Source organism: Molossus molossus, unplaced genomic scaffold, assembly GCF_014108415.1.
Source record: "Molossus molossus isolate mMolMol1 unplaced genomic scaffold, mMolMol1.p scaffold_m16_p_10, whole genome shotgun sequence".
In the NCBI taxonomy this organism is placed as follows: Eukaryota; Metazoa; Chordata; class Mammalia; order Chiroptera; family Molossidae; genus Molossus; species Molossus molossus.
In genome coordinates this window covers 106,642,175-106,714,263 of record NW_023425345.1, presented here as the reverse complement: position 1 = coordinate 106,714,263, position 72,089 = coordinate 106,642,175, and the positions used below count along the sequence as shown (strand labels likewise).

General features: G+C 42.9%; 1 protein-coding gene across 2 annotated transcripts; it reads right to left on the bottom strand.

Annotated features, from left to right (window-relative positions):
• Positions 1 to 12,709: 12,709 nt before the first annotated feature.
• USP18 (ubiquitin specific peptidase 18) lies at positions 12,710 to 68,390 on the bottom strand. Of its 2 annotated transcripts, XM_036252317.1 has the most exons (11): positions 68,369 to 68,390; positions 57,647 to 57,910; positions 56,043 to 56,139; positions 35,683 to 35,828; positions 24,655 to 24,734; positions 24,016 to 24,162; positions 23,283 to 23,378; positions 22,087 to 22,254; positions 16,500 to 16,631; positions 15,949 to 15,998; positions 12,710 to 12,862 (listed from the first exon to the last, which is right to left on the bottom strand). In XM_036252317.1, exons 2-11 carry the CDS (start codon positions 57,702 to 57,704, stop codon positions 12,817 to 12,819), a joined length of 1,020 nt encoding a protein of 339 aa, XP_036108210.1. In that variant the 5' UTR covers positions 57,705 to 57,910; positions 68,369 to 68,390; the 3' UTR covers positions 12,710 to 12,816. The 2 variants fall into 2 exon arrangements, with proteins under 2 accessions (XP_036108210.1, XP_036108211.1); XM_036252318.1 differs by lacking the exon at positions 16,500 to 16,631 and having other exon boundaries at positions 12,714 to 12,862.
• Between the last annotated feature and the right edge of the window lie 3,699 nt (positions 68,391 to 72,089).

Below are 72,089 nucleotides of genomic sequence, written 5' to 3'. Positions count from 1 at the left end.
TTTCAGCCATTATTTCTTTAAACAGGTCCTCTGTTCCTTGCTCACTCACTTCTTTTTCTAGGATCTCTGTGATGTGAATGTTGTTCCTCTTGATGTTGTTCTAGAGGTCCCATAGACTTTCCTAATTTTTTAAATTTTCTTTACTTTTTGTTGTTCTGCTTGGGTGTTTACTATTATCTTTCCTGTAATTTTCTGATTTGATCCTCTGCATAATTTGACCTGCTGTTGATTCCTTCTAGTGTATTCTTCATTTTTCACTGGTTCTATTTTATGGTTTGTATGTCCTTTTTAATGCTTACTACCTCTTTGTTTAAATTCTCACTGAGTCATCTATTCTTCCCCTAAGCTCCTGGAGCATCCTTATAACCATTATTTTAAATTCTGCATCTGGTATTTTGGTTGCTTCCATTTCATTTAATTCTCTTTTTTTTCTGGGAATTTCTCTTATACTTTATTTGGGACATATGTCTTTATCCCCCCCCCCATTTTGTTGGGGTGCATTAGGTAGATCTGCTATGACTCCTAAGCTTGTAATGATAGCTTTATGATGTACATGTCCTGTTGGACTCAGTGATGTAATTTTCCACATCACCTGAGATGGTATTCCAGGAATGTGGCTTGTAGATTGTGTACAACCTCCTATTGTAGTTGAATCTTGAAAGCTGTTGGCCCTTTTGTGGGTGGAGTTCATCTTTTAGAGATGCTGACTATAAGGATAAACCTTACTCACCACGTATGAGTCACAGTGTAGGGGCTGCTCCCCAAGGAAGATTATTTCCCTGCAAGGTCTGGTGCCTCCTAGAATTCCCTCTTTGGTGTGTCATTTGTGTGGCTAGCTGGGTCTGAAGCCCACCACTGGTCTTCTCAGGCAGGATTCAGGTACAGGTAGATTTCAGACATTATGTGTACTTGTCTTGTGCAACCAGTCTGGAGCTTCTATGCTATTCACTGTTTTTCTGGCTCAGTGTACTTGGCCTTGGTTGTGCCTGGGTGGGGCCAATCTTTGTAAAAGGGTCAACGTCCTCCAGCATACAGCTGGGGAAGATCTATAAAAGGTCTGAGGCTCCCTGAGGTTCACCTCCACCTGTCAGCTACTCTGTCTGATCTTCCTTCAGAACCTTCTGAAGAAAGACTGTAGAATAGGCCTAGGCTGGCCACAACCCACAGACCTTTCCACAAGTTATAAGCTTGGTAGGTTGAGGTGACTGGGGTCAAGAAGATGGGGCTAGCTGGTCCCCTACTTGAGGGTCAGGCAGTCAGGCACTCAATGAGAATAAAATGGCCCCTACTCTAGAACCATAATCACATAGTCTCTGCCAGTGTCCCCAACTCCATCCTCCCCAGGAGGAGTGTAACACAGGTTAAGTTTGGGTACAACCAGCCATATTTTCTGCTAGAACAAGCTCAGTAGGGTGGAGCCATTGGAGCTCATGAGGACAGAGCAAAAAAGTCTCCCATTGGTGCTGGTGGAGCTTACCAAAGGGGACCAAGCACTTTGTCCTGCTTTGTCACTAGCCTCTGAGGAGACACACTACAAATGTTGAATCACTTGTCCTGCAGAGTTCAATCTCACAGGGAGATCAAAGTTCCATGCAGAGATTGGACTTTTAAAGTTTGTCTCACAAGAGGCTCTGAGAAACACTCCCTTCCCCCATGGAGCTGAGCTCAGAGGGCAAGGCCACCAGGACTTGGGAGGGCAGATCCAAAGAGTCACCCATTAAGAATGGTCCTGAAGATTCCAAAATGGCAGTGGAGTGAATGGAAGCTACACAGACCATCTCCCAGGACCAAACTGGAATTGCAACTAAAATAAAGACAAATCGTCAAGGAAAAGAAACAGAAAAGCAGCTGGGAAAAAAAAACCCATATAACCAGGGACAGAAAAAGGACACTAAATCGCTCCTGGTAGGAACTGCAGAGGCATGAGAGGGCAGGCTGTGATCCCACAGACAATGGCTGTTTTAGCTGTGAGCAGCTCCCTCAAGGTTAACATCCCAAGCTGGCTCCACAGCTCAGAGGGCCGGGACAGAGCACTGAATTAGCTACCGCCACTCACCTTGGAATCCAGCAAGAGAGGGTGGACTGGACTGGAACTGTGTGGGGACTCAGGAGCATGGAGAGCTGGGATAGCAATGGGAGTTTTGTGCTGAATCACTCCATCATAGGACAGTAGCCATCTTACTCAAAGAGCACCTTCCCAGAGCCCCAGGGAGAAGCAATAGCTCTCCCTCGGATATTTACCATCACCCAGCCAGGTCAGAGAAATGCAAATTGAAGCTCATTAACAGCCAGCAAACATCTGCCCCACCTACTGGAAATACTCTTACCCTGAACACCTGAGGGATTTTTTTCATTCAGTTGAAGGCTACAACCCAAGGCTCATCAAGTAACCGAGACTAATAACTTCCAGACAAAAAAGCTAAAGGAGAACTGAACCTTTCCTGGGCTTGCAAATCTACCAAGGAAAGTAAGATTTGACAATGGTGTTTAATATGGGTCCTCCCACAGTCTTCCAAACCCAGTACAGGGAACCACAATCAGCAGAACAACACCCACAGGGAAAATTTGACAGGCTCTAAAACCCACTGACACAGCCAAAAGGGTGAAACAAAGAAATAAATCCCAAATGAAAGAACGAGAGAACTCCACAGAATAAGAGATAAATGAAATGCAGTTAAGCAAGTAATCAGAGGTAGAGTTCAGAGTGATGATCATGAGAAAGCTCAACAGCATGAGTAAACAGCTCAATAGCCTGAATAAAGATATAGAAACATTGAAAATCGACCAATTGGCCCCACCGGTGTGGCTCAGTGGTTGAGCATCAACCCTGCACCAAGAGGTCTCCAGTTTGATTCCTGGTCAGGGCACATGCCCAGACTGTGGGTCCAACCCCCCAGTGGGGGCATGCAGCAGGCAGCCAATGATGTTCTCTTTCATCGATGTTTCTATCTCTCTCTCCCTCTCCCTTCCTCTCTCTCTGAAATCAATAAAGAAAAAAAATTTTTTTAAAAAGAAAATTGACCAATTGGAAATGAAGAATGACATAGCAGAAATAAAGAACACATTGAAAGGAATAACCAGCAGAGTAGAGAAAGCCAAGGACTGGATCAGTGAATTAGAAGACAGGGTAGAAAAAAAAAAATACCCAATCAGAGAACCAAAAAGAAAAAACAATTAAAAAACAGGAAGACAGCTTAAAAGACAACTTTGGGACAATATGAAACATAACAACATCCACATCATAGGACTTCCAGAAGAAGAAAATGTGACTTCTCAACAGAAACACTACAGGCCAGAAGGGAATGACATGCAGTAATCAAGGTCATGAAAAACAAGGATCTGAATCCAAGACTACTCTATCTAGCAAGGCTATCATTCAAAATAGAAGGTGAAATAAAGAGCTTCCTAGACAAAAAAAAAAAAAAAAAAAAAAGGCTAAGGGAATATATCAGCAACAAACCAGCACTGCAAGAAATGTTAAAAGGACTGCTATAATAAGTAGAAGAAACAGGAAGAAAAATATAGCTGCAATAAATAAGTACATATCAATAATAACCTTAAATGTAAATGTATTGAATGCTTCACTCAAAAGACACAGAAAAGCTGATTTGATGAGAAAGCATGACTCTGGACATAGTACATAGTGGACTTATTATACCATGTTTAATGACTTGCCTAATGTAATGGATATGCTTAATTTTTACTAGAATCTGAGTGTACTTAAAGATAAAAAAAACTCATATAGAAATTTTTCACAAGCCAATCATCAGCTCCTTGAGAAGCAAAAGAACAATGTACCCAAAGAACTTTCAATCATTTGCCAATATGCAGTTAGAATTTACCAACAAAACTGCAGTGAGTTGTTTTTATAATAATTTGACACTGTATCTTTGTATTTGTAAAATAAGATTTTAATGTTTTTCATCACAGAGGGTGGGAGTAAGGATTAAGCTAGTGAACTGGGAAATCAGAAAGCTCATTGTACTTTCAACAATATTTCCTAGACAAGATTTTATGAGCAACTTGTTCTAGTAAAATCAAAGTAAAATGACAACATACATGTAAAAAATAGTAAACATTCAATAGCTGAAAAGGTTGAAAGACAGTAGTGTTAGTGTAGTGACTGATACAATAAGGTAAATTTAAAATAGGTTATATTAAATATGAGACTATATGTTTTTAAAATATTAAAGCTGTAACATAGTGTCTTACCTACACAAACACTAAGGAAATGCTATTTTATGTAAATGCAAATGCTACAGGAAAAAATGATATTCAAGAGTGCATACCTGGAGGTGCACGGTTAAAAGACATATGGTTAATCATTATCACTAGTCTTGTACTAAAACACACTTAGTTTAATTTGTACCTTGTTTCTGTTCTAATCATTCACTTGTATCACACACCCGTGCACTCACCACGCAGCTTAAGACAAAGGAAACTGCCCAGTTTTAAAACCCGGTGTGCCCTCTCCCAGTCACACACCCCGAACTCCCACCGAAGGGAGGATCCACCGTCTTGGATTTTTGCCAGAGATTTATTTGCTAATGTTTTCACTTTCAATTTAACAGAAAAGTCTTTATTTAACACAAATCAAACTCAGACGTATAAATACATAAAACAATTCCGATAAGGACGGCGTTCAGATCCGTCAGCCAATTCTCCGCTTCGCCCCCTAACGGTGAGGCAAGGCACCGTGTGAGTACGAAGATATTTCCGGAATCAAAAGAACAGTGCCTTATTTGCATAACCACAGTGCACTACACAAAATCCAATTTTTAAAACTAAAAACTTCAAATTTCTTCCACTTATATTTTCTGAAAACTGATTTCTATTTTAAGAAAACCTAGAAATTTTTACATAGGCACTAAATTATGTCATTAAATAGTCACCATCAGTGTAGTCATAGTTGCTTTTACTCAAGGTGTGCCTGGGGCACTACCTCCTACTTTTTCTTTCTCCCCCATTTTTTTGAGGGGGAGGCAACCAAACTTTTGATGGCCTTGTCCCACGGAGGCTGAGCTGCGGACAAACTATAGATGGCACGTTCTGTAGCTTTAGGTAGCACATTAAGTGACTCTACACGGTAATCTGCAGACAGAGAAGTACTCAAGCAAATATTAGGTAAATTTCTTAATCTGTTGTTTGTTTTGTTACACTGCCTTGTAGAAACAAGGCCAACCAAAAATTTGGTTGCCTCCCAAAAAAAAATGGGAGAGAGAGAGAATACCTTAAAGATAATATCAAGCATATCATGGGTAAAAGGAACTTCTATTAGACTGATGGTGACTATTTAATGACAAGATTTAGTGCCTAAATAAAGATTTCCAGGTTATTCTTAAAATAGAAATCTAATTTTCAGAAAATATAAGGGGAAGAAATTTTAAGATTTTCCTTTTTAAACTTGGATTTCGTGCAGTGCACTGTGGGTATGCAAATAAGGGTGCATATATGTTTACCAAGGTTACATCTTCCTGTTGGATAGATCCTTTCAATAGTATCTTTGTTTCTAGATATGGATATGGCCTTCATTTTGAAATCTATGTTCTCGGATATGAGTATTGCTACCCCAGCTTTTTTTTCCTTTCCATTTGCTTGGAAATTTTTTTCCCATCCCTTCACTTTCAACCTATGTGAGTCTTGTGAGGTGGGTCTCTTGTAAGCAAGGTATATATGAGTCATGCTTTCTTATCAATCAGCTACTCTGTGACTTTTGATTGGAGCATTTAACCCATTTACCTTTGTTATTATTGATATGTACTTATTTATTGTCATTTTTATTTGCTGTGATTATGTTTGTCTTCCTGTTCTGATTATTATAGCAGTCCTTTTAACATTTCTTGCAGTGCTTCTTTGGTGCTAATATATTCCCTTAGCCTTTTTTTTTTTTTAATCTGGGAAACTCTTTATTTCACCTTCTATTTTGAATGATAGCCTTGATAGATATAGTCTTGGATTCAGATATTTGTTTTTCATGACCTTGATTACTTCTTGCCATTCCCTTCTGGCCTCTAGTGTTTCTGTTGAGTAGTCAGATGAAAGCCTTATAGGGGTTCCTTTGTAGGTAACCTGTTGCTTATCTCTTGCTGCCTTTAGGATTCTCTCTTTGTCTTTAATTTTTGTCACTTTATTAATGTCTTGGTGTGTGCCTGTTTGGGTTCTTCTTGGGGCTCTCTGTGCTTCTTGAACTTGAATGCCTTTTTCCTTCACCAAGTTAGGGAAGTTTTCTGTCACTATTTCTTCAAATATATTCAAATGAAGAATGTCATTCTTCATTTTTGCTTGGTGGTTTTTCATTTCCAATTGGTTGATTTTCAATGTTTCTGTATCTTTACTCATGTTGTTGAGGTCCTTACTCATGCTGTTGAGCTTCCTTATTATCATTACTCTGAACTCTACCTCTGCTAACTTGCTTAATTGCATTTCATTCATCTCTTCTAATCCTTGCTCATTTTCTTCTTCTGGAACTCCTATGATGCGGATGTTATGTTTCATGTTGTCCCACAGTTCTCTTAAACTGTCTTCCTGTATTTTAATTGTTTTTTCCTTTCAGTTTTCTGAATGGTTGATTTTTTCTACCCTGCCTTCTAATTCATTGATCTGGTCCTCAGCTTCTTCTACTCTGCTGGTTATTCCTTCCAGTGTGTTTATTTCTGCTATGTCATTCTTCATTTTTGCTTGGTGGTTTTTCATTTCCATTTGGTTGATTTTCAATGTTTCTATATCTTTACTCATGCTGTTGAGCTTCTTTATTATCATTACTCTGAACTCTACCTCTGATAACGTGCTTAATTGCATTTCATTTATCTCTTCTTCTGTAGAATTCTCTTGTTCTTTCACTTGGGATTTGTTTCTTTGTTTCACCCTTTTGGCTGTCTCAGTAGGTTTTGGAGCCTGCCAAGTTTTCCCTGTGGGTGTTGGTGTTCTGCTGATTGTGGCTCCCTGTACTGGGTTTGGATGACTGTGGGAGGACCCATATTAAACACCACTGTCAAGTCTTATTTTCCTGGGTAGATCTGCAGGCCAATCAAAGGTTCAGTTTTCCTCTAGCTTTTGCCTTCAGGCTGTTAGTGTCAATTGTTTGATGAGCCTTGGGTTGTAGCCCTCAGTGAAGAAAAAATCCCTCAGGTGTTCAGGGTAAGAATTCCAGCAGGTGGGGCACATGCTTGATGGCAGTCTCTTGCTGTTAATGAGCCTCAGTCAGCATTTCTCTGGCCTGGTTGGGTGGTGTTAAATTCCTGAGAAAGGAGCTGTTGTTCTCCCAGAGGCTTTCGGAAGGGGCTCTTTGAGTAAGATGGCTACTGTCCTGTGAGAGAGTGATTCAGCATAAAACTCCCAGTGCCCTCCCAGCTCTCCATCTCCCAAGTCTCCACACAGTTCCAGTCCAGTCTGCCTTCCCTCTGCCGGAGCCCAGGGTGAGTGGCTGTAGCTAATTTAGTGTTCTGCTGTTTTTTTTTTTTCCCTTGAACTTCTCCTTGCCAGTCAGAACCTCAGCTCTGGTCATCACAGCCAGGTGTTATGCAGGCACCTTTCACTGTCTCAGCACTCTGGCTGTGGAGCTAGCTTGGGGTTTTAACCCCAAAGGGACTGCTCACAGCTAAACAGCCTTCAGGTGCTCTCTGAGGGCTTGCAGCCCACCCTCGTGCACCTCCACAGTTCTTACCAAGCTCGATTGGGTGTCCTCTTTCCATACCTGGTTATATGGGTTCTCTCCAGCTGCTTAACTGTTGTTTTTCCCAATGATTTGTCTTTATTTTAGTTGTAATTCCAGTTTGGTCCTAGGAGATAGTCTGTGTAGCTTCCATTCACTCTACCACCCACTTTTTTTAATCAGAACTTTTTTCTCTTTTCTTTGGACACTTTTGGGTTTTAGCCTAGCTGTATTTCTGTTTGCAAACTCTAAGACCCTTGGCCAAATCTCTATCATTTATCTCTGGCAAAGCCTTCAGAGTCTTTTTGAGTTCATCTGACACATGAAAAATTACTTGTAGCTGTGATATACATGTATGCAAATTTATATAAAAATGACTAGAGGGATATATACCTTTCATTTTTATTGAATAATGTGCCCCCAAAATTCATATCCACCCAGAACTTCGGAACTTACTTGGATATAGGGTCTTTGCCAAGGTAATTAGCCCAATGAAAATGAGGTCATATTGGATTATGGTGGGCCCTAAACCCAATGGCTTGTGTCCTGATATGAAAGCCATGTGCAGGAAGAAGGCCACATGAAGATGAAGGCAGAGACTGGCATGACAAGGAATGACAAGGATTGCAGGCATCACCAGAAGCTAGAAGAAAGGCCTAAAACAGATTCTCCCTCAGGGTCTCTAGAAACAACCAATGCTGCCGACGCATTGACCTCAGACTTCTGGCCTTCTGAACCATGAGAGAATCCATTTCTGTTGTTTTAAGTCACCCATTTTGTGACAGCAGCTCTAGGAAACTAAGACATACCTGTTTAACAATAATTATGTTACAGGACAACGAAAAGATAGGAAAATTCTGGGACAAGTGGAATAGGGAAACTGAGGCAGGAAAATTAAACAAAGCCAAAAAGCTTTGCAGGCCACTTATAGCAGGACCTTATCTTGATGTTTCTATCTCTCTCTCCTTCTCCCTCCCTCTCTCAAATCAATAAAGGAAAAAAAATTTTTTTTTAAAGAAGTCGCCCAGAAAAACTTCAAGATGGCGGGTAGGTATACATGGTCTCACCTCCTCCCACAACCCCATCAAAATGACAACTAAACTACAGAACAACCATCATTCAGAACCGCCTGACACCGAGCAGAAGTGTGTCAGGACTTCCACTGAATGGAAGTCCTACAACTACGAAATTAAAGAAGCAGCCACAAGGAGACTGGTAGGAGGGTGGAGGCAGACGGGCTGGTCCCACACCCACGTGTGGCAGATAAAAATCAGGAGGACACCTCGGCTAGGAAGGTCCTCCCTGAGGAGTGAGGGGTCCCTGTCCCACACCAGGTGCCCAGCTCAGGGTTCCAGTGCCAGAAAGAGAATCCCCATCACTTCTGGCTGTAAAACCAGTGGGAACAGAGGCTCAGGGAGGCTGAGGCTGCTGGAGCCCCAGGCAGCTCCTCTTAAAGGGCCCGCACATGGACTTATCCAACTCACTCCCTCTGAGCTCCAGCATGTGGGAGGCAGCTTGAAAGGCACCAGAGACATACGGGCAAGAACTGAGTTGTTCGGCAATGGGGCGAGGGCTGGACGGGCAGCTTTCTCCTGGACAGAGGTGCTGTCTGAGGCCTTTGTTCCTTTGGTGAGCCCTTCCCCTGGGCAGCAGACAGCTGCCATTTCTGGGACTCCAGCAACCTGGCTCACATTTTTGGCCCCACCCTGGTGAATCCCTGAGGCCTCGCCCCACCCAACTTTCAGGCCCACCCAAGCTGTTTCCAAAGGCTTTACCATAGGATTGGCCTATCTTGGATCCTGCTTCAGACTTGCCTAAAATCTCTCAAACAAGCAGCATCTGGCCTCAGTGAGCCTCATCATACCTCTTGCTAAGTGGCCCCAGGCCCGGCACTAGGAGTAGCCAGCCTTGGTTCACAACTTGGCTTTGCCTGTGCACCTCCAAGCCCAGCACTAGAAGCAGCCATCTGCAGATCACTTTGTAGCTTATGCCGGGTGGCCCCAGATAGAGCACAGGCAGTGGCTGACCTTGCCCCAGAGCCAGCACACCCAGTGGACAGCTTCAGAACACTGCGAAGCACCACCATCCAACCACCTCCACAAGTGACACACTCAGTGAGTGGACTCAGTGGGTACCAGAGCCCTGCTGAAGTAAGTCTTGCTCTGGGTGGTGAGCCCCTACACAGCTGATCCTCCAAGGTAGTCAGAGGTCAATGGCCAGTGGGAACAGCCAGTCCTTGCAGCTGATCAACCTGAGTAAAACCCTCTCATTGATGTGCCAACAGCAACCAAGACTCAATTACAAGAGAAGGATGTAAAGTCCACATGAGGGGTTCACCTCGAGGCCCAGCTGGGGTGATCAGGGAGGCTATGCCACTGGACCCTACAGGACACCTACTAGGAAGCCCAGGAGACACAGCAACTCTACCTAATACATAGAAACAAACACAAGGAGTCAGCCAAAATGAGGAGGCAAAGAAACATCTCCCAAATGATAGAACAGAACTCCAGGAAAAGAAGTAAACAAAATGGAGATAACCAATCTAACAGATGCAGAGTTCAAAACACAGGTTATAAGGATGTTCAATGAATTTAGTGAAAATTTCAAGGAACCTAGTGAGGGCCTCAAAAGCATGAAAAAGGAACCAGTCAGAAATAAAGGATGCACTAAATGAAATAAAGAATAATTTACAGAGATTCAATAGTAGAGTAGGTAAAGCCAAGAAGCAAACCATCAATTTGGAATATAAGGAAGCAAAAAACACCCAATAAGAACAGCAAAAAGAAAAAAAAATACAAAAAACATGAGAATAGTGTAAGGAGCCTCTGCAACATCTTCAAGTGTACCAACATTCGCATCATGGAGGTGCCAGAAGGAGACGAGAGAGAATAAGAAATTGAAAACTAATTTGAAACAATAATGACAGAAAACAACCCTAACTTGATGAAGGAAACAGACATACAAGTCCAGGAAGCACAGAGAGTCCCAAGATGAACCCCAAGAGGCCCACATCAAGACACATCATCATCAATATGCAAAAGGTTCAAGACAAAGAGAGAATCTTAAAAGCAGCAAGAGAAAAGCTGGTAGTTACCTACAAGGGAGTTCCCATATGGCTGTCAGTTGATTTCTCAGTAGAAACTTTGCAGGCCAGAAGGGAGTGGCAAAATATTCAGAGTGATGAAAAGCAAGAACCCACAACCAAGAATACTCTATCATGCAAAGCTATCATTTAGAATCGATGGCCATATAGTTTCCCAGACAAGAAAAAGGTAAGGGAGTTCATCACCACCAAACCAGTATGAAATGTTGAAGGGTCTTCCTGAACAAAAAGATAAAAAATATTAACAAACAAAATGGCAATAAATACATATCTATCAACAACTGACTCTACAAACAAAATGAACAAAGAGAACAGAAACAGACTCATAGATGCAGAGAACATTTACTTGGTTGCTAGATGGGAGGGAGGGTTGGGGGAATGGGTGATAAAGGTGAAGGGATTAAAAAGTACAAATTAGTTGTTAGACTGACATACCTCGAAGCGAAGGCAGGAGGGGGGTGGGGGCGAGGAGGAGGGGGTCAATAAGGGGGAAAGGAGGAACATCTGTAATACAACAATAAAGATGTGTGTTGTTGTTTTTTAAAGTCACCCATATTTTATGTTGGAATTTTCAGCTCTGCCACTTATCAAGTATGAAATCTTGGACAAGTCATTACATATATGAAGTTTTCAATCACTTCTATCTATAAAACGGAAATGTTAGCATCCACCCTCTTCACTTCCCAGGTTGGTGTTGGAACCTCCCTGGACCCTTCTTCTCTCACTGTCCGCATCCATCCTTCCTGTACAACGCTGTAGTGGCTTTCCCCTCACCCTACCATCCCTGCTGCTGTCCGTGTCTCCAGCCCCAGCAGGTTCGGTTCACTAGAATACTACATACATGTTTCTTTCCTTTGTGAGGCCCTTCAACAATTTCTAATTACCAGTTAAACTAAATACAAACTTTTTGGTTCAGTTCAAGACCCTCTACATTCTGAGCCCCACCTACCTGCCATCATTATCACTCACCACTTGCTCCCTTGGTTCAAAGCAAGGTTCACAGACAATCTCTGAACCTTGAGCTTTGCCTTTTTCAACCATGACACTGAGTATGCTTTTCCCTGTAAGTGGACTGTCCTCCACCCTAAGCCCTTTTCCAGTCTGAAGAATTCTCCCATGGATCCACAATGGAAGTGATTTCCGTCTTTGAATTCCTATTGCACAAACACTCAATATCTTATGTATTTTCATTACTATCCATTAAACTGCAAATGCTTTTGAGAGAAAAAACTTTATTCATTATTTTACCTAGCATGCAATCTTATGGAAATTGGGTGAGCAATACATATTTGTCACATAAATGAATAACAAATATAAGACAGTTGAGTTTTATGAAGTTAACATAGGTTTTAAAAATAAATTTAAAAATTATAAATAGAAGTTATATTCAGCCAGTACATACCAGTACAATCACACTTGTAAAATATTTAAATAATTCCCTACCACTGCCCCTTGCCACCTGAATGCTTCCTACTACCACTGCTAGACAGGCCTCACCCCCACCCCCGTGAAAGCATCTGGACTCCCACAATCTCCCAACTAACAGATGAATGTTTTGCACTGCAGGGAACACACAGGACACTGCTCCAACCATGTGGCAGGGTCCACTGGTGGAAGTATCCATTCTGACTGACCAAGACCTATGCAGTATCACTCTTAAAAATTTTGATACCCCAATTATAAATAAAGTTTAATTATACAATTTGAAAATGGTGCTTCTCATTGCAAAATATCTTAAAAGGGCAGATTCAGGAATAAGAAAGGAAAATGAGCACTGGCTGGTTTGGCTCAGCGGTTAGAGTGCTGGCCTGTGGTACAGAGAGACCCAGGTTCAGTTCCCGCTAAGGGCACGCACCTCAGTTGCGGTTTGTCCCTGGCCCTGGTTGGGTTGTGTAGGTGGCAACCACTCGATGCATCCCTTTCACATGGAGGTTTCTCTCTCTCTCTCTCCCTCCCACTCCATCTGAACAAAATATCAAAAAATGTCCTCAGATGGGGATTAAAAAAAAGAAAGAAAGGAAAATGATACTTTATCAGTCTCTGAAGATTTAGGGTACATCCATTAGGACTCAGTCTTCATGTAAACCAGAAGATAGGCAGTTTCCCTCCTAGAAAGAAAGAAAATGCAACATTGTAGCAGAAACGAAACATTCATAGTTAATTGATATATTATTAATTTACAGTAGGACAAACGTCAGCAAACTTTCCAGGTTGTTGGATAAAATGTTCATCTATCCATCACAGGAAATCAAAATGCATGACCTAGGAAAATATCCACTAAACTGCAGTTAGTTAACATCTGAACACTAAGAACCCACTAGTCAAGTCCAACCCTGTTTCTGCAAATAAATTTAAATGGAACACAGCCATGCTCATTCATATGTCATCTGTGGCTGCTTCTGGCTACAAAGATCAGGTTAAATAGTTGCAACAGAGACTGTGTGGCCCACAAAGCCTAACATTTTTATTCTCTGGCTCTTTCTAGAGAAAGTTTGTCAAACTGTGACTTAAATAATGGGGGAGTCACTGACAACCAGAAAGTGACAAAGGGTGAGCATCCAAGTGAGGTGGTTATAAGAAAAAAGAACATTGGAGGAGGATTTCAAACATAAATTTCACCTAATTCGCTATTTTTCAAATGATCTGGCCTACTTCTGCAGCTGAAATCATCTCAAATATCACCTCTGGTATACAATGTCACCCTTAACCCAGAAATTCAGCTGGGAAAACTTACAAAGTCTCTGATTTAATTTCACCCAGCTTTTTTCCTTTCCAGAGTCCCCTCTGTAGTTATTGATTTCTAAAAATACAGTTATTGATATTTACTAAATACATGCCACTGCACCAGACAAAGAGAGAAAGAGTGATCCTTGCCCCCAAAGAGTTTGTGGTCTAATGTGAAAGTTATGTAAGCAAACACTTACAAAAAAGTATGACCCTTTCCATAAAGAAAGTATGTTTAAAATGCAACGAGCTCATATGGAACCAAAAAAGGCCACGAATAGCTACAGCAATCTTGAAAAAAAGAACAAAGTAGGAGGGATCACAATACCAGACATCACGTTATACTGCAAAGCCAAAGTAATCAAAACAGCCTGTACTGGCACACGAACAGGCATATAGACCAATGGAACAGAACAGAGAACCCTGAAATTGACCCAAGACATTATGCTCAATTAATATTTGACAAAGGTGGCAAGAGCATACAATGGAGTAAAGACAGACTCTTTAATAAGTGGTGTTGGGGAAATTGGACAGCTACATGCAAAAAAATGAAGCTAGACCATCAACTTACACCATACACAAGAATAAACTCAAAATGGATAAAAAACTTAAATGTGACTCATGAATCCATAAAAATCCTAGAAGAAACTGTAGGCAACAAAATCTCAGACATCATACATAGCAAAATTTTCACTGATACATCGCCTAAGGCAACAGAAACAAAGGAAAAAATGAACACATGGGACTATATCAAACTCAAAAGCTTCTGCACAGCAAAACAAACAAGCATCAAAATGGAAAGAGAACCCACTATATGGGGGAGCATAATTGCCCATGATACATCAGACAAGGGGCTAATTTCCAAAATATATAGAGTACTCATACAACTCAACAAAAGGAAGATAAAGAACCCAATTTAAAAATGGGCAGAAGAACTAAATAGACACCTCTCCAAACAGGGCATACAAATGGCCAAGAGATATATAAAAAAAATGCTCAATGTCACTAATCATCAGAGAGATGCAAATTGAAACAACTATGAGGTATCACCTCACACCTGTCAGAATGGCCACCATCAACAAATCATCAAACAACAAGCGTTGGCGAGGGTGTGGAGAAAAGGGGACTCTAATACACTGCTGGTGGGAATGCAGACTGGTGCAGCCGCTATGGAAAACAATATGGTGTTACCTCAAAAAATTAAAAATTGAACTTCCATGTTACCCAGTGATCCCACTTCTAGGAATATATCTTAAGAAGCCTGGAACACCAATCAGAAAGAATATATGTACCCCCATGTTCATAGTACACTATTTACAATAGCTAAGATCTGGAAACAGCCCAAGTGTGCATCAGTAGACAAATGGATAAAAAAACTGTGGTACATATACACAATGGAGTACTATGCAGCTGTAAGAAAGAAAGATCTCTTATCCTATGAGACGACATGGGGGGACCTGGAAAGTATCATCCTAAGCAAAACAAGCCAATCAGAGAAAGACAAATTATCACATAATCTCACTTATTTGTGGAATATAATGAACAAAACAAGCTGAGAAACAAAATAGATCTAGAGACATGAAAGTGGCATGCGGGCTGACAAACCTCAGAGGAGGTGGATGTGATGGAGGGAAGAGATAAAACACAGAGCTTATACTCATGTATGCGTAAACAAGGACATAGACAATAATGCTGGCAAGGAGGCAGGACTGGGAGGAGGGAGTCAGTGGGAGAAAAAGGAGAAACATCTATAACAAAAATAAACATTAAAAAAATAAAATAAAAACCAATACAAAATATTTTTTTTAAATAATAAAATAATATAAAATGCAGGGAGCCCAGCCAGTATGGCTCAGTGGATTGAGTGTCATTCCATGGACTGAGAGGTCCTGGTTCCATTCCTGGTCAGGAATGTGCCTGGGTTGTGGGCTCAACCCCCAGTAGGGGGCGTACAGGAAGCAGCTGATCAAGTCTCTCTCACACTGATGTCTCTCTCTCTTTTCTTCTCTCTCTAAAAAGTCAATAAAAACATATTAAAAAATAATTAATTAATTTTAAAAATGCAATGAAAGCCCAGGAGAAGCCCCTACAGGTCTGCCCAGGTGAATCAGTGCAGACCTGAGAGAGTAGGAAAAGGCCGTGAGCAGAGGAGTTCTGAGCATGGGTGGGACTTTGCTTTGATGATAAGTTAAGAGAGAGTAATACTGGCCAGGACCTGCGTGTGCAAAGCCACAAAGAGCAAGTAGGGGATATGGTGTTTGGGGAGCTACTTCCTCTTTACTTATTACTAGAGTCTAAATTTTGAGAAAATCATGGTGCAGTGGGTTAGACATTAGAAGATGAGGCTGACCAGTGAGTCACTGGGGAGTTATGCAAATATCAGTAGCACTTGAATCCATGAGAGTGTCACTCAGCAGTAAGAACCCGCTGTAAGCTCATTGGGTTCCCATCACTCAAACACTTCTCTTACCAGCGGCAGTTATGATTTCCATAGGTACACTGGATGTCTTCCCAGGACACCTGGAAGTACATAACATACAAAGTGAGGCATCCAGCTGATATCTGCGAAGCATCCAGAGAGTACAGGATGCTACAATCGGCCGTTCCTAGCTCCTCCAGACAAACCTACCCCTAGGAACTCCCAAGACCTGCAGCATTTGTGATGATGCATTTACAAAGTCTCTTTCAGTACCCTTGTCCCTCTGTTTAAACGTGGTTATGCTCAGCCCAGAGTTCTAATGTCATATTTCTAACTTCTTGCTTGCCATAAGCTTCCCACAGAGCTTGAAGCTGCAGGGCACTGAACTTACAACCCCAAAAACCTGGACTCTTAGAGAGCTATAAACCAGGTGGGCACTTCATGCAGAAAACAGCTTCCAAACTCATAAGAGGTCCCACCCACAGAGAACAGAGCCATGATATGGCTTGCTTGACCCTTGAGGACCCATCCAGCCCTGGGCTCAGAATATAGTAGAGGTAGCTAACCTAGCGCAAGAGACCATTTTTTATGATGTTCCTCACCCAACAAACACTGGAGTCATTGAAGCAGAACCATTTTCCATCTACAGAATTCCGGATATAGGCACAGTAATGCCCAAAGTCGGCCAGCCCCATGTGGGCAATCACAGCAAAGAGTTCATACTGCTTTCCACGCTGGAAAACACAAGGCATACAGTGATTCACCCGTCCTCCCCTTCTAACCTGACTTAGATGAGTGAGCCTTCCCTCACACATCTGTTCAGTGCCTGCTCTGTGCCAGGCTCTGGGGCTTCAAGGGGCCTAGGAAACAGTCCTTGACGTCAGGAACTTCACAGCTAAGTAAGCCAGAATTAGAATGCCATGTTTTACACCAGATATATTTACAAGTAAATTCTGGAAAACCCAACTTTTGCCCAAAAGAGTAAAAGGAACAACCAGCTGAGGAGAGGCTGAGGAGCTGGGGGAAAAAGCTCCCCAGAGAAAACATGCTTGAATCAATCTTGCAGAATGAACAAGATTGGTGGACAAGTTATGGAAAGTGGGTATATGTGCATGTGGACCCAGAAACTGCAGATTCCTCAGCGTAACACTGCAGAGCATACTGAGGAGAAGGAAATCAGGGAGGGGACTGGGAGGTCACAGGGGGTGAGGCTCCGAAGACCAGGTCAGGAATCAGAACTCTATCCCATGAGTGATTGGGAGCCATCAGAAAGTTTTAAGCAGAGGAATATCATCATGTTTGAAAAATATATTAAAATGCCCTGGCCGGTTTGGCTCAGCGGTTAGAGCGTCGGCCTGCGGTCTGGAGAGACCTGGGTTCAGTTCCCGCTAAGGGCATGTACTTCGGTTGCAGTTTGTCCCCGGCCCTGGTTGGTCGTGCGGGTGGCAGCCGCTCGATGTGTCCCTTCACGTCGATGTTTCTGTCTCTCTTTCCCTTCCTCTCTCTCCCTCCCACTCTATCTGTACAAAAAAAAAATGGAAAAATGTCCTCGGGTGAGGATAAAATAAAAAAAAGAAAAATACAGTGATACCTCGGTTCTCGAACGCCTCGGATTTCGACCAAATCGGTATTCGACCAGGAGATTCGAGAAACTTTTGTCTCGGAATCCGAACAAATATTTGGAACTCGAACTTCCGAGATGAGCCGAGTTGAGCCGAATGGTGTTCATTCGGCCCAGCGCGCCTTGCTTGCGTCACCAGTGTGAGTGCAGAGAGAGAGTCACGCTTTGTGGAGTCACGCTTTCCTATTGGGTTTCATTGCTTCGGTTCTCGAACAATTCGGTTCTCGACCGTCCTCCTGGAACGAATTATGTTCGAGAACCGAGGTATCACTGTATGTCCTGTTGGTTTCTGTCTCACATGAACTCTCAATCCATTTTTCAAACCACTTTATTTTAATATACAGTGATACCTCGGTTCTCGAACATAATTCGTTCCAGGAGGACGGTCGAGAACCAAATTGTTCGAGAACCGAAGCAATGAAACCCAATAGGAAATAATGGAAACTGGATTAATTCGTTCCAAGCCCCAGAAAATGCCTATTTACTGGCCTAATTTGTATATAATATGTAGAAAAACATAAGTCTCAACAAGAAATAAAAGTGTACAGTATGTCTAAGGGTTAAATTCAGTGTAAAGCGTGACTCTCTCCACAAAGCGTGACTCTCTCTCTGCACTCACACTGGTGACGCAAGCAAGGCGCGCTGGGCCGAATGAACGCCATTCGGCTCAACTCGACTCATCTCGGAAGTTCGAGTTCCAAATATTTGTTCGGATTCCAAGACAAAAGTTTCTCGAATCTCCTGGTCGAATACCGATTTGGTCGAAATCCGAGGTGTTCGAGAACCGAGGTATCACTGTACTAGGGTACCACAATGGTGCGAGGAAGAAATGGCAATAACCTGAATAATTACAATCAGTTGTGATCACTAAAATGATAATCATCATTAACATACTAATTACCAGCTAACTTTTAGCATCCACTTTGCATTTGGCCAAGTCTTTACATGCATTATTTCATTTCATAGTCACGCAAACCTGTAACCTGGGTGCTAGTATAAACCCTACTTTACGAGGTGAAATCTGAGCTCAGGGGGGTTAAGTAATTTACCCAAGGTTCAGAGCTTACAAATAGCAGAGGCAGGATTTCAACTCAGGCCTGTCTGGCTTCAAAGCCAGAGCTCTTAGCCCCTACACTACACAGAAGCAGTGCGGGTAAAGGTGGAGGTGAGCACACACATCTGTGCGAAATTAAAGGTAGGTGGTAACCGACTGGATACAGAAGTAGAGAGTAAGACGAGGCACTATGAAAATGAATCCCAGATTTCTGGCTTAGAAATTAGGAAGAGATTGGCACTATAAAGTTAAATATGGAACAGAGCTGTTTGGGAATGAAGGTCTAAATTTGGGGACTGTGTGACAACATTCACTAGGAGGTGGGTATATTGGTTTGGAGGTTGAGAGAGAGACCTGGACAGGAGATATATATTTGCAAGTCTTCAGTTTGAGGTGATCATCAAAACTATAAGAATTAATAAGATGATATACAAAAAAATGGAGAGAAAAAAGAATAAAATTAAAACTAAATACCAAAAAAGGGATGGGCAAGGAGGATGCAGCAGAAGAGAAACCTGGGACGGATCCGTAGGTTTGGGAGAGGAGGTCAACAGCACAGACCGTCACAGAAAGGTCAGGCGGAAGTAAGGCCAGCACTCCTTCTGCTTGGCAGCGAGCCCCCCTCACTCCAACCCTAGACTGTCGGACAGCAAAGAGCTCTGTGAACGGAACAGTGGCAGGAGAGAGAGTTTTGACTGATTGTGAACAGGGTCTCCATGGTGGTCAGGAATATTCTATCTTCCCACACACTCAAATAGGATCAATGAAGCAGGTCAGGGGTGAGGGGGTTCAAATGAAGCTAGCTCACCCAAAAGGCAGAGCTCAAATTGGTCGCTATTTTCCTTTGGAGACTTTATGCTGGATTTTAAAAATGCAAGGCAATATCTAGATCTATCTATGTAGTTTGCAAGAAAAACAAGGGATAGAGGAACACGTTAAATAACACCAACCGGCCAATTTTGGATATCTATAAAACACCCTTCAACCAACTGAACTGCAAGAAAAGGAGAAAACAACATAAAGTATGAAACTTAACCTAAAAGGAGAAAGGAAGGGTGGGAGGGAAGGAACAAACTTAAGTAAATGCAAGTGCAGACCTTCTTTATATCTGGATTCAAACCAAACAGATTTCAGGACAGTCAGGGGAATCTGAACATTGTCTAGATATTAGATGATGTTAAGGAATTATGAGGTAGAATTGGTTATGTTTGGAAAAGAGTGCTTATTCTTTAGAGGGACATAATGAAACGGTGGGGTGTCTGCGATGGACTGGGGTAGCCGCAGGCAGTGGGGTGGGGGGGGAACGGCGCAGATGAGAGGACTGGCCGGCAGGGCTGGCCACGGCCTACGCTGCAGGCGGACATGGGATTCGTGCGTCGTTCCTCCCTACTTGAGTGTAGATTCAAAATCTTCCATAACAAAGTCATGGGTGTGTGTGTGTGTGTTGTTGTTATTGTTTTGTGGTGTGTCAAGATTTATTTGGGTTGAAACAGAAGACTGCCTGTGGGTTTCCAATGTCTCATCTTTCTCCATCCCACCATGGAAAATCCAGCCTTGTCTTCATCAAGGCCAAAACAAAGGCCAGTGTCCAGAGCTTCTGTTTCATATTAAAGCTTAGTCCTCCGAAGCCCACGAGGTCTGCCGGAGGCCCCGGGAGGGCTGCTAAGCCCGCACGCTTGTGTGAGAGACTGCGGGAAAGACCGGGCGAGCGCACGTCACAGAGGAGAGCTCCTCGTTCCCGGGGCTTGCATTTTCTCTGGCTTGGGAAGGCCAGGAGCTTTTTCAAAATAACCAACTTCTCAAGCTCGCCCTGGCTTGCACCAGGCCACCTCCTAAGCAACCCATTCTTTCTCCAGGCAACGCGACAGACCTCTACGGTCCAGCACCCCACCCCACCCCCGCACCATTTTGAATTCTGTTGCTCGTGGGCTTCCTCCCTCTGGTGGTTCTATCCCTTCCCCCAGTGACCTGCAGGGAAGCCACTGGTGGTTCCCCAGGGAGTGCCATTTAAAGTAGAAAAAAATTTAAGATATACTTCATCAAGCAAACTGTCATAAAGAAGACTAGGAGAGAAAATGAGAATTCTATAAAGTGTATAGGCCCTGAATTGGTAAATAAACTAGATTATAACAGAAGCTATTCTGACATATTATCAGGCCTTAATACTTAAAATAGTAGAGCATGAATATTAAATAGACCAATGGAACAAAACATTTCAAAAACTGATATATATATATATATATATATATATATGTGAATTTCAAACATATAGAGAAAAGATATTTATGTCACTTTTTTTCTCAGAATTTCCCCGTAAGTTATTAGCTCAGGACAAATGAGTTCAACTTTACTTTGATTAAATTTGGTCCAATGTACTGGCTGCTTCCTTATGATCCTTAAAGTGGGCATACGCTGTTTTAAGAAGAAACTTGGTTGGTGTTATATTTAGAACCCAGGATGTTGTATTTACATATGTACATGTAAGTATAGCACATCTTATTTAAAAGCAAGGCTCCTTCCCTCCATGCTATGAGGCATATGAGTACAAACCCAATTTGAGACATACAGTTTTTTGAATCTTAAAAGAAAAGAAAAGCAGCTACAAAGAGAAAATGATGGTGGTGCTGGTGGTGGTGGTGGTGGTGACGGTGATGTGGTGGTGATTGTGTTGGTGGTGGTGGTAGTGGTGGCAGCGGTGATGGTGGTTGTGGTGATGGTGGTGGTGGCAGCGGCGGTGGTGGCGGTGGTGGTGATTGTGGTGGTGGTGGTGGTGATTGTGGTGGTGGTGGTGGTGATGGTAGTGGTGGTTGTGGTGATGGTGGTGGTGGCAGCGGCGGTGGCGGCGGTGGTGGTGATTGTGGTAGTGGTGGTGGTGGTGATGGCGGTGGTAGTGGTGGTGGTGGTGGTGGCAGTGATAGTGGTGGTGGTGGTTGTGGCATGGTGATAGCACGACCATAGTCGTTCAAGAACACAAAGTTTTCTATAATTAAAATACTGTTTTAAAAAATAAGTGTTTCTTGCCCTGGCCAGTTTGGCTCAGCGGTTGGAGCGTCCGCCTGCGGTCCGGAGAGACCCAGGTTCGGTTCCGCTAAGGGCACGTACCTCGGTTGCGGTTTGTCCCCGGCCCTGGTTGGTCGTGTGGGTGGCAGCCACTCGATGTGTCCCTTCACATCAATGTTTCTCTCTCTCTCTCTGTTCCTCTCTCTCCCTCCCACTCTACCTGAACAAAAAATGGAAAAATGTCCTCGGGTGAGGATAAAAAAAAAAAATAAGTGTTTCTTGAATATAGGAAAATGTCTATGAACTGCATCCAGCTGTTTTCCTCCCTTTTTGTACACTAAATGTGGCCTATAGAGGACGTAATTTCTTAGATGAGAGAATGACACAGATCAGACGCCCAAAAATGCCATTTCTGATGAGTAGGTAACTTCAAGCAGCTTAAGGGAGGGGTCAAAATCCAAAGGACATAGTGTCTACTTAGATGATGGTGGATGGGAGGTGAGGAGCATGTTACCTGGTGCTCGGCATTGCTGACGTCTTTCTCAGTCAGAAGAAACTGATTTAAATCCAAGCTCTGGGGGAAATACAGTGAGTGGCAGATTTTTTCTGTCCGTGAATTTCTGATGGAAAATCTCATCAGGTGGATTGTCAAGGTCTGGGGCAAATCCATCAGCTTACAGACCTAGAGAAGCAAAATCACTGTGGAGATGAAGTCCTACAACACTTGAAATGGGTACATTCAGAGGAATGCCACAGCAAATGGTATGTTAGGAGGGAAGCAGATACACAGCCCATGGGCACAGACAAAAGAGTGGTGAAGGCCAGGGAGGGGGTGGTTGCGGCCGGGTGGGGGTGGGCAAAGGGGGAGGGGGAACAGGGACATCTGTAATAGTGCCAACAATTTAATTAATTAACTAATTCATTAATTACAAATAAAGTATCTTCTTCCATTCCCTTAAACATACATTTGGGAGGCTGATTTCTCTGCGATGAGTGTTGTTAAATAAAACATAGAAACAGTTTAGATACATGACATTATCTCCTGCTAGTAGCATTGGTACCAATCACACCTAGATAACTTAACAAGAAAAAAGCACATTCATCATGTTAAAAACTTTAAATATTGACAAACTTAGAATACTAAATATTGTTATAACATTTAATATGGGACATCGCTAATTTATTACCAAGGTTTGTTTAGTTGCATGATTGTGAAATTATCCAAAATTAAGAGTGTATTAGCAATCCTCTATTAAGCATCTATATGTACACTTTCAGTCAACAAAGTGCAGTTTCTGAAGTGTTATCTTTTATTCTAATTGTTTCCTGAAATGTAATGTTATGTCTGTTTAAAATACTAAACATATGAGCAGAATGATCATATGAGCACAGAGTGGAGGCGCCCCTGGCTGTTGGTTAGCTCTCCCACAAGGGCCTGCAGCTCAGGTCCTGCACAGGCCCTGAATCCAGGCCACACTGGGGTCTGCTCTCTCTGCCCCTGCTCTTAGATCTTCTCTTATTACCCTGAACAGGCTCTGTCCCTCTCAGTGATGGGATTGGAGAAGCCCAGGTTCCATGGGCCAAATCCCAAATCCCTCCCTCCACCACCACGAGCTGCCCTGCAGGCTCGGTGAGGAGCCCCTCAGGAAGCTTGGGGGCACCCAGTCTGGCACCCAGTCTGAGGAAGAATCCAGATTCACAGAGTAGTACCTGCTTCACACAGGTCTTCTTCCCACAGTTCTCACAGAAGCACTTGCTCTTGCTCGACAGCTCCCTGGGCTGGAAGAAGCAGCGAAGGGCATCCTCCTGTCCCAGAACAAGCAGAAAAGCAGGGTTTGCATTTCCCATCTGGAATACAGACCCTCACCCTGCAGATGGGGAATTGAGCTCGTTATCTCCATGTCCCCCTTAATGTCTGGCCCAGACGGTGCATGGGTCAGGATCTCAAAAAGTACTACTGATTAGAGTTTTTTAAAAAAAAAAAACAGGAGGGAGCACTTGAAAGTAGAAGTAGGAGGGCAAAAAAATTTTTTTGGCCAAATCAAATGAGAACTTCAGCAGAGCCAAGCAAAAGAAACAGAAATGACTTTTTAAAAGCCAGGGGTGACCTAAAGAAGCCCAAATAGTGAACTAAAGAAGCAAGAAGGAGAATGGATTAAGCAGGAAAAATATGTATAATACACAGACACAGACAACAGTGTGGTGATAGCACAGGGAAAGAGGTTCGGGGGCAGGTGGAGGTGGGCCAGGGGGAGAACGAGAATGGAAAGCGACTTTGCTTCAGGTGGTGGGTGCGCACATGATTTTTATCGAGTTGTGTACTTGAAACCTGTATGCTTTTGTGAACCAACAAATTCAATTTTAAAAAAGAAGCAAGGGAAGCAAGGGCACTGTAACACTGGGCTGTGCAGGAACAGGAAATTCACCAAGAGAAACCCCTCACCAGTGTCCTCAGGGGCGCTGAGTCCATATCAAAAAGAGAAAGTGGGAGGGTCAGCATGACACTGTTTCTGCTACTCTCCATGGTACACTCAAGGCAGATCAAGGACTCCTTCATCTGGATCGTATACAGGGCCTGCAGTCTCTCTACCTGCAGAATAGAGGAGGGGAAGGGCAGGACACAGACCATAAACAGACCAGGTCAGGACAATTTCCAGAAGTTGGAGCCACCAGACAGAAGCTCCAGAAATGGCAGCCACCACTCAAAAAGGTGCAAAATAGCCTGGCTGGTGTGGCTCAGTGGACTGAGTGTCATCCCATGCACTGAGAGGTCCCAGTTCCATTCCTGGTCAGGGCACACACTTAAGTTGTGGGCTCCATCCCCAGTAGGGGGCGTGCAGGAGGCAGCCAATTGATATTTCTCACATTAATGTTTCTCTCTCTCCCTTCCTCTCTCTAAAGAAATCAATAAAAAACATTTTTTAAAAGGTACAAAATAATACCATTAATAATATTATGGAATTGTGATAAACATTTTATAAGATTTTCTTTTAGTCCTCTCTACACATTACATTAACAATTGCTGAATGAGTTCAATGAGCAGCATCTTAAATTGCTGAGTTCTCTAGTTCTAGAATCTTACCAAGTCCACATCAGTGATCTGGCCCTTAATTAGATTCCAGACTGTGAGGTAGAGTTGGGCAGCATCATGCTGGACAAACACTGGCCAAAGAGAAAAACAACAGCCCAGTTAGTGAGGTCAACAAGGGTATTTCTCATGCCCTTGTGCCCCAGCTACCTAGACACTCACGGACACTCACCACTTTGCATTTTCCTAGCCTTTGTCTCATTTTCGGGCTAAGTTTTACTACATGTTAGATACTAGTAATGGAAAATAAACTCAGTATTGATTTTTGAGAGCTCCTCTTAAAACTTAAAATCCAAGTTTTCTGTCTTCTGATTTGCCAACCACACCCAGCGGTCTCCACTCAGGAACACAGCTAGACAAAACCAACAATCAAGTGGATTCCTTCCTATGTCTATGCCAAGCCAGTACTCTAACTGGACTCCTACAGCCACCAGTTCTCTGTGCCTTTATGTATTTTCTTTATACACTCACCTAAAAATTTAGCAGTTTCCCAATACTCATATCTGACCCAGGTCTTCCCCAACAGTGTCTAGGAGAACAAACAGCAAAAGGACCATTGCATTGATGAATGATGCTGCCGAAGGAGAGCAGGAACGAAGCAGTGAATTCTACATATGTTATGGAAGTGGACATAAAGCTAAAGTGGTATGTACACATCTCCTGGGAAAGAACCCTGGGAAGACAAAGAATGGAAACACACCGAGGACTACATTACAAAAGGACAGATATCTGCCAAAATACAAAGACACTGCAAGAAAGGGTCGTTACTGTAAGTGCACTAAATCTTCATATCTGCTATCTCAACGCCATTTTATTTCCTTCACGATACTTATCACAATGTGTACTTAATTGGGGGGGTTCATTTTTGTTTTGGCCTGTCTCTCCTCTAAACGTAAGCTCCACGGAGGCAGAGACTCTGTGACTCTGTCACCATGTCCACAGCCCCAACACACCTCACACATGACAAGCAGAATTTATATATTAGTTGAATGGACTCATCAATCCATATTCTAAGATAATAACTCCAAAACTTAAAGACAAACAGCGGGGTTGAACTGATGCTGTCTCCAGAGAAGAACCTGCAGACGGCTGCCTGCTCCAGAGCCAACACAGATCTAAAGGCAGCAGGGTCACCTTGCATGCACGGACTTTTCGTCTCCTCTGACCACACCTAAAAAATGCAGGAACATTTTCCCAACGGGTAACTGACTTAACACTCACTATGTACAAGGCACTGCATATGCCAGAGGAAGTTCCTGTCCCAAGGAAACCTATATTCTAGTGGGAGACAAGTATTCATATAATCATAATTCAAAGCAGAATAAAGAAATTTCCTTCAAGGTGTACAAACAGCTATGGAAAGTTAAAAGCAATAAAAATGCTGGTAAAAATGGTCAAAATAGCCCTGGCCAGTTTTGCTCAGTGGTTAGAGCATCGGCCTGTGGACCAAGAGGTCACCAGTTCAATTCCTGATCAGAGCACATGCCCAGGTTATGGGCCAAATCCCCAGTGGGGGCCATGCAGGAGGCAGCCAACCGATGTTCTCTCTCATCGATGTTTCTATTTCTCTCTTCCTTCCTCTCTCTCTAACATCAATAAAGAAAAAAAGAATTAAAGAGAATGAGGATAGTTTAAAGAAAATTAGGGACAAGATGAAATGTAACATCTATATCACAGAGATACCAGAAAGAGAAGAAAGTGAGCAAGGAATAAAGAATCTGTTTGAAGAAATAATGGCTGAAAATTTCCCTAACCAGGTTAATAAAAAATTTACACTAGTTCATGAAGCACAGAGTCACAAACAAGATGAACCTGGAGACCCACATCAAGACACATGATAATAAAAATTGCAAAGATTAAAGATACAGAGAGAATGTTAAAGGTAGCAAGATAGAGACAGTTAACTACAAGGAAATTCCCATAAGCTGTAAACTGATTTCTCAACAGAAACACGCAGGCCAGAAGGGACTGGTGTGAAATATTCAAAATAATGAAAAGGACCTGTAGCCAAGACTACTCTATCCAGAAGAGCTATCACTTACAATTGAAGGCAAACCCAGCTGGTGTGGATCAGTGGATTGAGCATTGCCCCACGGACTGAGAGGTCCCAGTTTAATTCCCAGTCAGGACACATGCCCAGTTTTTGGGCTCAATACCCAGTGGGGGCTCAATACACAGGGGGCGACCAATCAATATATCGCTCTCATATTGATGTTTCTATATCTCTCTCCTTTCCTTCCTCTCTAAAAAGTAAATTAAAACATTTTAAAAAATAAAATAAAATTGAACGCAAAATAAAGAGCTCCTCAGGCAAAAAGAGGCTAAAGGAGTTCATTACCACCAAACCGGCATTGCAAGAAATGTTAAAGGGACAGGAAGAGGACGGGGAGGGGGAGGGGGGGGGACGGGAGAGAAGAAGAGAGAAGAAGAAGAAGAAGAAGAAGAAGAAGAAGAAGAAGAAGAAGAAGAAGAAGAAGAAGAAGAAGAAGAAGAAGAAGAAGAAGAAGAAATAGATAAAGGGGGAACACAGGTATGAAGAATAAAATCTCAATAAATAAGTACCTATCAAAAATAACAGTAAAGGTAAATGAACTGAATGCTCCAAAGAAAAGACATAAGTTAGATGAATGGATAAGAACACATGACCTGTGTATATACTGTCTATAACAGACACTCCTAAGAACAAAAGATTCACACAGGTTGGAAGTGAAGAATGAAAAAAAAAATTCCATGCAAATGGAAACCAAAAAGAAGCTGGAGTAGCAATACTTATATCTGACAAAATAGACTTCAAAACAAAGGCCAAAACAAGAGACAAATAAAGTCATTATGTAATACTAAAGAGATCAATCCAACAAGAGGATATAACCCTTGTAGACATATGTGCACCCAATATGGGAGCATCTACATATATTTTTAAAACTTTTGCTGAAAGTTAAGGGAATGATCAACAGCAATACAATCATAATTGGAAATGTTAACACCCCACATCATCACTGGATAGAACTTCCAGACAAAAAAATCAACGAAACAGCAACCTTAAATGACACACTAGATCAGATGAATTTAATTAATATTTACAGAATATTTCATCCCAAAGCAGGTGAATATACATTCTTTTCAAGTTCACATGAAACATTCTCAAAGACAGACCACATGTTAGAACACAAAATAAGTCTTAACAAACTCAACAAGAGTGAAATCGTATCAAGCATCTTTGGATCACAAAGGCATGAAACTAGTAATCAACTACAATTTTAAACCTCAAAGACATTCAAACACATGGAAGCTAAATGGCATGTTATTAAACAATGAATGGGTTACCAATAAGGTTAAGGAAGAGATCAAAATTACCTGGAAACAAATAAAAATGAACACACAACAACTCAAAATCTATGGGACACAGCAAAAGCAATCCTGAGAGGAAAATCCATAGCATTACAGGCCTACCTCGAGAAGCAAGAAGCCCTGGCTGGTTTTGCTCAGTGGTTAGAGCGCCAGCCTGCAGTCCAGAGAGACCCAGGTTTGGTTCCCACTAAGGGCATGTACCTTGGTTGCAGTTTGTCCCCGGCCCTGGTTAGGTTGTGTGGGTGGCAGCCACTCGATGTGTCCCTTTCATGTCGATGTTTCTCTCTCTCTCTCTCCCTCCCTCCCTCTCCCTCCTGCTCTATCTGAACAAAAAATGAAAAAATGTCCTTGGGTGAAGATAAAAAAAAAAAAAAAAAAAACAAGAAAAATCTCAAATAAGCAATCTAAACCTACACCTAAAAGAACTAGAAGAAGAACAACAAACAAGTCCACAATATATAGAAGGAATAAAATAATAAATATCAGAGTAGAAATAAATGACACAGAGACTAGAAAGCAATACAAAAGATCAATGAAACCAAGAATTGGTTCTTTGAAAAAAATAAACAAGATTTATGAATCTTTAATCAGACTCATCAGAAACAAAGTGAGAGGACCAAATAAATAACATCAGAAAACAAAGAGGAGAAGTAACAGCTGACATCAGAGAAAGACAAAGGATTGTAAGAAAATACTACAGACAACTATATGCCAATAAATTGGACAACCTGGGAGAAATGGACAAATTTCTAGAAACATACAATCTTCTAAAACTGAATCAGGAAGAATCAGAAAACCTGAATAGATGGACAACTAATGAAATTGAAGCAATAATCTAAAGATTCTCAGCAAACAAAAGTCCTAGAACAGATGGCTTTACAGGTGAATTCTCCTAAACATTCAAAGAAGAACTAACACCTGTCTTTCTCAAAATGTTCCAAAATTTCAAGAGGAGGTAAGACTTCCAAGCTCTTTTTACAAGGCAGGCATTATCCTCATTCCCAAACCACATAAAGACACTACTAAGAAAGAAAATTACAGGACAATATTCCTGATGAACATAGATGCTGAAACCCTCAACAAAATATTAGCAAATCAGATCTAGCAATACATTAAAAATATCATACACCATGATCAAGTGGGATTTATTCCAGGGATGCAAGGTGGGTACGATATTTGCAAATTAAGAAATGTCATACATCACATAAATAAAATGAGCAAAAACCACATGATCATATCAACAAATGCAGAAATCACATTCAACAAAATCCAGCACCCATTTATGATTAAAAACTCTCAGCAAAGTGGGAATAGAGGGATCATAACTCAAATAATAAAGGCCATATATGAAAGACCTACAACCAACATCATACTCAACAGGCAAAAACTACAAGTATTACTCTTAAGATCAAGAATAAGACAGAGATGTCCACTTTCACCACTTTTATGCAACATGGTACTAAAAGTCCTAGACACAGCAATCAGACAAAAGAAATAAAAGGCATCCAAACTAGAGGGGAGGAAGTAAACTGTCATTATTTGCATATGACATGGTATTATATATAAAAAAACAAAAGACTCCATCAGAAAACTACTAGATCTAATAAATGAATTTGGCAAAGTAGAAGATAAAATATTAATATCCAGAAATCAGTGACATTTTTATACACCAATAGTGAACAATCAGAAAGAGAAACTACAAATACAATCCAATTTACTATGGCAACCAAAAAAAAAAGTAATAATAACAATAATGTACCTAGGAATAAATTTAACCAAGGAGGTTAATGACCTGAAAACTATACTCAGAAAACTATATGACATTGAAGAAAGAAACTGAGGAAGATACAAGTAAGTGGGAAACCAACAAAGACCCCGAATAGCCTCAGCAACCTTGAGAAAGAAGAGCAAAGTTGAAGATATCACAATACCAGATATGAAAATACACTACAAGGCCACTGTAAACAAAATAGTTTGGTGAAAGCACAAGAATAGGCATATAAATCCATTGAAAAGAACACAGAGCCCAGAAATAAACCCATGCCTGTATGGTCAATTAATATTTGACAAAAGAGGCAAGAGCATACAATGGAGTAGACAGACTCTTATTCAATAAATAGTGTGGGAAAAATTGGACAGATAAATGCAAAAAAAAAAAATGAAAATAGACCACCAACTTAAACTATACACAAGAATAAACTCAAAATGCATAAAGGATTTAATGTAAGTTATGAAACCATAAAAATCCTAGAAGAAAACACAGGCAGTAAAATCTCACACGTAAAATATGTAGCAATATTTTTCTTGATATATCTCCTACAGCAAGGGAAACCAAGGAAAAAATAAATGAGACTACATCAAACTAAAAAGCTGTTGCACAGCAAAAGAAACCATCAACCATATGAAAAGGGAACCCACTGTATGGGAAAATATACTTGCCAGTGGACATCTGATAAGGGGTTAATTTCCAACATATATAAAGAACTTACACAACTCAACACCAGGAAGACTAGCAACCCCATTAAACAATGGGCAAAGGACCTGGATAGACACGTCTCTAAAGAGGACATACAGATGGCCACTAGACATATGAAAAAATGCTCAACACCACTAATCATCAGAAAGATGCAATTTAAAACAACAATGAGGTATCACCTCACACCTGCCAGAATGTCTACCATCAATAAATCAACAAACAAGTGCTGGCAAGGATTTGAAGAAAAGGGAACCCTAGTGGACTGTGGGTGGGAATGCAGACTGCTGCAGCCACTGTGGAAAACAGAATAGAGTTTCCTCAAAAAATTAAAAATGGAACTGCATTTTGACCCAGTGATCCCACTTCTGATAATATACCCTAAGAATCCTAAAACACCAGTCATAAAGAAGATATGCACCCCTATTTTCATAGCAGTGTTATTTACAATAGCCAAGATCTGGAAACAGCCTTAATGTCCATCAGTAGACAAATGGATAAAAAAGCTGTGGTACATATACACAATGGAGTACTATGCAGCTGTAAGAAAGAAAGATCTCTTATCCTTTGAGACGACATGGAGGGACCTGGAGAGTATTATCCTAAGTGAAACAAGCCAAGCAGAGAAAGACAAATGTCACATGAACTCACTTATATGTGGTATCTAATGAACAAAATAAACTGACAAAGTAGAAACTGAGGCATGGATGCATGAAACAGACTACAGCTGTCAGACGGGAGGAGGAAAGGGTAATGATTGAAGAAAAGTGAAGGAATTAGCCAAAGAACAGTATACATAACCCACAGACACTGACAACAGTGTGGTGTTGGCCAGTAGGAAGGGGGGAGTGGCGAGGACTGGGTAATGGTGGGCAAAGTGGGGTGGGGAAATGGGACATCTGTAATAATATAAACAACAAAAAGAAAGTTAAAAGAAATAATTCCAACTTCCGGTCAGGATGGTGGGTAGGTAAACGCGGTATCGCGTCCTCCCACAACCACATCAAAGTTACAACTAAACTACAGAACAACCATCATTCAAAACCGTCTGACACCGAGCTGAATGGAAGTCCTACAACTACGGAATTAAAGCAGCAGCCACATCCAGACTGGTAGGAGGGGCGGAGGCTGACGGGCTGGTCCCACACCCACGTGTGGCGGATAAAAATCAGGGGGACACCTCAGCTGGGAAGGTCCTTCCTGAGGACTGAAGGGTCCCCGTCCCACACCAGGTGCCCCGCTCAGGGTTCCAGTGCCAGGAAGAGAATCCCCATCACTTCTGGCTGGAAAAACCAGCGGGAACTGAGGCTCAGGGAGGCTGAGGCGGCTGGAGCCCCAGGCAGCTCCTTAAAGGGCCCGCGCACGGACTTATCGGACTCTCTCCCTCTAAGCTCGGAGGGGAGGCAGCTCGAGGGGCACCAGAGACATACAGGGAAGAACTGAGCTGTTTGGCACTGGAACGAGGGCTGGAGAGGGGGCTTTCTCCGGGACAAACGTGCTGTCAGAGGCCTTTGTTCCTTTGGTGAGCCCTTCCCTGGGGCGGCAGACAGCTGCCATATCTGGGACTCCAGCAACCTGGCTCACACTGGTAGCCCCGCCCTGGTGACTCCCTGAGGCCCCGCCCCACCCAACTTTCAGGCCACCCAAGCTGTTGCCACTTGCTTAACCATAGGATTGGCCTGTCTTGGATCCTGCTTCAGGTTTTCCTAAATTCTTTCAAACACACAGCATCTGGTCTGAGCTAGCCCCATACCGCTCGTTAAGTAATACACAGAAACAAACACAGGGAGACAGCCAAAATGAGGAGACAAAGAAACAGGTCTCAAATGAAAGAACAGAACAAAACCCCAAGAAAAGAACTATGCAAAAAGAAGATAAGCAACCTAACAGATGCTGAGTTCAAAATACTGCTTATAAGGATGCTCAGTGAACTTAGTGAGGGCCTCAAGAGCATAAAAAAAGACCAGTCAGAAATGATGGATGCACAGTCAGAAATGAAGGAGGCATTAACTGATATAAAGAATAATTTACACAGATTCAATAGTAGAGTACGTAAATCCAAGAAGAAAACCATTGATTTGGAATATAAGGAAGCAAAAAATGCCCAATCAGAACAGCAAAAAGAAAAAAGAATACAAAAAAATGAGGATAGTATAAGGAGCCTCTGGGACAACTTCAAGTGTGCCAACATTAGCATCTTGGGGGTGCCAGAAGGAGAAGAGAGAGAACAAGAAATTGAAAACCTGTTTGAAACAATAATGGCAGAAAACTTTCGTAACTTGGTGAAGGAAACAGACATACAAGTCCAGGAAGCACAGAGAGTCCCAAACAAGATGAACCCCAAGAGGCCCACACCAAGACACATCATCATCAAAATGCAAAGGTTCAAGACAAAGAGAGAATCTTAAAAGCAGCAAGAGAAAAGCAGTTAGTTACCTACAAGGGCGTTCCCATAATCCCATAAGGCTGTCAGCTGATTTCTCAAAAGAAACTTTGCAGGCCAGAAGGGAGTGGCAAGAAATATTCAGAGTGATGAAAAGCAAGAACCTACAACCAAGATTATTCTATCCTGCAAAGCTGTCATTTAGAATCGATGGGCATATAAAGATTTTCCCAGACAAGAAAAAGTTAAAAGAGTTCACCACCACCAAACCGTTATTATATGAAATGATGAAGGGTCTTTTTGAAGAAAAAGATAAAATATATGAACAAACAAAATGGCAATGAATACATATCTATCGACAATGGAATCTACAAACAAAATGAACAAGCAGAACAGAAACATTCTCATAGATACAGAGAACATTTTGTTGGTTGCCAGATGGGAGGGGGGTTGCGGGAATGGGTGAAAAAGGTGAAGGGATTAAGAAGTACAAATTCATTGCTAGACTGACAAACCTCAAAGGGAAAGGGGTTGGGGGGTGGGAAGAAATCAACCAAAGAACTTATATGCGTAACCAATGGACACCGACAATAGTGTGGAAAAGGCGGGAGGGGGGCAGGAGTGAGGAGGAGGGGGTCAATGGGGGAAAAATGAGGAACATCTGTAATATATTCAACAATAAAGATTTAAAAAAAAAAAAAGAAAGAAAGAATTCCATTCACAATAGCATCATAAAATGTTGGGAATAAATTTAGCCAAAGAAGTACACTGATACTACAAACCATTTGTGAAAGAAATTAAAGAAAACCCAGATTAATGGAAAGGCATTCCATATTTATGGTTCTGAAAAATAAGTATTATTAAAATGGCAATACTCCACAAATTCATCCACAGACATAAGGCAATCCCTATCAAAATCCCAGCAGGGTTTTCCACAGAGATTAACAAGGTGATCCTAATAATTGTATAAAAATGCAAATAGCCAAACTATTTTTTTTTTTTTTTTTTTTTTTTTATTTTATCCTCACCCGAGGACATTTTTCCATTTTTTGTTCAGGTAGAGTAGGAGGTGGAGAGAGGAACAGAGAGAGAGAGAGAAACATCAACGTGAAGGGACACATCGAGTGGCTGCCACCCGCACGACCAACCAGGGCCGGGGACAAACTGCAACCGAGGTATATGCCCTCAGCAGGAACCGAACCCGGGTCTCTCCGGACTGCAGGCCGACGCTCTAACCGCTGAGCCAAACCGGCCAGGGCCCAAACTTTTAAAAAATTAAAAGCCCTGGCCGGTTTGGCTCAGCAGTTAAAGCATTGGCCTGTGGACCAGGGAGTCCTGGGTTCGATTCCTGCCAAGGGCACGCGTACCTCAGTTGCAGTTCGTCCCCAGCCCCAGTTGAGGTCATGCAGGTGGCAACCAACTGATGTGTCTCTCTCACATCAATGTTTCTCTCTCTCTCTCTCTCCCTCCCTCCCTCCCTCTCTCTCTTTCCCACTCTGTCTGAAGATAAATGTAAAAAAATATCTTCGGGTAAAGATTAAGAAAAAAAATTAAAGGACTCATGCTTTCCAATATCAAAACTTACTAACAAAGCTACAGTGATCCAGACAGTGTGGTACTGGCACAGAACAGACATCAAGATTAATGAAATAGAATGAGAGTCCAAAAATAAACACCTACTCCTATGATCAACTGATTTTCGACAAGAGTATAAAAATAATTCAATGGGGAAAGCATACTCTTTTCAACAAATATTGCTGGAACAGTTAAAGGCTCACATGGAAAAGAATGAAGCTGGGACTCCTTTCTGACAACATTCACAGCAATTAACCAAAAATGAAGCACAAATATAAATGTAAGAGCTAAAAGTATAAAACCTAGAACAAAACAAAAAAGAATTGTGAGTGACTGCTAATAGGTACAGGGTTTCTACTAGGGTAATAAAATGCTCTCAAAGTAAATTGTATTGACGACTGCATATCTCTGAATACGCAGGAAATCTCTGAATTGCACTTTTTTAAAAGAGTGATTTTTTTTTTTAATCCTCACATTTTTGCATTTATCTTCAGATGGAGCGGGAGGAAGAGAGGGACAAAGAGAGAGAAACAGCGATGTGAGACAGACACATCGAGTGGTTGCCACCCACACAATCCCAACTGGGGCTGGGGACAAACTGCAACCGAGGTACATGACCTTAGCGGCAACTGAACCCAGGACTCTCTGGTCCGCAGGCCGACGCTCTAACCGCTGAGCCAAACCGGCCAAGGCTAAAAGAGTGATTTTTACAGTATGTGATGTATATCTAAATACAACTGTTTTTTTTTTCATAACCAATTTGGAAGTTTTCTTTTGTAGAACATGGTTTCTCTTTATTAATACTTTATTCTGCTTTGCTGGGATTCCTTACCTGTAGCTGAAACTCTTAGGCTTACTTACTCTACTGAGAGGCAGAAAGACAGTGAGTGTAAAAATAATATATGCATAAGTAATACCAAATCTATGCCTATAAAAAAATGGGCTCTTCAAAATATTTCATATCTACAGAAATACCTCTAATACAAGGGATCCACTGTCTGTCTAACTTCGTTCTCAGACCCTCTCCTCCTCACTCACTCCCTCTTGCTCCCCTCCCTCCCCTTCCCATTTTCCTCCCCATCTCCCTCCCCATCTCTCTCCTCCCCTCCCCTTCTCCCTCTCTTCTCTTTCCTGCTCCCTCTGCTCCCTGTTCCTCTCTTCCCTCACCCTCTCCTCATCTCTCTCTGCCTCCCACCCCCTTTAGAGCACTAGACCCTGAGCCAGTGCGGGAGGACTGTCTTACTTGGTACATTGTACTTCTGGAGACAGTAGAGGAGTTCCAGGGGCTGCACTGCTTTCTGTCGACTGTCCTGCATCTTCTCCAGCAGCAAGAGCAGCTGGAACGGGACACTCCTCCTCTGCTCGTCCACTTCCCTTGGCACTGTCATCCTGCCAGATAAGAAGAGCGATGGACCTCCCATTCCCACAGTTCTCAATGCTAGCTGCATCCTGGAATCACTAGAAAAAACTTTCAAAAATCTCCATGTCCAGGCCACTCTGTAAACTAAGTTAGAATTTCTAGGGGTAGGACCCAGTTATCAAAATGTTTCAGTTTCCAAGATGATTTAAATGTATAGACAAGGTTGAGAAACACCATGTTAGCAAATCAGCTGTAGTGAACAGCCTCTTAAGAGGGGATCAGGCCCTGGCCGGTTTGGCTCAGCGGTTAGAGCGTCGGCCTGCGGTCCCGAGAGACCCAGGTTCGGTTTCCGTTAAGGGCACATGCCTCAGTTGCAGTTTGTCCCCGGCCCTGGTTGGGTCATGCAGGTGGCAACCACTCCATGTGTCCCTTTCACGTCGATGTTTCTCTCTCTCCCTCCCACTCTATCTGAACAAAATATGGAAAAAATGTCCTCTGGTGAGGATTAAAAAAAAAGAGAGGATCAACACAACTGCTGCCTCACCCCTCTCCCCACCCCGCCTGGCAATGACACTAAAATAAAAGGCAGACGCAGCAGGTCCTGCCCGGGTACACAGCACAGTGCCCAGGCAGCAGGATATGCACCTGGATGCACTTCAAAGTGAAAGGCAGATACTCACCTCGGTCCTGGAAAGAAAGGGCAACGTGAAGTTATGTCAGTGTATTTTAGAAATAATTTAAAAATTGTCCATGCCAATGAATGAAAAAAATAAAAAAAAAGGAAGCACAGGGCAGAAAAGAATGTGTCATACTATATGTGCGTGTGATAATATATATATATTCTGTGTGTGTGTGTGTGTGTGTGTGTGTGTTTACTTTGAAAAAAATCAACAGAGAGACTCTTGCATGTACCCACTGATTTATTTCTCCTTTGACACTGGTCTAATCCCAATTTCCTTTTAATCAAGTCAGCAGCTGACAATCCTGCCTGCAATTTCAGATCACCTAGGGCATCTTATAGAAAGTACCATTGGCTGTGTCCCACCATAGACCAAATGAAACTAAATACCTGGGGTAAGACCAGCATTTGCATATTCTTTATACTGTACTTTTTAGGTGATTAGAAAGTGTAGTCCAGAATGTGCAGAACAAGACTTTTCTCTGGTAACTTTTTTTTTTTTTTAATTTATTGTTGTTACAAATGTTTCTCTTTTTTTCCTCATTGACACCCTCCTCCCCATCCCAACCCATCCCATCCCATCCCCAGCTTTGCTGTCCATATCCATCGGTTATGCGTACATGCATATGAGTTCTGTGGTTTATCTCTTCCCTCCCCCGACCACTCCTCTTCTGAGGGTTCGTAATCTGTACCCTATTTCCACATCTCTGGGTCTGCCCTGTTCCTCAGACTGTTATGTTCATTATATTTGACAAATAAGTGAGATCATGTGGTATTTCTCTCTCTGCTTGGCTTGTTTCACTTAGGATAATACTCTCCAGGTCCCTCCATGTCGTCTCAAAGGATAAGAGATCATTCTTTCTTACAGCTGCATAGTACTCATTGTGTAAATGTACCACAGTGTTTTGATCCATTCATCTACTGATGGACACTTGGGCTGTATCCAGATCTTAGCTATTGTAAATAGTGCTGCTATGAACACGGGGGTACATTTATTCTTTCTGATTGGTGTTTCAGGCTTCTTAGGGTATATTCCTAGAACTGGGATCACTGGGTCAAATGGTAATTCAATTTTTAATTTTTTGACGTAACACCATAGTGTTTTCTATAGCGGCTGCACCAGTCTGCATTCCCACCAGCAGTGTACTAGAGTCCCCTTTTCTCCACACCCTCGCCAACACTTGTTGTTTGATGATTTGTTGATAGCAGCCATTCTTTTTTTTTTTTTATCCTCACCCGAGGACATCTTTCCATTTTTTATTCAGATAGAGCGGGAAGGAGAGAGAGGAAGAGAGAGAAACATCAATGTGAAAGGGACACATTGAGTGGCCGCCACTCACACAACCCAACCAGGGCCGGGGACAAACTGCACCCAAGGTACATGCCCTTAGCGGAAACTCAACCCGGGTCTCTGTGGACCGCAGGCTGATGCTCTAACCGCTGAGCAAAACTGGCCAGGGCGATAGCGGCCATTCTGACAGGTGTGAGGTGATACCTCATTGTTGTTTTAATTTGCATCTCTCAGATGATAAGTGATGTTGAGCATTTCTTCATATGTTTCTTAGTCATTTGAATGTCCTGTGTGAAGAGGTGTCTATTTAGTTCCTCTGCCCATTTTTTAATTGGGTTCTTTATCTTCCTTTTGTTGAGTGGTATGAGCACTCTATATATTTTGGAAATTAACTCCTTATCTGATGTATCATTGGCAATTATGCTCTCCTATACAGTGGGTTCCCTCTCCATATTGATGGTTGTTTCCTTTGCTATGCAGAAGCTTTTAAGTTTGATGTAGTCCCATGTGCTCATTTTTACCTTTGTTTCTGTTGCCTTAGGTGATGTATCAGTGAAAATTCTCCTGCATATGATATCCGAAATTTTGTTGCATACCCTTTCTTCTAGAATTTTTATGGATTCATGAATCACATTTAAGCCTTTTATCTATTTTTAGTTTATTCTTGTGTATGGTGTAAGTTGGTGGTTTAGCTTCATTTTCTTGCATGTAGCTGTCCAATTTTCCCAACACCATCTATTAAAGAGGCTGTCTATACTCCATTGTATGCTCTTGCCTCCTTTGTCAAATATTAATTGAGCATAATGTCTTGGGTCCATTTCTGAGTTCTCTATTCTGTTTCACTGGTCTATGTGCCTGTTCTTGTAACAGTACCAGGCTGTTTTGATTACAGTAGCTTTGTAGTATAACCTGATATCTGGTAATGTGATCCCATCTACTGTGTCCTTCCTTTTCAAGATTGTTTTGGCTATTCGGGATCTTTTTGGTTCCATATGAACTTTTGAAGTATTTGTTCTAGTTCTGTAAAATATGTTCTTGGTATTTTGGTGGGGATTGCACTGAATCTACGATTGCTTTGGATAATATGGACATTTTAATTATGTTAATTTTTTCAAACCATGAACAAGGTTTGTGCTTCCTCTATTTCTTTTTTCAATGTCCTGTAGTTTTCTACAAACAGGTCCTTTACGTCATTGGTTAAGTTTATTCCTAGGCATCTTAATTTTCTTGCCGCAATGGTAAATGGGATTGTTTTTCAGTTTCTCTTTCTGTGAGTTCATTATTGGTGCATAAGAATGCCACCGATCTCTTGACATTAATTTTGTATCCTGCTACTTTGCCAAATTCATTTATTAAGTCTAGTAGATTTTTGACGGAGTCTTTAGCATTTTCTATGTATAATATGATGTCATCTGTGAATAATGACAGTTTCACTTCCTTCTTTCCAATTTGGATCCCTTTTATTTTTCTTCAGGTCTGAATGCTATGGCTAAGACTTCCAGTACTATGTTAAATAAGAGTGGCAAAAGTGGGCATCCCTGTCATGTTCCTGTTCTTAAGGGACATGCTTTTAGTTTTTGCCCATTGAGTATGATGTTGGCTGTAGGTCTTTCATACATGGCCTTTATTATGTTGAGATATGATCCCTCTATTCCCACATTGCTGAGCGTTTTTATCAGAAATAGGGGCTGGATTTGTCGAATGCTTTTTCAGCATCTACTGATATGATCATGTGGTTTTAATCTTTCATTTTGTTTATGTGACCTATCACATTTATTGATTTTCAAATACTGTGCAAGCCTTGCATCCCGTGGATGAATCCCACTTGGTCATGGTGAATAATTTTTTTGATGTATTGCTGGATCCGATTTACTAATAATTTGTTAAGGATTTTGGCATCTATGTTCATCAGGGATATTGGCCTGTAGTTTTCTTTCTTTGTAGTGTCTTTTTCTGGTTTTGAAATTAGAATTATGCTGGCCTCATAAAACAAGTTTGGAAGTCTTCCTTCTTGAATTTTTTTTTTTTATCCTCACTCAAGAATATTTATTCATTTTTTATTCAGATAGAGTGGGAGGGTGAGAGAGGGACAGAGAGAGAGAGAAACATCGATGTGAGAGAGACACACTGAGTGGTTGCCACCCACAGGACCCCAAACAGGGCCAGAGACAAACTGCAAACGAGGTACATGCCCTTAGCAAGAACCAAATCCAGGTCTCTCGGGACCACAGGGCAACGCTCTAACCGCTGAGCCAAACCAACCAGAGCCTTCTTAAATTTTTTGAAATAGTATTTGTTAACAATCCTTTGTATTTTTGTAGTGTCAGTTGTTACTTCTCCTCTTTTATTTCTGATGTTGTGTATTTGGGTTCTCTGTTTCTTGGTGAGTCTAGCTAAGGGTCCATCAATCTTGTTTATCTTTTTGAAAAACCAGCTCTTTGTTTCACTGATCTTTGAATTGTTGTTTTGGTCTCTATGTCATTTATTTCTGCTCTGATCTTTACTATTTCCTTCCTTCTACTTGCTCTGCGGTTTTCTTTTTGATTGCTTTCCAGTTCTTTACGTTGTGAGGTTTGATAGTCTATTAGAAATTTTTCTTGCTTGTTGAGGTAGGCCTGTAGTGCTATAAATGTCCCTCTCTGAACTGCTTTCGCTGCATCCCATGGATTTTGTGTTGTTGTATGTTCATTTTCATTGGTTTCCAGGAAGTTTTTTAATTTTTTCCTTGATCTCCTTGGTAACCCATTCATTGTTTAATATCAAGCTACTTAGCCTTCATGTGTTCCAATGTCTTTGCATGTTCTTGTTGCAACTGATTTCTAGTTTCATGCCATTGTGATCTGAGAAAATTCTTGATATAATTTCAATCTTCTTGAACTTGTAGAGATTTAATTTGTGTTATAATATGTTCTCTAGCTTTGAAAATATCCCATGTGCACTTGAGAAGAATGTGAATTCTGTAGTTTTGGGGTATAATTCTCTGTAGATATGTAATAAATCCATTTGGTCCACTGCTTCATTTAGAGTCTCTGTTTCCTTGCTAATTTTTTGTCTAGAGGATCTATCCAGTGATGTCAGCAGGGTGTTGAAGTCCCCTGCTATGATTGTATTGCTGTCGATTTCTCCTTTGAAGTCCTCCAAAAGATTTTTAATATATTTTGGTGCTCCTATATTGGGTGCATATATTTTTATCAAGGTTATATCTTTCTGTTGGATAGATCCTTTCAATATTATGTAGTGGCCTTCTTTGTCTCTAGTTATGGCCTTCATTTTGAAATCTATTTATCAAATATGAATATTGCTTCCCCAGCTTTTTTTTTTTCTTTTCCTATGCTTGGAAGATTTTTTTCCATCCCTTCACTTTCAACCTATGTGAGTCTTTTGTTGTGAGGTGGGTCTCTTGTAAACAACCTACAGATGAGTCATGCTTTCCTATCTAATCAGCTACTCTATGTCTTTTTATCGGAGCATTCAGTCCATTTACATTGAAGGTGATTATTGATATGTACTTATTTATTACCATTTTTCTTTAGTGTGGTTATATTTTTCTTCCTATTTCTTCCACTAATTGCAGCAGTCCTTTTAACATTTCTTGCAGTGCTGGTTTGGTGCTAATGTATTCCCTTAGCCTTTTTTTGTCTGAAAAGCTCTTTATTTGACCTTCTATTTTGAATTATAGCCTTGCTAGTTAGAGTAGTCCTCAGTTCAGATCCCTATTTTTCATGACCTTGATTACTTGATGCCATTCCCTGCTGGCCTACAACTTTTCTGTTGAGAAGTGAGCTGATTCCCTTATGGGGGTTTCTTTGTAGGTAACCTACTGCTTATGTATTGCTGCTTTTAGGATTCTCTGTCTTTAATTTTTGGCATTTTAATTACTATGTGTCTTGAGGTGTGCCTGTTTGGGTTCTTCTTACTTGGGGCTCTCTGTGCTTCTTGAACTTGAATGCCTTCTTCCTTCACCAAATTAGATAAGTTTTCTGTCACTATTTTTTCAAATATATTCTCTAACCCTTGCTCACTTTCTTCTTCTTCGGGGACTCCTATGATGTGAATATTATTACTTTTCCAGCTGTCCCACAGTTCTCTTAAGCTGTTTTTCTGGTTTTTAATTGTTTTTTCCTTTTAGTTTTCTGATTGGTTGATTTTTTTCTACCCTGTCTTCTAATTCACTAATCAGGTCATCACCTTCTTCTACTCTGCTGTTTAGTCCTTCCAATGTGTTATTTCTGCTATGTCCTTCTTCATTTCTTCTTGGTGGTTTTTCATTTCCAATTGTTTGATTTTCAATGTTTCTATATCTTTACTCATGGTGTTGATGTCCTTCCTCATGCTGTTGAGTTTCCTCAAGATCATGGCTCTGAATTCTACCTCTGATAACTTGCTTAACTTCATTTCGTTTATCTCATCTTTGGTAGAGGTCATTTGTTCTTTCATTTGGCATTTGTTTCTTTGTTTCACCATTTTGGCTATCCCAGTGGGTTTTAGAGCGTGCCAAATGTTCCCTGTGGGTGTTGGTGTTCTGCTGTTTGTGACTCCCTCTACTGGGTTTTAATGAGCATGGGAAGACCCATGTTAAACACCATTGTCAAGTCTTACTTTCCTGGGTAGACTTGCAAGCACAGGAATGGTTCAGTTATCCTCTAGCTTTTTGCCTGGAGGCTATTAGTTGCTGGTTACTTGAAGAGCCTTGGGTTCAGTTGAATGAAAAATTCCCTCAGGTGTTCAGCATAAAAGGATTTCCCAAGAGTGGGGCAAATGCTGGTTGTTAATGAGTCTCAAGTTGCATTTCAATGGCCCACCTGGGTGGGGTTGAATCTCCGATGGAGTGTCTCCACCTCTCCACAGAGCCCTGGGAAGGAGTAAGATGGGCACTGTCCTGCGTGGCCACAACTCAGAAAAAGCTCTCAGCACCCTCCAAATACTGAGTGTCCCTACACAGTTCCAGTCTAGTCCACCCTCCCTCTGCAGGAGCATAAAGTGAGTGGCTGTGGCTATTTTAGCAATCTGTTCCAGTCCTCAGCACTGTGGAGCGGGCCTGGGATTTTAATCCAAAGTGTGCTGTTCACAGCTAAGACCGCTGCTGTCCATGGGCTCCCAACCTCCCTCTCATGCCTGCACAATCCTACCAGGATCAATTCTGTGTCCCTGGTTATATGGTCCTCCCCAGCTGCTTTTCTATTGCTTTTTCCGGCGATGTGTCTTTATTTTAGTTGTAATTCCAGTTTGGTCCTAGGAGATAGCCTGTGTAGTTCCCATTCATTCGGACACTAATTTGGAATCCTGATTTTATCTTGTTACTCTGTCTTTGTCAGTCTAATATACAGAGTTCCAGCCATTACCTGATGTTGTCTCATAGCTGACAGAGGTGAAGCCTGCTCTTTCACACATTTGTGATCATGTGCTTGTTTTGTTTATTTGCTTATTTGGAAAGCTATCTATGAAGGAAATGTAAGCTTTGGGTCTGGTGAATCTTCCAAATTGAAGACAAGAAGATGAAAAATATTCTGAGACATCAAACTTCTTCCAGAAAACCTGAGCAAAGTGTCGAGGCAAACAATACAGGTAACTTTTGAAGGAAGACTTCTCTCTGGTAACTTTTGAAAGAAGACTTCTAAAAGTCCAAGATACTCTGGGCTTCCAGTCAGGATGGCAAAGTAGATAAAGGCTGAGTTCGCCTCCTCCCATTACCACATCAAAATTTCAACTAAACTACAGAACAATTATCACTGAGAACTACCTGTGCTCTAGCTGAACAGAGCTCCTATAATTAATAATATACAGAAAAAGCCATATCAAGACTGGTAACATAAGCAGAGATGTAGAACAGGCTGGTCCCACACACACGTGGTGGTTAAAAATCAAGAGGGAGCAAATTCCAAAATGGCGGCAGAGTGAATGGAAGCTACACAGACCGTCGCCCAGGACAAAACCGGAATTACAACTAAAATAAAGACAAAACTTCAGGAAAAAGTAACAGAAAAGCAGTTTGCGAGGATCATATAACCAGGAACACTGACTCAATTCTGGTGGGATTGCGGAGGCATGAGAGGGGGGCTGGGAGCCCACAGACAGCAGCACCCTTATCCTTGAGCAGTGCCCATGGGTTAAACTCCCAAGCAGCTCCACAGCACAGAGCCAGCACAGTGGCTAAAATAGCCACAGCCACTCACTTTGGGCTCCGGCAGAGGAAGGGCGGACTGGACTGGAACTGTGTAAGGACACTCGAGATTTGGAGTGCGCTGAGAGCTTTTTCTGAGTTGCGGCCATGCAGGACAGTGGCTATCTTAATCCTTCCCAGGGCTCTGTGGAGAGGTGGAGACACTCCATCGGAGATTCAACCCCACCCAAGTGGGCTATTGAAATGCAAATTGAGGCTCATTAACAACCAGCATCTACCCCACCATTGGGAAATCCCCTTACACTGAGCACCTAAGGTAGTTTTTCATTCAAATGAGAAGTCAAGGCTCTTCAAGTAACTGCTACCGATAGCCTCCAGGCAAAAGCTAGGGGATAACTGAACAATTCCTGGGCCAGCAACTCTATACAGGAAAGTAAGACTTAACAGTGGTGTTTAACTTGATTCCTCCCTCGCTCATCCAAACCCAGTAGAGGGAGTCAAAAACAGCAGAACACCAACACACACAGGAAAAATTTGGCAGTCTCCAAAGCCCACTGTGATAGCCAAAATGGTGAAACAATGGAACAAAAGCCAAATGAAAAAACAAGAGACCTCTACCAAACATAAGATAAATGTGGAGCAGTTAAGCAAGTTAACAGAACTAGAATTCAGAGCCATGATCTTGAGGAAGCTCAAGAGCATGAGTAAGGACATCAACACCATGAGTAAAGACACAGAAATGTTGAAAATCAACCAATTGGAAATGAAAAACCACAAGAAGAAATGAAGAATGACATATCAGAAATAAAGAACACATTAGAAGGTCTAAACAACAGAGCAGAGGAAGCTAAAGACCAGATCAGTGAATTAGAAGACAGGGTAGAAAAAATCAACCAATCACAAAACCAAAAGGAAAACACAATTAAAAAACAGGAAAAAGCTTAAGAGAACTGTGGGACAATATATAACCACACTAAAGAAAAATGGCAATAAATAAGTACATATCAATAATCACCTTAAATGTAAATGGACTGAATACTCTGATAAAAAGACAGAGCAGCTGATTAGATAAGAAAGCATGACTCATCTATATGTTGTTTACAAGAGACCCACCTCACAACAAAAGACTCACAGAGGTTGAAAGTGAAGGGATAGAAAAAAATCTTCCAAGCAAAGGAAAAGAAAAAAAAAAGCTGGGGTAGCAATATTCATATCTGATAAATAGATTTCAAAATGAAGGCCACAACTAGAGACAAAGAAGGCCACTACAAAATATTGAAAGAATCTATCCAACAGGAAGATATAACCTTGATAAAAATATATGCACCCAATATAGGACCACCAAAATATATTAAAAATCTTCTGGAGGACTTCAAAGGAGAAACTGAGAACAATACAATCATAGCAGGGGACTTCAACACCCTGCTGACATCACTGGATAGATCCTCTAGACAAAAAATTAGCAAGAAAACAGAGACTCTAAATGGAGCACTAAATTAAATGGATTTAATAGATATCTACAGAGAATTACACCCCAAAACTACAGAATTCACATTCTTCTCAAGTGTACGTGGGACATTCTAAAAGATAGACCACATGATAGGACACAAATTAAATCTCTACAAGTTCAAGAAGATTGAAATCATATCAAAAATCTTCTCAGATCACAATGACATGAAACAAGATATCAAATGCATCAAAAACATGCAAAGACATTTGAACACATGGAGGCTAAATGGCATATTATTAAACAATGAATGGGTTACTGAGATCAAGGAAGAGATTAAAAACTTCCTGGAAAACAATAAAATTGAACACACAACAACACAAAATCTTTGGGATGCAGCGAAAGCAGTTCTGAGAGGGAAGTTCATAGCACTATAGGCCTACCTCAGCAAGCAAGAAAAATTTCTAATAGACTATCTAACCTCACAACTTAAAGAATTAGAAAGCAAATGAAAAGAAAACCCCAGAGCAAGTAGAAGGAAGGAAATAGTAAAGATCAGAGCAGAAATAAATGATACAGAGACCAAAAAAACAATTCAAAGGATCAATGAAACGAAGAGCTGGTTTTTCGAAAAGATAAACAAGATTGATGGACTCTTAGCTAGATTCTCCAAGAAACAATAAGAGAGAACCCAAATACACAAAATCAGAAATGAAAGAGAAGTAACAACTGACACCACAGAAATACAGAAGTTCATTAACAACTACTATGAACAATTATATGGCAACAAATTCGACAATCTAAGCGAAATGGACAAATTTCTGGAAACACATAGTCTCCCAAAACTGGACCAGGAAGAGATAGAAAACTTGAACAGACCAATAACAACTAAGGAAATTGAAGAGATAATCAAGACTCTCCCAGCAATCAAAAGCCCAGGCCTGGATGGCTTCATGGGGGAATTTTACCGAACATTCAATAAAGAACTAATACCCATTCTCCTCGAACTATATTTCAAAGAATTCAAGAAGAAGGAAGTCTTCCAAACTCGTTTTATGAGACCAGCATAATTCTAATTCCAAAACCAGAAAAAGACCCTACAAAGAAAGAAAACTACAGGCCAATATCCCTGATGAACATAGACGCCAAAATCCTGAACAAAATACTAGCAAATTGAATCCAGCAATACATCAGAAAAATTATTCACCATGACCAAGTGGGATTCATCCACGGGATGCAAGTCTGGTACAATATTCGCAAAACAATAAACGTGATACACCACATAAATAAAATGAAGAATCAAAACCACATGATCATATCAATAGATGCTGAAAAAGCATTCCACAAAATCCAGCATCTATTTCTGATAAAAATTCTCAGCAATATGGGAATAGAGGGATCATATCTCGACATAATAAAAGCCATATATGAAAGACCTACAGCCAACATCATACTCAATGGGTAAAAACTAAAAGCATTTCCCTTAAGAACAGGAAAACGACAGGGATGCCCACTTTTGCCACTCTTATTTAACATAGTACTGGAAGTGTTAGCCACAGCAATCAGACAGGAAGAAAAAATAAAAGGGATCCAAATTGGAAAGGAGAAAGTGAAACTGTCATTATTTGCAGATGACATGTTATTATACATAGAAAACCCTAAAGACTCCCATCAAAAATCTACTAGACTTAATAAATGAATTTGGCAAAGTAGCAGGATATAAAATTAACATCAAGAAATCGACGGCATTCTTATACACTAATGATTAACTCACAGAAAGAGAAACTGAAAAAACAATCCCATTTACCATCACAGCAAAAAAAATTAAGAGACCTAGGAAGAAACTTAACCAAAGAAGTAAAGGACCTATTTGCAGAAAACTATAGGACATTGAAAAAAGAAACAGAGGAAGATATAAAAAAAAGTGGGAGCACATACCTTGTTCATGGATTGGAGGAATTAACACCATTAAAATGTCCATGTTACCCAAAGCAATCTATAGATTCAATGCACTCTCCATCAAAATACCAAGGACATATTTCACAGAAGTAAAACAAATACTTCAAAAGTTCATATGGAACCAAAAAAGATCCCGAATAGCCACAGCAATCTTGAAAAAGAAGGACAAAGTAGGTGGGATCACAATACCAGATATCAGGTTATACTACAAAGCTACTGTAATCAAAACAGCCTGGTACTGGCACAAGAACAGGCATATAGACCAGTCGAACAGAACAGAGAACCCAGAAATGGACCCAAGACATTATGCTCAATTAATATTTGACAAAGGAGGCAAGAGCATACAGTGGAGTAAAGACAGCCTCTTTAATAAATGGTGTTGGGAAAATTGGACAGCTACATGCAAAAAATCAAATTAGACCATCAACTTACACCATATACAAGAATAAACTTTCCCTGACCGGTTTGGCTCAGCGATTAGAGTGTTGGCCTGTGGTCCAGAGAGACCCGGGTTTGGTTCCCGCTAAGGGCATGTACCTCGGTTGCAGTTTGTCCCCGGCCCTGGTTGGTCGTGCGGGTGGCAGCCACTCGATGTGTCCCTTTCATGTCGATGTTTCTCTCTCTCTCTCTTCCTCTCTCTCCCTCCCATTCTATCTGAACAAAAAATGACAAAATGTCCTCGGGGGCGGATTAAAAAAAAAAAAGAAGAAACTCAAAATGGATAAAAGACTTAAATGTGATCCGTGAATCCATAAAAATTCTAGAAGAAAATGTAGGCAATAAAATATTGGACATCATATGCAGCAGAATTTTCACTGATCCATCATCTAAGGCAACAGAAACAAAGGAAAAAATGAACACATGGGACTACATCAAACTAAAAAGCTTCTTCACAGCAAAAAAAACAACCATCAAAATGGAAAGGCAACCCACTGTATGGGAGAACATCATTGCCAATGATACATCAGATAAGGGGTTAATTTCCAATATATATAGAGTACTCATACAACTCAACAAAAGGAAGACAAAGAACCCAATTAAAAAATGGGCAGATGAGCTGAATAGACACCTCTCTAAACAGGACATACAAATGGCCAAGGGATATATGAAGAAATGCTCAACATCACCAATCATCAGAGAGATGCAACTTAAAACAACGAGTTATCACCTCACACCTGTCAGAATGGCCGCCATCAACAAATCATCAAACAAGTGTTGGCGAGGGTGTGGAGAAAAGGGGACTCTAGTACACTGTTGGTGGGAATGCAGCCTGTGCAGCTGCTATGGAAAACACTATGGTGTTACCTCAAGAAATTAAAAATTGAATTACCATTTGACCTAGTGATGCCAGTTCTAGGAATATACCCTAAGAAGCCTGAAACACCAATCAGAAAGAATATATGTACTCCCGTGTTCATAGCAGCACTATTTACAATAGCTAAGATCTGGATACAGCCCAAGTGTCCATCAGTAGAGGAATGGATTAAAAAGCTGTGGTACATATACACAATGGAGTACTATGCAGCTGTAAGAAAGAATGATCTCTTATCCTTTGAGACGACATGGAGGGACCTGGAAAGTATTATCCTAAGCAAAACAAGCCAAGCAGAGAAAGACAAATACCACATGATCTCACTTATTTGTGGAATATAATGAACATAACATTCTGAGGAATAGGGTAGACCCAGAGACGTGGAAATAGGGTACAGACTGACAACCCTCGGAAGAGGGGGTGGGGGGTGGGAAGAGATAAACCACAGAACTTATATGCATGTACGCATAACCAATGGACATGGACTACAAAACCAAGAACGGGGTGGGGAGGATGGCGAGGAGGGTGTCAATGGGGTAAAAAAGGAGAAACTTCTGTAAAATAAATAATTAAATAAATAAAAGGGTGTTGGACACCAAGGTAATAAAAAAAAAAAATCAGGAGGGATATCTCAGCTCCCCAGGTCCCCCCTGAGGAGCAAAGGGTCCCAGTTCCACACAGGGCCACCAAGCCCAGAGTTCCAGTGCCAGAAAGACTACTCCTCATAATGTCTAGCTGTGAAAACCACTGGAGATTGTGGCTGACTGAGACAGAGGACTTCTAGAGTCCTAAAAGTTCACAGATGTATCCACTGACAGATTCATTCACCTTGAGCTCCATCACTGGGGCAGCAGCTCAAAAGGTACCAGGTACATACAGGGAGGAACTGATTATCTGCCTTTGGGGAAGGGCAGCTTTCCCCAGAAAAAAGTACTGGCAGAGCCACTGCTCCTTTGCTAAGCCCTCCCTCTGCAGGTGCAGGCAAGCACCAGAGCTGGGTCTCCAGCAACCTGGCTCACACTGTTCACCCTGCCTTGGTGATTCCCCGAGACACTGTCCCACCAAACTTGCAGGCCCCCACCCACGCCAATTCCAGTGACTATTCAATACAAACAGCCTATCTAGGCTCACACTGAGGACTTCCTTAAAGTCTCTCAAATGTTCACACACCCCAAACAAACAGCATCTGGCCTTGGTGTGCCCCATCCTCTTGCTAAGCAGCCCTAAATCCAGCACTAGCAGAAGCAAGCCTCAGTTCACAACTTAGCCTCCCCAGGAACCTCCAAGCCCAGCACAAGGGGCAATCACCTGCAGATCACATTGTAGCTTACACCAGGTGGCCCTTGGAAGGGCATAGGCAGCAGCTGACCTTGGCCTAACTTCCCAAGATGCCCCAGAACCAATATGCCCCGTGGCCAGATTTGGACTTCACCAGAGCATCACCCAACCACCTCCACAAACAATACACCCAAAAGGGTGAACCTAGCAGGCACCAGAGCCCAGTTTAAGTGAATCCTGCTTCATAAAGTGAGCCCCTGCACAATTGCTCCACTGTAGTCATGGCCATATGTCACAACCAATCAGCCTGAAGGTCAATCCCTCCCACTGACATGCCAACAGCCATCAAGGCTCAACTACAACAGGAAGGCACACACATCCCACACCAACAACACACCTAGAGCACCTGACTCAGGTGATGAGGGAGCCTGCACTACTGAGCCACACAAAACACCTATGACATAAGGTCATTCTTCCAAGACCAGGAGCCATAGCAGCTCTACCTAATACATAGAAACATACACAGAGAGGCAGCCAAAATGAGGAGACAAAAAAAAAAAAATGTCCCAAATAAACAAGGACAAAATTCCAAAAAAAAGAGAACTAAACAAAATGGAGACAAGCAATCTTCAAAATGCAGAGTTCATATTATAAAGATGCTCAATGATCTCAGTGAGAACTTCAACAAGAGTCATGAAACATAAAAATGAAGATAGAACATATTTTTTAAAAGCAGTCAGAAATTAAGATCACAATATTTGAAATGAAAAATACATTAGAAGGAATCAACAGTAGATTATATAAAACAGAAGATTGAATCAGCAGTTTTGAAGACAACAATTTTGAAAACAATCAGAACAGCAGAAAGAAAAAAAATCTTTTAAGTGAGGATAATTTAAAGGGCCTCTGGGACAACATTAAGTGTATCAACATTCATATCATAGTGATAGCAGGAGAAGAGAGAAAGACATTGAAAACTTATTTGGAGAAATAACCATAGAAAACTTCTTTAATTTGTCAAAGAAAATAGACATACAAGCCCAGGAAGCACAAAGAGTCCTAAACAAGATGAACCCAAAGTGGCCCACATAAAGACACATTGTAATTAAAATTCCAAAGGTTAAAGATAAAGAGAGAATCTTAAAAGCAGCAAGAGAAAAGCAATTAGTTACCTACAAGGGTAACTAACAAGAAGACCATAACCTGATTTTTCAACAGAAACTTTGCAGTCCAGGAGGGATTGGCACAAAATATCCAAAGTGATAAAAAGTAAGGACTTACACCAAGATTACTATACAATGCAAAGCTATAATTTAAAATCAAAGGAGAAATAAAGAGCTTCCCAGGAGACTTCTGTCAAGATGGCAACGTAGATAAATGCAGTATTTGTCTCTCCTCCAACCACATCAAAATTACAACTAAACTACAGAACAACCATCATCCAGAACTGCCTGAAACTGAGCTGAATGGAACTATGAAATTAAAGAAGCCACATCCACACTGGTAGGAGGGGCAGAGGCATGGAAGGGCTGGTCCAACACCCACATGTGACAAATAAAAATCAGGAGGCAGCCTGGCCAGTGTGGCTCAGTGGTTGAGTGTCCTCAGCTCACGCACCAAGAGGTGTCTGGTTTGATTCCCGGTTAGGGCACATGCCCAGGTTTCAGGCCGATCCCAGGTAGGGGCATGCAAGAGGCAGCCGATCAATGCTCTCTCTCGTTGATGTTTGTATCTTACTCCCTCTCCTTTCCTCTCTCTCTAAATAAATAAAGAAAAATATTTTTTAAAAATAGGAGGCCTCTCTGAGAAAGTGATGTTAGTTAGAGCTCATGAAGATAAGATTAAACAAACTAAAAAAATCAAGAGGAATACCTCCACTGTGAAGGTCCTCCTGAGGATTGAGGAATCCTGGTCCAACACCAGGACCCCCAGCTCAGGGTTCCAGTGCCAGGAAGAGAAGTCCCCATAACTTTTGGATATAAAAACCAGCAGGAATTGAGGCTGAGGGAGGATGAAGCTATTGGAGTCCCAGGCAGTTCCTCTTAAACAGCTCACCCATGGACTTACTCGGACTTGCTCCCTCCAGGCTCCAGTATAGAGAAGGCAGCTTGAAAAGCACCAGAGAGACATACGGGGAAGAACTGAGTTGTTTGGCATTGGGGCGAGAGCTGGAGAAGCAGTTTTCTCCTGGACATATGTGCTGGTGGAGGTCATTGTTCCTTTGGTGAGCCCTTCCCCTAGGGGCACCATATCTGGGACTAACCTGGCTCACACTGTTTGCCCCACCCTGAGGATTCCCTGAAGCCAACCTGCCCCACCCAACTTTCAGGCCCACTCAAGCTGTTTCCAGTGGCTTTACCATAAGATTGGCCTGTCTTGGCTCCGGCTTCAGATTTTCTTAAAATCTCTCAAACAAGCAGCATCTGGCCTCAGTGAGCCCCATACCTCTCGTTAAGTGGCCCCAGGCCTAGCACTAGTAGCAGCCAGCCTTGGATCACAATTGGCTTTGCCTGAGCACCTCCAAGCCAAACACAAGAAGCAACCATCTGCAGGTCACTTTGTTGCTTATATTGGTAGCCCCAGGTAGAATATAGGCAGTAGCTGACCTTGCCCCAGAGCCAGCACACACAATGGACAACTTCAGACCACATCAAAGCACCACCTCCACAAGCAACACACTCAAAGAGTGGACTCAGTGGGTACCAGAGCCTTGCTGAAGTAAGTCTTGCTTTGTGTGGTGGGCCCCTGCACAGTTGATCTTCCAAGGTAGTCAGAGGTCAGTGGTCAGTGGGCCCAGCCAGCCCTTCTAGTTTGATCAGCCCGAGTAAATCCCTCCCACTGATGTGCCAACAGCAACCAAGACTCAATTACAACAGAAGGGTTGTACAGTCCACATAAGGGCACAGCTGGGGTGATCAGGGAGGCTGTGCCACTGGACTCTACAAGATACCTTGTACAACAGACGACCCTAGAAAGCCTAGGAGACATAGCAACTCTATCTAATACATAAAAACAAACACAAGGAGGCAGCCAAAATGAGGACACAAAAAAACATGTCCCAAATGAAAGAACAGAACAAAACTCCAGTAAAATAACTAAATGAAACAGAGATAAGCAATCTAACAGATGCAGAGTTCAAAACACTGGTTATAAGAATGCTCAAGGAACATAGTGAGGACCTCAAGAGCATCAAAAAAAGTCAGAAATGAAGGATGCACTAACTGAAATCAAGAATAATTCACAGAGACTCAATTATAGAGTAGGCCGCCCTGGCCAGTTTGGCTTAGCGGTTAGAGCATTGGCCTGCGGTTTGGAGGGACCCAGGTTCGGTTCCCGCTAAGGGCATGTACCTCGGTTGCAATTTGTCCCCAGCCCTGGTTGGGTTGTACGAGTGGCAGCCACTCAATGTGTCCCTTTCACGTCAATGTTTCTCTCTCTCTTTCTCTTCCTCTCTCTCCCTCCCACTCTATCTGAACAAAAAATGTCCTCAGGTGAAGATAAAAAAATAAAAAATAAATAATAGAGTAGGCAAAGTCAAGAAGCAATCCACTGATTTGGAATATAAGGAAGCAAAAAACACCCAATCAGAAAAAAAAAAAAAATACAAAAAAATGAGGACAGTGTAAGGAGCCTCTGGGTCAACTGCAAGTGTACCAATATGTGCATCATGGGGGTGCTGGAAGGAGAAAAAAGAAAGTAAGAAATTGGAAACCTAATTGGAAAAATAATGACAGAAAACTTCCTTAATTTAGTGAAGGAAACAGACATACAAGTCCAGGAAGCACAGAGAGTCCCAAACAAGATGAACCCAAAGAGGCCCACACCACGACACATCATCATCAAAATGCAAAAGGTTAAAGACAACGAGAGAATCTTTTTGTTTTTCTTTTAATCCTCACCCAAGGACATTTTTGCATTTATCTTCAGGTAGAGCAGGAGGGAAGGGGGAGGAAGAGAGAGAGAGAAACATTGACGTGAGTGAGACAATCGATTTGCTGCCACCCACACAACCCCAATCAGAGTCGGGGACAAACTGCAACCTAGGTACAGGCCCTTAGCGGGAACCAAACCTGGGACTCTCTAGTCTGCGGGCCGAAACTCTAACCGCTGAGCCAAACCGGCCAGGGTACAACGAGAGAATCTTAAAAGCAACAAGAGAAAAACAGTTAGTTACCTACAAGGGAGCTCCCATAAGACTCAGCTGATTTCTCAAGAGAAACTTTGCAGACCAGAAGGGAGTGGCAAGAAATATTCAAAGTGATGAAAAGCCAGGACCTGCAACCAAGGTTACTCTATCCTGCAAAACTATCATTTAGAATTGATGGACATACAAAGAGCTTCTCAGACAAGAAAAAGCTAAAGGAGTTCATCACCACCGAACCAGTATTATATAAAATGTTGATGGGTCAAGCGGGGAAGGAGGAGGAGGGAGAGAAGGAGGAAAAAATATGAACAATAGAATGGCAATAAATACATATCTATCAACAACAGAATCTACAAACAAAATTCACACGCAGAACAGAAACAGACTCATAGATACAGAGAACTTTTTGTTGGTTGCCAGATGGGAGCGGGGCGGGGGGGAATAGGTGGAAAAGGTGAAGGGATTAAGTACAAATTGGTTGTTAGACTGAGGAACATCAAAAGGAAGGGGAGTGGGAAGAATAAACCAAAGAACTTCTATGCATAACCAATGCACACAGACAACAGTGTGGGGAAGGCAGGAGGGGCTCAGGAGTGGGGAGGAGGGGGCCAATGGGGGGGGGGAAGGAGGGATATCTGTAATAGATTCAACAATAAAAATAAGTTGAAAAACAAAAATAAATTTTAAAAAATGTTTTAAAAAGAACTTCCCAAATAAGAAAAAACTAAGAGATTTCATCACCACCAAACAAGTATGACAAGAATTGTTAAGGGGACTTCAAAAAGAAAAAAAAGATAAAAAGTATTATAATAAAAGGGCAATAACTACCTATCAATAATTACTTTAAATGTAAATGCATTCAATGCTCTAATCAAAAGATATAGAGTGGCTGAATGTATAAGAAAACAAGACCCTTACATATGTTGAATACAGGAGACTCACTTGAGATTGAAAGACACACACCGACTAAAAGTAAAGGGGCAGGAAAAGATTTTTAATGTAAATGGTAACAAAAAAAAAATCTGGGTTAACAATACTTATACCAGACAAAATGGACTTTTTTTCTTCTTTACTAATTTTATAGAGAGTGGAAAAATCGATGAGAGAGAACACTGATTGGCTGCCTCATGCATGTCCCCCAGTGGGGATTTGGCCCACAACCTGGGCATGTGTCCTGACCAGCATCAAACCAGCGACCTCTTGGTGCATGGGTCAAAGCTTAACCTCTGAGCCACACCGGCCGGGCCAAAATGGACTTTAAAACAAAGGCTGTAACAAGAGACAAAGAAGGACCTAGCAATTCTACTTCTGAGTATATAGGCAAAGAAACCCAAAACACTAATTTGGAAAGATATATGCACCCCCTATGTTCATTGCAGCATTATTTTTAATAGCCAAGATATGGAAGCAACCTAAGTGCCCATCAACAGATGAAGGGATAAAGAAGAAGTGGTACACATATACAGTGGAATATTATTTGGCCATTAAAAAGAATGAAATCTTGCCATGTGCAACAACATAATAGACCTAGAGGGTTTTATACTAAGTGAAATAAATCTGACAAAGACAAAGACAAATATCTTCTTATTTCACTTATATGTGGAGTTTAAAACAAACAAACAAAAAAACAGAAACACTGATAAATACAGGAACACTTTGAAGGTTGCCAGATGGGAGTGGGGTTGGGAGGATGGGTGAAAAGGTAAAGGAATTAATAGGTACACATTCATAGTCACAGGGATGTAAAGTATAGCATAAGGAATAGGCAACGGTATTGTGATAATTATGTATGGAGCCAGATAGGTACTAGACTTATCAGGCTGATCACTTTGTAAGTTATACAAATGTCTAGTCACTATATTATACATCTGAAACTAATATAATATTAAATGTCAACTGTAATTGAAAAATTAAAAAATTATTTTTAAGAAGTCTAAGTCACTGTGAATAAGTGAATATTTGAAAACTAAAGTAAGTAATCTACATGTTTATAGCCTGCATGATAGTCTTACCTCTTCAGTATCTGGGTGAAGGCCATGTTCATAAGCAATACCTGGATCAGGGAGTTAAGGCAGCAGGTCTGTCCAATGTTGTGTAAACCTACTGGGCCTATAAGGAGAAGAGAAAAATCACTGAGGATGTGGTGTGGCCTAGTGATTTCACAGAATTCATATGTTCTCTAGAATCTACTTAAGGACATGAGATATTCCTAGAAAGTACACTCAGAGGCACAAAGAATTCACTAGGGAGCTTGCAAAATAACCGGGAAGAAGAAATAAAGCATGAACTCTGACAATTAAAATAGCAATAAAAGTTTTAATAGTCCATTAGGAAAGAGAGATGTCACAAGAAACTGTATTACTCATTGTCAAATGTGTAGTACAAGCCTCGGTTGTATGAGCAAAGGAAAGGTGAGAAACATTGCAGAACGTGTACCTGGGAGAATTATGAGTTCCTAACAGAGCTGAGTCAGAATGGGCATTTATGGGGCTCAGGGACAAGAGTGATTTCAGATTCTGGTGGAAAGGCCCTGGCCCACCATGTGGTTAGAGAAATCAGAAAGTTTCAGGGGAAATCCACGAATCTAAACTGCCTCCAGAGTCTGGAAGCCTAAAGGAACAAATGAGGTGAGAAAACCATAAGATAGAATTTCTCTGACCCACTTGTAACCAACCTCTCCTTTCCGAACCCAGCCTTGGCCTCCACAGACCCCACAAGGTGAGTAATTTAAGAGGGAGCAAGGCCCTGGCTGGGTGGCTAGATTGGTTGGAGCATCGTCCCCAATTGCCAAAATGTTTCGGGTTCGATTCCCAGTCAGGGCAATACCTAACTTGCATGTTCAATTCCCAGTCGGGGTGAATAGAGGAGGGAGGCAACCAATCAATCTCTCTCTCTCTCTCTCTCTCTCTCTCTCTCTCTCAATCAGTGAAAGCATATCTATTGGTGTGGATTTAAAAAAAATAATAATCCTCAATATTCCTGGGGAAACAGCTTTGGTGTGCACGAGATAGGGCTATAAGAACAAAGAAGTCCTTGCCCAGCCGGTGTGGCTCAGTGGTTGGGCGTCCACCCATGCACTGAGAGGTCGCTGGTTCGATTCCCAGTCAGGGCACATGCTCACTTTGTAGGCCAAATCCCCAGTGCAGGGCATGCAGGAGGCTGCCAATTAATGTTCTCTTTCATCGATGTTCCTATCTCTCTCTCCCTCTCACTTCCTCTTTCTCTAAAAATCAATAAAGAAAAAATTTAAGAAAAAAACAAACAAACAAACACAAACGCCCAGGGGTAGCAGGTAGCCACAGATTTGCGCTCCTGAATCAGCAGAAGCACTCGCCTCTAGACATACTTGCACACAGGTACAACAGTACAGGCGGAACTGACACTAACAGCTGCCGGACGCCCAGCACCTGTCTAAAGCACTTTCCACAGGTTACCTCATTCATTACTCCCAACAACCGTGTGCACTCAGCACTGTGATTGCTCCCATCTAAGATGCAGAAATGAGGCCCAGGGATAGGGCGTCATTACCCACAAAGCTCTGCTGCTTCAGAGTTTAGCAAGTAAACAAAATGTGTCTACGCAGTCTGAAAGAAAAAGATGGGAGGGAGGTAATGACCCTGAGGGCAGTCCCAGGCACTGAGGTGTTTGGGTAGCAGCTCCCTCTTCTTCTTCATGTTGCTGTTGTCTTGCTTCTTCTCAACAGGGTCTGCAGAGAAATGCTGAGACTCAGCCAGGACCGGTGGGCAAATTTCCTCAGGAACCCAGACACCTTGCCCATTAGTGACCACTCCAAAATCCCCAGGCTGCGGCTGGCCGGTCTTCAGCACCGCATGACCTCACTTCCTGGAAGAGCTCTCGTGAGTCAGCTCTGGTGGGACTTCTGTGAAAACACACCACAGGCAGTTAAGGGTAAGAGAAGGGGAAAGTGCATGCACGTGACAGTTCTGCTTCCAATGAGCCAAGTCTGGGAGATAAGTGTATGGAAAGACACAAAGCTCTAGGGCCCCAAAAGAGAACGAGGCGCCCTGGCCGGTTTGGCTCAGCAGTTAGTGTGTCGGCCTGTGGTCTGGAGAGACCGGGGTTCGGTTCCCGCTAAGGGCATGTACCTCAGCTGCAGTTTGTCCCCGGCCCTGGTTGGTCGTGCGGGTGGCAGCCACTCAATGTGTCCCTTTCACGTCGATGTTTCTCTCTCTCTCGCTCTCTCATCTTCCTCACTCTCCCTCCCACTCTATCTGAACAAAAAATGGAAAAATGTCCTCGGGTGAGGATTAAAAAAAAAAAAGAGAGAGAATGAGGCTACACACCCATCTCCTTGTCCCTTTTAACTTTGACTTCCATATTACTACCCCCAGCCTCTTACTGTTTAACCTCGCCCCAAACCCCTTGTTCCAGGAAACCAAAGCTTATCGGGAAGCAGTCTCCTGAAACCCCCACTCAAACCTAAACAGCTGCTCTTGGAAACACCCCAGCCCCCACCAATCAAGGATGACTGCGACTCCTCGCTGGGCAACCCCCCACCCCAGCCCTAAGTTTAAAACCCTTAGTCTGTATGAACCCTGCTGCGCTCACTTGGAGGCAGCCCAGCAGGTATTTCCCTCAGTAAACCTGCACTTCCCGGTTACTCAGCTCCCGTTCCTACATAATGGTGCCCAAACCCGGGAGGAGCTGGGTAGCCTGGACGATCCCCAGCACAGACCACCCTTACTACCTGGGAAGCAGTGGGCTGCAGAAGCTCGCCCAGGCTAACTCCCAGATTCTGGGTGGACTGTGGTTTGGGTGGATTGGCCGGCTCCAACCCATCCCGGACTCTCTCCTACCTGCGGAACCAGGAGGTAGGGAATTTCTTACTCCCCTTTCTCGTGGACCTTCCAAATTTTAGGCCCCTGCCCTCTCTCTTTCTCACACTCTTTCTCTCCTTTATTCTCCCTTATTTTTTCACCTGCACACGGTTTCAATTTTGACACATCCCTATCTGCCAAGTGGCCCTATCTCACTCTCGCCTCGAAATCTAGGGACCCAGTCGGGTCTCTCACTACTCGGACATTCAAGTCGGGGTGACAACTCCTTCTTGATCTGTCCTTCCTGCAGGCTTGTCCTCCCGAGGCCTTGATGGAGACGGGGACACCCTCTCCTGTCATTGCCTCTCTATGAAATGGGGTCGTCTCAATCTAAACCGCCTCGCTCAAGCCCCCTTGGCTGTCTACTGAAAAATCTAAACAACCTCGGCCTCCCCGATTTGAGGCCCCGCAAACTCGTACTCCTCTGCAATATGGCCTGGCCTCAATATAAACTCAACAATAACTCTCAACGGCCAGAAAATGGCACTTTTGACTTCAATATTCTAATAGACTTAGATCATTTCTGCCACCAGACAAGCAAGGCCTCAGGAACTCCTGCGTGCAGGCTTTCTTTCTCCACTCTCACCCTTCCCTTTGCTCTGCCTGCTCCACCCACCAAGTCCTTCCTGCCCGATCCCCAATCCCCCTCTTTTCTACCGATTCTTTTGACCCTCAAGACCACTCGGCCACACCTTTTTCTCCTCTTCCTCCCCCTCCGCCTGCCCCATACTCCTCCTGCCCCAGATACACCCCCTTGTCCGGTTGCCGCTCCACCTCTGCCTTATCTGATGCCTCTTCTCCACCAGACACGCCTTCCTCCGCATCTCCCCCCTTTCTCCGCCCACGTAAACCTCCCCAGACTGGTTTATATCTGCTCTGGGAAGCAGCTGGCACCGAGGGAATTGTGTGTGTAGCCATCCCCTTCTCCCTCTCTGACTCAGCCCAAATTGAATGCCGCCTTGGCTCCTTCTCCTCTGATCCCGACACCTACATCAGGGAGTTCCGATACCTCAGTCAATCGTATGATCTTCCCTGGCACGGTCTTTCTATCATCCTACTTCCTCCCTCTCTGCACACGATAGGGGGGGGGTGTGGGCGACGGCCCAGCAAGTAGCAGATGAGGCACATGCCCGGGACAATAACCTCCCTCTAGGGGGAGAAGCAGTTCCCCCCAATGACCCAAATAGGATTATCAAATTGGCCATGCTAATCATAGGGATCGTGACTGTCTTATAGACTACCTTCTTCAGGCCTTAGAAAAACTAGCCAATAAGGCCGTCAATTATGACAAAATCAAAGAAACCGTTCAAAGGCCCCAAGAAAATCCGGAAGAATTCCTAGAATGACTCTCCCAGGCCTTTCGTAGATACACTGTCATGGACCCCACCTCCCCAGCGGGGACCACCCTCCTACACTCCTTTTTCATCTCCCAATCTGCCCCTGACATTAGACGCAAACTCAAAAAACTTGAGGACGGGCCGAGGCACCTCGGAGAGAGCTCTTACATACTGTCTTTAAGGTCTGTAACAACCGGGGGGGAAACGGAGAGGGAAGAGCAGCAGAAAAGACAACAGGAGAACTACCTTGTGCTGGCGAAGGCCCCTCAAGGGAACACTGGTCCGAGGGGCCGAGGCTCTAGGGGACAACCTCCTCAGTCAAATCCTCCTGGTCCCTGCTTCAAATGCAAACAAATGGGCCACTGGGCGAGACAGTGCCCAAAACCTCGGGCCTTGCCCACACTGTCACCCTGAGGGCCGCTGGGGAATTGATTGCCCCGAGCGCCAAAGGTCATTCGGATAGACTGCCCCACCTAGGACAGTAACAGACTTTCTGGGACTGGCGGCAGAGGACTGAGGAGGCCCTGGGACACCGGCCCCAGTACACGTCACCAACAGTGAGCCCAGGGTAAACCTGCGCATAGCAGGTAAGGAAACCTCCTTCCTCATAGACACTGGGGCCATCTTCTCCACCCTCCCAGGATTTAATGGCTCTTCTCAAACCTTTTTAGCCTCAGGACTCCTAATCCCCACTAACTCCCCCTACAACACTCCAATCCTCCCTGTCATCAAACCAAATGGCACCTACCGACTCGTACAGGAGCTGCGCTCTATTAACTCAGCCATCCTCCTCATCACCCCAGTAGTACCCAACCCATATACTACTCTCTCTACCATCCCCACGAACACCTCCCACTTCACTGTCCTGGACCTCAAAGATGCCATTCCCCTACATCCAGATTGCCAGAATCTTTTCCCTTTCACTTGGACTGACCCGGACACCCTGTGTTCCCAGCAGCTAACATGGACAGTCCCACCTCAGGGACTCCGGGACAGCCCCCACTTTTTCGGCCAGGCCCTAGCAGATCTTAACAAGCTCACCCTCCCCACAGCACCATCATCCAGTATGTCTGTGGTCTCCTCCTTTGCAGCCCGTCTTTGGAGGCCTCGCAGTCAGATACCACCCAGCTTCTCAACTTCCCTGGCCGGTTAGGCCACCGGGTATCTCCTTCCAAAGTACAGCTCTCTACCCCAAGTCACATACCTAGGAGTACAACTGACCCCGGGGAAAAAGGCTATCACCACTGATAGAAAACATGTCTTTGCCTCTATACCGACTCCCTCAACCAAAGAGGAGCTCCTTTCTTTCCTGGGAATCGCAGGCTTCCTCCGGTCATGGATTCCTAACTACAGCCTCCTAGCAAAGCCCCTGTATGAGGCAACCAGAGGAGAGCTCTCGGAACCACCAGACCCCAGACTCCCTGTACAAACACATTTTACTAAACTCAAATAGGCCCTCCTTCGGGCACTGGCCCTACATCTCCCAGACTTAAACTCAGATTTCATACTTTATGTTACTGAACAGCAAGGACTCGCCCTTGGGGTCCTTGGACAACAAAAGGGACCACCCTTTGCGCTGGTAGCCTACCTCTCAAAACAACTGGATCCAACATGCAAGGGGTGGGCACCCTGCCTCAGGGCCTTAGCGGCTGCGGCCCTCCTGGCCCTTGAGAGCAAAAAACTTACCTTTGGTCAGAGGGTGCTCATTAGAGCCCCACACAACCTTCAAGACCTACTGTCTCACAAGGCCCTAACCCACTTATCACCCTCCCGTTTACAACAAATCCACATCATTTTCATTGAAAACCCTGAACGTACCTTTCAGCCATGCTCCAGCCTAAACCCTGCCACGCTCCTACCGACTTCCTCCTCACCCCCACTCATTGCTGCATCGAAACGCTCACACATTTTTCCAACCCCTTTCCCCACCTCACCTCTACCCCCTCCCTGCTCCGGACCTCACCCTATTTATAGATGGAAGTTCCCTTAGAACGTCACGAGGATCTACCCGAGCAGGTTATGCCATCACCACTGGGCAACACTCTATTCTCGAGGCTCAATCGTTACCGTGAGGACGACCTCCCAGCAGGCCGAGTTAATTGCCCTCACAAGGGCTCTAACTCTGTCTTCGGGCAAAACAGTCAACATATACACTGACTCAAAATACTGCTACCACATCCTACATTCGGCTGCAGCTGTTTGGCAGGAGCAGGGCTTTCTCACAACCAAAGGAGACCCCCTTCAAAACCATTCTTACATACAAAACCTACTTCAGGCAGCCCTCTTACCAAAACAAGTAGCCATCATCCACTGTCGAGGACAGCAGAAATACACCTCCCCTATATCCACGGGAAATAACATAGCAGACCGAGTGGTGAAGAAAATAGCCACTCGGCCCCCAGGACCCCACATTTATTTCCTGACTCTCATACTCCATCATACTCCACCACGGAAAAGGCCGCTACTCTTCCTTGCCTCGGAAGGATGGTTGGTACATACTAGAAAACAAACTCCGACTCCCACAGTCTCAGGCAGAGGACATTCTACAATCCATACCTAATTCTTTCCACACTGGGTACCAACCCCTACTCCTTTACATCTCCACCTTCCTCACAGGAAATGTCCTCCCAACAATACTCGAGAAAATACCCTCCTCCTGCCAGACCTGCACCCCTTGCACCCCTCAAGGGGGAATTCATCCCAAGTCATTCCCCGCCCACCAAACCCGGGGACAACTGCCAGCACAAAATTGGCAAATAGACTTTGCCCACATGCCCAAACACAAGGGGCTCAGATACATTCTCACTCTAGTGGACACCTTCTCCGGCTGGATTGAGGCATTTCCCTAACCGTGAGGATGTGAGCCAGGTTGCCACGGTCCTCACCGAACACATCCTTCCTCGGTTCAGCCTCCCTTCAACACTGCAACCAGACAATGGACCAGACTCCACCTCTCACATCACCCTTCACTCTCAACTCATCTAGGACTTAAATGGCAGCTACACATATCTTACCATCCCCAGTCCTCAGGCAAAGTAGAGCAGGCTCATCAAATTCTCAAACACCACCTCACCAAACTCAATCTTGAGCTCCACCCTCCCTGGCCTCGGCTCCTCCCCCAGCTCTGATGAGAATCGTGCCATGCCAAGGAAACCCCTCAACCTAAGCCCCTCTGAAATAATGTACGGAAGGCCTTTGTCCTAGCCTCCAGTCCTCTAACTAACCCGACCCTGCCATCGGAGATTACTTCCCAGCATTGGCTTATATGAGGTCCAATTTACACTCAGAGGTAAATAAACTCCTACCTCAACCTTTTCCTGCCACCAAGGTTCACCTCACCCTCCTGCCAGGAGATCAGGTGTATAAACGAACCCGGGAAAAACCCTCTGCAGCCGGTCTGGACCGGCCCACACACAGTCCTCTCCACTCCCACGGCGGTCAACTGAAGGGACTCTCACTGGGCACATCTCCCAGGAATTAAACCGTACACTCCACAGAGTCCTAAAAATTATTTCTCCACTCCCACAGGTCCCCTATCCCTCAAATTTCCTCATGTCCACCGATTGCAGAAAAACACGATCAGACTCTCTTGTGAGACTCGCTCAAGACAACACACTCTCTCGCAGCTCACGCTATAACCAACACTCAACTAGCAATGCACAGCCTCTGCTCGCAAGATCTTTTATTTCCTCACTCGGATTGTGGAAGACATCGCCGGGTCCAGACCCCGCGGTCCGGAAGCAGAACTCCTCACCTGGATCCAGGAGCTCACCTGGCAAGGAGCCTTTCAGGAACCCGAGCCCTTTGAAACGGACTTTTCTTCTTCTCTCCTTCTCTGTCTACTCGCCCAGAGGATCTTTCCTTCTCTCTCACCCTACACAGACCACTTTCTCCCTCAGGCTCCGGGCCTGAGCCGCACGTCTGGAGATTCCTTCTCAGTGTCTTCTCTACTGGCCTCCCTCCCGAATAATTGCTTCCACAGACTGCCCCTTGACAGGTTGTCCGATGGCTCGTAAACTCATCGCACACCAATCCCACCTTACAAGCTATACAGGGATGAGGCTCTGTGCTCCTACAACAATCTCGAGGACTGTCTTGCCACACCTCACCACCTCTGCCCCTTGCACAGTGTCATCTTTCTACTGGGGAGACACAATTATATTTACCAAAACAGATACCGAAATAACTCACCGCGAATACACTACCTCCACTGCCCCCTGGGTCCTCAGCATCGGAGATCCCTGGGACTCTAAATGGCACAAAGGCCTAAACGGAATACTTACAAGAGGATTCTCTAAATACTATATGTCCATCGGCCGGAAGTGGGTGCAGCAAAGGACGATGGTCCAAAAACTGGAAGACCTCACCCACAAAATCTTAACCCAAGAAACTTCCTTAACTAAATACCTTTCCAGCAAACAGACCCCCTTTGCATGGCTAGATTTAATAAGAAAAGGAGTCCTGCCCTGGCCAGTTTGGCTCAGCGGTTAGAGCGTTGGCCTGCGGTCTGGAGAGACCCGGGTTCGGTTCCCGCTAAGGGCACGTACCTCGGTTGCAGTTTGTCCCCGGCCCTGGTTGGTTGTGCGGGTGGCAGCCACTCGATGTGTCCCTTTCACATCGATGTTTCTCTTTCTCTCTCATCTTCCTCGCTCTCCCTCCCACTCTATCTGAACAAAAAATGGAAAAATGTCCTCGGGTGAGGATAAAAAAAAAATAAGAAAAGGAGCCCTAATTCTAAACCTAACCCAAGACGTCGAGCCCTCTCAATGCTCTCTCTGTGCCTTCCTAGACCAACCACCGATGGCCGCAGTCCCACTCTCATATCCCTTAACACTTCTAAAACCCGCCTGCCTCCTCATTCTCCCTAGACCACGTGCCCTTTTACACCCCAAATAGCACCTGTAATCTATGCTACTATAAGGACATCTCCCACCCGACATGCAATCAAACTCATAAAATTACCTCTGACTTTACAAGTCCTCGGGGAACTTTCTTTTGGTGTAACCACACTCTAACCAACCACATCGACGCCACCTCTCCGGGCCATGTGTCCCGCAATCCTCGCCCCACAGCTTCTATGTTACACTGAGGATGAGGTAGCTGGAATCCTTCAATCTCCCCGCCAGAAGCGGGCTATTTTCCTCCCATTTCTTGTGGGCCTCACCTTTTTCATCTCAGTAGCACCCCTAGGAATTGAGGGGACCGGACTCGGACACAGCCTTAAAATGACCGAACAAATCCAGGCTGATTTAGAACGAGGTTTCGAGAACTCAGCAGCCTCGCTAGCCTCCCTACAACGACAACTCACCTCCCTAGCAGAAGTTGCCCTCCAAAACCGACGGGCCCTGGACCTCCTCACCGCTGAGAAAGGAGGTACCTGCCTTTTCCTCCAAGAAAAATGCTGCTACTATATCAACGAATCAGGTATAGTAGAGGAAAATATTAACTCTCTCCGAAAATTACAGGAGAGGCTCGGTAACCGCAGACATGAGGAACCCTCACCTCTAAGCCAATGGTGGTCTAATCCCTTTTAACATAATTGCCCTGCTCATCAGCCCATTGATAATTATCTGTCTCCTCCTCTTGCTTCTTCCCTGTTTCCTAAAATTTTTGCAAACATGGGTTACTGAACACACCAGGGTAGCCCACCACCAACTCCTACTCCAAACTTACACCCCTCTAACCCAGGGTGACCCCCCAGGAAAAGCAACCCACAGGGAGATCAGCAGGAAGTAGCCACAGAAGAACACTCTTGCCCGAGAGGCCCTCCCTGGGGGTCAACCCAAAATTTCGATCAACACAAACTTTTTTAACCTTCCAACTTATACTAAGAGTCGGGAAATGTTAACGTTAACTTCCATATTACTACCCCCAGCCTCTTATTGTTTAACCTCTCCCCAAGCCCCTTGTTCCAGGAAAGCAAAGCTTATCGCTCCGGCCAGGCGGAGCAGTATCCTGAACCCCCACCCAAACCTAAACAGCACTGGACGAGAAGAACAACTCTCGGAAAGACCCCAGCCCCGACCAATCAAGGACAACCGAGACTCCTCGGCTGGCTGGGCAACCCTCCACCCCAGCCCTACGTTTAAAACCCTTGGTCTGTACCAACGCCTGCTGCTCTCTATCGTGGAGGCAGCCCAGCAGGTATTTCCCTCAATAAACCTGCACTTCCTGGTGACTCAGCTCCATCCCGTTCTTACAGTCCCAGGTCTCCATTCTTAATTCATCAGAGTGCACTGACCTATTTTCCCCCACCCCCACCTCCAAGGTTCTCTATTCTGGCAAATGGTACAATATTCACCAAGGGGTGCAGACCAGGACTAGTGTCCCCTTGCTCCTCCTTCCCAGGGCCAAAGAACACTTGCGTGTTTGTCTGTCAGTTCTGCCGAAAGGCTGCTCCCAAGCACCCCCTTGCTTCCATAGCCTCAGCTTCCTGGTGCTGACAACAGTGCAAACAAGAGCCACTTTAAAATGCAGCTGGAGCTGCCCCAGCAGAGGAATGACCTTGTAGACCTTATGCTTCAAACCCTCAGATGTTAAAAGAGGGCAAAATAACCTTTGAACTGGGCCTAAAGCAACAGCGTATCTCAAAGACTTGTTTGCAAAGATAACAAGAAAGAAGTATTGTCTGAGGGACTGATGACTACCAGATGGAAATTTAAATGTTTAGAATTAGTCTCTAGGTTAGCCTGTCTGCACCAACAGAACTGCTTTCCCTTCCCTTTCTCATGTTACCCCTTGCCTAGAACATTAATCGGGTTTTCCCCTGAATCAGCGCTTCCTGAAGAGCTGTTCTTTAATCTTAAACAAATGTTTGATGCCTCTCACTTTGCCTCTTATTTTTAGGCTAACACTGGAAAGCTGCCCTGGTTCCTCGGGCAGGCCTGGGTGTTGTCTCTGCTCCCAGGCACTTTGCACACGGAGCTATTAAAATACTTGGTTCATTATATTCTAATGTGGGAAGAGCTGTCTCCCCTGGGAGTGACTGAGTTCACCATTCAGACTCCAGCGGGAGAGACACCATTCCCCAGGCTGAGGGGAGTGTAGGTGGTTAACAGCTCCCAACTGAGTCTCAAGGAATCGACCTCAGCGAGAAAAGCTGGCCCAGTCCCTATTTAGTGACCAGACAAGGAGCGGATATAAAGGCCTTAACGCCTTGCCTCAAGGTAAAATAGCTCTGAAGCATGGGTCATCCAGCCCCGAGCTCCCCTTAAGATCTGCTGAGGCCCCTGTTGCCATTGTCTGGCAGGTCACCTCATCCCTCTTCCCATCCCTGCTCTGCTCCCCCTCTCAGTTGTCATTTCTAAGGGCACTCTCCAGTGAACCTCCTGACTGCACATCTTAGACAGAGTCTTGGTGTCTAAACTGACATCCAACTGTGAGCACTGCGTTTTGTTTTTTTTTTGTTTGTTTGTTTGTTGTTGTTTTTTTAATCCTCATCCGAGGACATTTTTCCATTTTTTTGTATACAGACAGAGTGGGAGGGAGAGAGAGGAAGAGAGAGAGAGGGAAACATCGATGTGAAAGGGACACATCGAGTGGCTGCCACCCGCACAACCAACCAGGGCCGGGGACAAACTGCAACCGAGGTACGTGCCCTTAGCGGGAACCGAACCTGGGTCTCTCCGGACCGCAGGCGGACGCTCTAACCGCTGAGCCAAACCGGCCAGGGCGAGCACTGCGTTTTTTAACTGCTCCCATTATACCTTGCACAGAGTATTGTGGGCAACGAATGAGTGAATGAATAAGGTCTTAATAGGGAACACAATAATTGTATCTAAATAACTAAAAGGCTATCATGTACAAGAGACATAATTAGACTTATTGCGTTAGGGGCGTGGAGTGGGAGGATCAAACTATACTTAATGTGTGAAAACTACAAGAAATAGATTTCATTTCAAAACAAATAAGACCTTTCTCATAGCCAGCTCAAATAGCAGAAATGTGTCCCTCATGAAGGTGTTTAACCAGAGGCTGCTAGCCCAGCCCTTGAAGGAAAGTGAGTATAGAAAGAAATTGAACAGCTGAGGGCTGGGGCGGGAGGGGTACAAGATGAGAAGTAAGATCTTTGCCCTGGCCAGTGTGGTTCAGCAGTTAGAGCGGTTAGAGCATCGGCCTGCCGTCCAGAGAGACCCAGGTTCGGTTCCCACTAAGGGCATGTACCTCGGGTGCAGTATGTCCCTGGCCCTGGTTGGGTCATGTGGGTGGCAGCCACTCGACGTGTCCCTTTCACATCGATGTTTCTCTCTTGCTCTTCCTCTCTCTCCTTCCCGCCCTGTCTGAACAAAAAATGGAAAAATGTCCTTGAGTAAGGATAAAAAAAAAAATTAGAGGAGTAAGATCTTTCATTCTCTTCCAAACCTGAAGCCTGTGATTGATTCTTCCATCTTGATATTCATTTTCATTCAAACAGAAGCATTTAAATGTGTCCCACTTAAGTTCATATTGTGAAGAATTAGCATAGCAGCTGGAAAGACAAATCACTGCTGATCCTGGAAAAAACAGTCACCTTACACACATACAACACCCCCTCCCAACAAAAAATTTTTTTTAAATCTTTTAATATTGTCATTTTTCTTTTCTTTAATTTTTAATTAAATGTATTGCAGTGACATTGGTTATAAGATTATAGAGGTTTCAAGAGCACACTTTTATGATAGAGGATCTGCATATTGCATTGTGTGCCCAACACAAGTCAGATCATCTTCCATCACTTTATATTTGACCTCCTTTAACCTTTACTGGTAACACCTCCTTCCATCTGGTAACCACCATACTGTTGCCTGTGTCTATGAGTTTTCTTTGTTTTTCTTGTTTGTTCATTTGTTACTTTCAGTTTTATATCACACAGATGAGTAAAATCATGATTCTTAACATTTTCTGACTTCTTTTGCTTAGCATGATATTCTCAAGGTCCATTCATGTTGTCACAAATGGCAGTATTTCATCTTTTCTTATGGCTGAGTACCATTCCATTGTATATATGTACCACTTTTTCTTTATCCAATCATATATTGAAGGACACTTTGGTTGTCTCCATGTCTGGGCCACTGTGAATAACGCTGCAATAAACATAGGGGTGCTGGGTCATATAATAACTTTATTCTTAGTTTTTTGGGAAACCTCCATACTGTTTTCCACAGTGGCTGTACCAGTTTACATTCCCACCAGCAGTGAGTGGGGGTCCTTCTTCCCCACAACCTCTTTAACACTTGTTATTACCTGTCTTGATAATTGCCATTCTAATAGGTGTGAGGTGGTATCTCAGTGTAATTTTAATTTGTATTTCCCTAATAGCTAGTGAAGTTGAGCATCTTTTCATATAGCTATTGGTCTTTTTTTTTTTTTTTTTTGGTACATGCCCCTAGCGGGAACCGAACCCAGGACTCTCTGGTCCACAGGCCAATGCTCCAACCGCTGAGCCAAACTGGCCAGGGCTATTTTTTTTTTTTTTTATCCTTACCTGAGGACATTTTTCCATTTTTTGTTCAGATAGAGTGGGAGAGAGAGAGAGAGAGAGAGAGAGAGGAAGAGAGAGAGAGAGAGAAACATCGACGTGAAAGGGACACATCGAGTGGCTGCCACCCGCACGACCAACCAGGGCCGGGGACAAACTGCAACCAAGGTATGTGCCCTTAGCGGGAACTGAACCCGGGTCTCTCTGGACCGCAGGCCAACGCTCTAACCGCTGAGCCAAATCGGCCAGGGCGCTATTGGTCATTTGAATGTCTTCTTGGAAAAAGCATCTGTTCAGGTCCTCAGTCCACTTTTTAATTGATTTGTCAGTCTGGTATTGAGTTTTATGAGTTAAATATTAACCCCTTGTCAGAGCTGTTGTATTCAAATATCTTCCCCCATTCAAATGGTTGCCATTTTGTTTTGTTGATGGTTTCTTTTGCTATACAGAAACTTTTTACTTTGAAATAGTCCCACTCATTTGTTTTTGCTTTTATTTCCCCTTGCCTTTGGAGTCAAGTTTATAATATCATCTCTGAGATCAAGGTTCCTAAGTTTAGCACTTAGATCTTTGATCCATTTTTCATTCATTTTTGTACATGGGGACAAACTTTATTTTTTTTCCTTTTTATTTATTTTTTTAAATTTATTTATTTATTTTTGTTACAGATGTTTCTCCTTTTCCCCTCACTAATTCCCCCTTCCCTCCCCCTTCCCACCCTGTCCCCAGCTTTGTTGTCCATGTCCATTGTTCATGCATACATGCATATAAGTTCTGTGGTTTATCTCTCCCCCAACACCCCCTCTTTTGGGGATTGTCACTCTGTACCCCACTTCCACGTCTCTGGGCCTACCGCATTCCTCAGACTGTTATGTTCATTATATTCCACAAATAAGTGAGATCATATGATACTTGTCTTTCTCTGTTTGGCTTGTTTTGCTTAGGATAATACTTTCCAGGTCCCTCCATGTCATCTCAAAGGAGAAGAGATCTTTCTTTCTTACAGCTGCATAGTACTCCATTGTGTATATGTACCACAGCTTTTTTATCCATTTGTCTACTGATGGACATTTGGGCTGTTTCCAGATCTTAGCTATTGTAAATAGTGCTGCTATTAACATAAGGGTACAAACATTCTTTCTGATTGGTGTCTCAGGTTTCTTAGGGTATATTCCTAGAAGTGGGATCACTGGGTCAAATGGCAATTCAATTTTTACTTTTTTGAGGTAACACCATATTGTTTTCCATAGTGGCTGCACCAGTCTGCATTCCCACCAGCAGTGTACTAGAGTCCCCTTTTCTCCACACCCTCACCAACGCTTGTTGTTTGATGATTTGTTGATGGCAGCCATTCTGACAGGTGTGAGGTGATACCTCATTTTTGTGGGGACAAACTTTAATCTAGTTTCATTCTTTTGCATGTGGCTTTCCAGTTTTCCAGCTTTCCTTTCTTTGTTGTATGTTTTTGGCTCCATATACATGTGGGTTCATTTCTGGGCTCTCAGTTCAGTTCCATTGGTCTGTGTGTCTGTTTTTATGCCAGTATCATGCTGATTTGATTATCATAGATCTGTAGATTAATTTTAATTCAGGTAGTGTGATACCTCCAGCTTCATTCTTTTTTCTCAAGATTATTTTGGCTATTTGGAGTCTTTGTGATTCCATATAAATCTGATTTTTTTTTTGTTCTTTTTTTTAAATGTCATTGGGATTTTGGTGGGGATTACATTAAATCTGTATATTGCTTTGGGCAATATGGCCATTTTAACTATGTTGACTCTTCCAATCCATTAACACAGAATATTTTTCCATTTTGTTGTGTCTTTTCCAATCTCTTTTATTAATGCTTTGTAGTTTTCAGTATATAGGTCTTCCACATCCTTTGGTGTTTTTATTCCTAGGTATTTTATTCTTTTTGTTGCAATTGCAAAATGAATTTTTTTCAATCCTTCTTCTTCAATTTCATTGTTAATGTATAAAAATGCAGTGGATTATTGTATACTGATTTTCTATCCTGTAACTTTACTGTATTTGTTTATTGTTTCTAATGGTTTTTTGATGGAGTCTTCAGGATTTCTATAGAAAAAATGATGTCTTCTGCAAATATTAACACTTTTACTTCCTTATTACCAATTTGCGTTTCTTTTATTTCTTTCTCTTTCCCTCAAGCTAGAACTTCCAGTACTATGTTGAATAACAGTGGTGAGAGTGGGCGTGCTTGTCTTGTCCCTGGTCTCAGAGGGAAAGCTTGCAGTTTTTCACCAGTGAGTAGAATATTACTTGAGCGTTTGTCATATATTATCTTTATGATGTTGAGTTTCTTTCCTTCTATACCCATATTATTGAATGTTTTCATCATAAATAGATGCTATATCTTATCAAATGCTTTTTCTGCATCTATTGATAATATCATATGACTTTTTTTTT

Excerpts from the sequence above, each read along its gene's own strand:
- USP18 (XM_036252317.1), bottom strand. The coding sequence starts at position 57,704 with ATGAAGAAGAAGAGGGAGCTGCTACCCAAACACCTCAGTGCCTGGGAC. Across the intron at positions 56,140-57,646 it reads TGCCTGGGACTGCCCTCAGG|GCCCAGTAGGTTTACACAAC; the intron begins GTCATTACCTCC and ends TTCTCCTTATAG. Across the intron at positions 12,863-15,948 it reads GGAAATCATAACTGCCGCTG|GAGGGAAACTGCCTATCTTC; the intron begins GTAAGAGAAGTG and ends CTTTCTTTCTAG.